The sequence below is a fragment of the Hemiscyllium ocellatum genome, chromosome 30 (genome assembly GCF_020745735.1).
Source record: "Hemiscyllium ocellatum isolate sHemOce1 chromosome 30, sHemOce1.pat.X.cur, whole genome shotgun sequence".
Classification (NCBI taxonomy): Eukaryota; Metazoa; Chordata; class Chondrichthyes; order Orectolobiformes; family Hemiscylliidae; genus Hemiscyllium; species Hemiscyllium ocellatum.
In genome coordinates this window covers 46,284,888-46,356,976 of record NC_083430.1, presented here as the reverse complement: position 1 = coordinate 46,356,976, position 72,089 = coordinate 46,284,888, and the positions used below count along the sequence as shown (strand labels likewise).

The following is a 72,089-nucleotide window of genomic DNA, read 5'->3' as shown; positions in this document are numbered from 1 at the left end:
TCATTGTTTTGGATGACATCAAACCAATGAGACAATCCAATGTTTGGGGCATGTAAAATCAGGTATTTTGAACAGTTAGCCAGACAGGCAAAGAGCACCAACGATAATACGGTCTGCAGACCTCTGCATGCTACCTTTTCATCTGAAATTTGTGAAGCAGAAGACTGAAGAAAAGACCCAGGAAAGTACAGATAAAGACACCAAGAGAAAAGCGACAACTGGCTGGTTTTGAAATTTGAATTTTTTGTTAAACTTAATTGGGGTTTTTATCAGATCTGTATATCGTTGTAGAGTGGGAGGTAGAGAAATTTATCAGACAAAGGAGGATTACAGTGTAGATAGTTGGTGTTTAGTGTAATTGTGTTTCTTTGAGTTAAAGAATAAATTGTTAAATCTTTTCTTTACATAGAGGGATTTTTGTCGTTCTTGATCACTCATACTTTTAACAGATTATGAGGCGAAGTGAGCTTTTCTGTGGGTCTGGTTCAAATTAACAGAAGGGTTGTCCAGTGTCATAACACTACAACATACGCTATCTGTCTACAAGACAAGTTAACTCATTTGATGGGGGAGCAAAAAGATTTATATTAAAACTGTACTAATCTATATTACAATTGCTTAAGTTAAAAATGTGTTACTCTTCTCCATATATTTATGAATCCGAACCATGGGAGCAAGACTTGTAACTGTCCACTGCATAAATCTTTGTCTATAGTTCTTAAATAAACTGCTTTAGACGTTTGGCCAAGTGACAAGGTTCCCCTCTTGCTAATTTGGTGAAGCTTTCAAATTAAAGTGGATTTTTGGCGAGTAAGGACCAGACAACATATTAAACTAAAACAAGGAACTACACGTGCTGGAAATCTGAAACAAAAACAGATATTGCTGGAGGAACTCAACAGATCTGGCAGCAATCTGAGATATCGTGAGGTGGTGTTGATGGAGAGAGTGTGTGGCTATGGCAGTTCATGGCACTGAGTGTAGTGTTCAGGATGCAGGAAGAATAGCTCTCTGAAAGCATTGCATATCTCTAACATTCTGTGATTCTAAGAGGATTTGAAGCACAAACAATGAAACTTCAGTTGGAATCCACGTGAGATGAGTCTGAACCAGAGGCAGTCACTGAGGAATGAGATGTCTCCTGGGGAAACCAGTGTTGGCAAACATCTCGTCAAACACCAGGAGCAAGAAAAGTAATGATGGCGAACAAGAAGAAAGGTTAGAATGGAAATTCCATTGGAGAGAGGAGCAGAACTTATTCAAAATAGGCAAATCTGGAAGCAGTGATGCAGTGAGTTAAACCCTAAAATAGAACAAGGAACAGATGCTGAAAATCTGAAACAAAAACAGACTTTGCTCTTTTTTGTTTCAAGCCACTGTTGCATGACCCCAAATGAAGATTAACCTTCCTTAAATACTATTCAGAACTGAAGCCTGAATCACTAGTTTGGCTTGACTTAAAAAAAACAAAAAAAAGGCAAATAGGTTGGATGGTAGACCAGTAAAATGAGTGGACAAGACTCCCTGACAGGTAATGCTGTGTAAATAGTAGAATGCAAATTGGCCAGTACATCACTGCGTTAAATTCCTGGTCTTATTAGAATTAAGAGACATTCTAAAATGTAGAGAGAAGTTGTCTGTACCCCCAATGCAAGTAGTTCTGAAACTTTTTTTTTCAAATGCGCAAGTTGTTGTTGTCATGTGATGTGGGAAATAGAAGCAGGAAGTGGCGAAGTTGTAAATTCTATCCTGGGCCGTTTAACGGCTCCCTCAGGAGAGAGGGAAGGAGTGTGGAGATATTAAAATCAAACAACCCGCACTCTCATCACCTTTTTCCACTTTACACCCCTTCCTATGTTCTTCCTTCAAAAAAAAACATTAATGTTATAAGACAATTGGGAAAATATGGTAAAATTTGTATCCAACATGTACCACGGAAGCCACAGATGTCTCTTTTGCCATGTCCGAACTGGAAGCATCATCCTTACCGCTTCTTACACGGTGAGTGAGATAAATAAATCCGATAATAAGTTTACTGAGAAAGAGAGATTACCTCCTCGTCCTGTTGGGGCACGTGGCGGAGGTGATGAAGATCAAATGGCGTTTGGGACGCCGCGAGGAGAGTCTATTTTGTCTGTTCGCCGGATTTTTTTTTAAACCAAATTATAATTTTAATAAAAGGGAGACGTAAGCTGTGACATGGACATTTTGGGGACTGAAGGGGGATTTTCTTGACCGCCTTGTTTGACAGTTTCTTCCCTCCTCGCTCCATTTTCGTCCCAACCGTCCGTGAGCGCGACCAGGCAGCGCGAGGCGCAGCCGTTACCAACGGATTTCCCACTTGAAATTTGAACCAATTTTCGTTTTAATCTTGCAAAGAAAACAACACTCACTATTGTTGTTGCACACTGAGAAAAATAATTGGATTGCTGTAACTTGCACTTTCAAACATGCCGTTAAAACACCTCCGTGTTACCCAACAGGACTTGACCGCATCTCTACCAGATGTACAAATGTTGGGCAGGGTATCCAGAATTTGGAGTTGGGAATCACTCTGGCTCTCTTTCCAAACAGTTCAATTCCCCTGCTCTCTCTGTGTAGACATTCAAGCTTATTTGAATCAAATGCTGGTCCACCACTGACTCATCAGCAGTGTATGCCATCTACAAGATGTACTTGCAGAAATTCACCAAAGATCCATAGACAGCACCCTCCAAATCCCCCACCACTTCCATCTAGTTTGACAAGTAAAGCTGATACATAGGAACACCACTTATCTGCAAGACCCCCTCCAAGCCTCTCACCATTCTGACTTGGAAATATATCACCGTTCTTTTTCAGTTGCTGGCTCAAAATCGTGGAACTCCTTCCCAAAGGGTGTTGTGGAGGCTGCCTACAGCACATGAACTGCAGCAATTCAAGAAGGCAGAGCAACACCACCACCTCAAGAGCAACTAGAGACAGGCATTTAAATGTTACCCAGTTACTGAAATAAGACAGGGCACTTCACTCATAGGACATGGGCATCACGGACAGGGCCAGCATTTATTGCCTGACCCTAGCTGTCCTTGACAAGGTGGTGGTGATCTGCCATTTTGAACTGCTACTGTCCGTGTATTGTAGGTAGCCTTTGGGACTAGTCATCATCATACTATTAATTTAAAGATTAGTCACCCATAAAAGTTAAAGTTCTTAGCTGGAGGAAGGCAAATTTTAAGGCATGAACCAAAAGTTGATTGGAGTGGCCTGTTTGCAGGTAAACAGATGACTGACAAGTGGGAGGCCTTCAAAAGTGTGATAATGAGAGTTCAAAGGCATTACGTTCCTTTTAGATTGAAAGGCAAGGCTAGTAGGATTAGGATCAATGGATGAATAAAGGTATTGAGTTTCTAGTCAAGAATAAACAGTCATACAGCAACTGAATCTCTTGAAGACTATAAAGAGCATAGGGGCATTCTTAAGAAGGAAATCAGGAAGGCGAAGAGGTGATATGAGAATCCTTGGCAGATAAGGTTAAAGATAATCTAAAAATATTCTGTAAGTACATCAAGAACAAAAGAGCAACCAGAGTGAGAGTAGGATCCCTTAAAGAACAATGTGGTCATCTTTGTGTTGAACGTTAAGAGATGGGAGAGATATTAAATGAATATTTTGTGTCAGTTTTTATGTTCAGAAGAAATGGAGGCTAGAGAACTCGGAAATAAATATTGATGTTTTGAAAACAGTTCACATTACAGAAGAGGAAGTACTGAAGGCCTTAGAAAACATAAAGGTAGGTAAATCTACATGACCTGATCAAGTGTATCCCACATTGTGGGAAGTTAGGGAGGAAATTGCAGGGCCCCAAGTAGAAATACTTGTATCATCAATAAACACAGGTGAAGTACTGGAGGACGGGAAGATAGCTAATGGTGTGCTATTGTTTAAGAAAGAGGAGGAGCCTGAAAACTATAGACCTGTGAGTCTTGACATTCATAGTGGGTAAATTGTTGGAGGTGATTCTGGAAGATAGAATTTATGTGCATTTGGAGAGGCAAGAATTGATTAGGGATCGTCAGTACAGTTTTGTGCGAGGAAAATTGTGTCTTACAAACTTGATTGAGTTTTTTAATGAAGTAACTAAAAAGATTGAGGGTTGAGCAGTAGAAGTTATTTACTTGGTCTTTACAAGGTTCTGCATGGTAGACTAATTAGTATAGTAAATTGGTTTTATTTGGAGGCAGAGGGTAGTGATGGAGGGCTGTGTTGTGTCCCAGGAAGAGGGTTGTTTCATTTTCCCATTATTCTGATTTTGGACCCCTTGAAAGATCCAAGGGAGCCCTCCTGAAGAAGGGCTCATGCATGAAACGTCGATTCTCCTGCTCCTTGGATGCTGCCTGACCTGCTTCGCTTTTCCAGCAACACATTTTCAGTGCTTTTATTTTAGCCCTGTACTGTCCCTGTCCCAGTTGAAGTTGATGGCGATCGGTGTGAGGGGAGTTTTATTTTTAGTTGAGATGAGCAGGGAAACTTCCTCTGGATTTTAAACCATTGTTGTCCCTGTCCCAGGAGTGTAAAGTGGGGATGAAGCAGAGGAGGTCTATTTATGTAGTTTTTTTTTGTTTTCTCTGTGCTTGAGTTTATTTTTAGTTTGGCCCCCTGTGGCTCCTGCCTAAAAGAGGTTGGTGGGGACAGAGTCAAGGCAGAGCCTTTTTTTCTCCCTTGTTTATTTGGTTTTTGTTTTCCCCAGAGTAATAGCATCTTAATAGGGTTTTAATAAGTTTAACAAAGGCAAGATTGCTTTATTTTCTGTTTCATAAAAGCTGTGTGGACTTGCTGTCTGTCCCTGTTCCAGGAGTGTTTGCTGGGAGTAGTGTCTGGGGAGGTTTTTTTTACTGTTTACACCTTTTGTTTTAAAAAATGGAGATTTGTTTTTAGTACTGGAGGCCTATGAGCAACAGTATTCCACATGGATCAGTACTGGGTGAACTTTTGTTGGTAATTTATATAAATGATTTGGATGAAAATATAAAAGGCATGCTTAGTACGTTTGCAAATAGAGTCATAGAGATGCACAACATGGAAACAGACCCTTCGGTCCAACCTGTCCACGCCGACCAGATATCCCTACCCAATCTAGTCCCACCTGCCAGCACCCGGCCCATATCCCTCCAAACCCTTCCTATTCATATACTCATCCAAATGCCTCTTAAATGTTGCAATTGTACCAGCCTCTATCACATCCTCTGGCAACTCATTCCATACACATACCACCCTCTGTGTGAAAAAGTTGCCCCTTCGGTCTCATTTATATCTTTCCCCTCTCACCCTAAACCTATGCCATCTAGTCCTGGACACCCCGATCCCAGGGAAAAGACTTTGTCTATTTATCCTATCCATGTCCGTCATAATTTTATAAACCTCTATAAGGTCACCCCTCAGCCTCCAATGCTCCAGAGAAAGAAATGGTGGTATAGTGGACAGTGAAGAAGGTTATCTCAGATTGCCAAGAGATCTTGATCAATTGGCTCAATGGGCTGAGGAGTGGCAAATGGAGTTAGATTTGGACAAATGTGAGGTATTGTATTTTGGTAATATAAACAAGGACAGGATTTACATAATTAATGGTAGGACCCTGTGTGGTGTTGTAGAACAGAGAGACCTAGGGCTTCAGATACATAATTCTTTGAAATTTGTGTCACAGTTACACAAGGTGGCTAAGAAGGTGTTTAGTTTGCTTGCCTTCATTGCTCAGACCTTTGAGTGTAGAGTTGGGACCTCATGTTGAGGTTGTATAGGATGTTGGTGATGCCTGTTCTGAAGTACTGTGTGCAGTTCTTGTTGCCCTGCTATAGAAAAGATATTATTGAATTGGAGAGGGTTCAGAAAAGATTTACCAGGATGTCTCTGGGACTGGAAGGTTTGAGATATAGAGATAGGCTGGAACCTCTTTCACAGGAGTGTAGGAGTTTGAGGGGTGACCATAAAGAGGTTTATAAAATCATGAGGGGCATAGATAAGTTGAATAACAAGGGCCTTTTCCCAGGGCAGGGGAGTTCAAAACTAGGGAGCATATTTTTGAGAGGAGAAAGATCTTTAAAATATGAGAAGCAACTTTTTTTACACAGAGTGGTTTGGGTGTGGAATGAAATGCTAGAGAAAGTGTTGGTTGCAGGTACAATTACAACATTTCAAAGACATTTGGAATAGTTCATGAACAGGAAATATTTGGAGTGATATGAGCCAAGTACAGGTAGGCAAGACTAGTTTAGTTTGGGAACATGGTCAGCGTGGACTATTTGTACTGAAGGATTTGTTTCCATGCTGTATGACTCTAAGTGAGGGAAATAGATTTCATGTGAAATCCATCTCATTATCTCTGCTTCACCCCCTTCAAAGGGTGTAGAATTTAAGTCATTACCAGTTGCTGCACAAAAATAAAATGCATGACATCTTCTTCCTGCTGCTTTCTTTGCCCAAATTCTTCTTACTGTGCCTCCTGTGACTTTGTGACATATCTTATTGGGAACAGACTTTTTTTGTCTACCTGGCAAACCTGTCACAATCTAGTACACTTCCGTCAAATCTTCCATCAACTTGTATTTTAAAGGAGGACAGAAAGGGGTTTAGAGTGGGGATTCCAGACCTTAGGGTTCAGGCATCTGAAGATATGGCTATTTCCAGTCTTGCTCCCAAGAAAGATTATGTGATTCCTGCCAGCTATTTTATATGAATATTGAGCGGAGTATAATTCTATAAAACTAAAGCCAAGGCACTTCATGGGAGTGTTTTGAACAAAATTCTGTCTTCAAGCAATGTAAGGAGATATTATGACAGATGGCCAAAAACTTATTTAGAAATTGCTTTTAGTTAGCATCTAAAATGAAGAATGAGAGCTTTCAAAAAACGGGTTTAAACAGAAAATTCTCGAGTTTTGAGAAAATTTGTAGCTCAGGTTGAGGTGCTGGATGTAGGTTTGCTCACTGAGCTGGAAAGTTCATTTTCAGACGTTTCGCCACTATACTTGGTAACATCATTAGTGAGCCTCCAGTGAAGCACTGGTGTTAGTCATGTGTTTAGGTTGCCTTGGGTTGGAGGTGTAATTTCCTGTGGTGATGCAATTTTCTGATCTTTTTCTCAGAGGGTGGTAAATGGGGTCCAAGTTGATGTGTTTGTTGATAGAATTCCGGTTGGAATGCCATGCTTCCAGGAATTCTCATATGTGTCTCTGTTTGGCTTGACCTAGGATGGATGTGTTGTCCCAGTCAAAGTGGTAGCCTTCCTCATCTCTATTTAAGGATACAAGTGAGAGTGGATCATGTTTTTATATGCTAGTTGATGATCAACAGGAAATGACATCACAGGAATGACATCACCAACCCAAGGAAACCTAAATACATAAGTAGAAAGCGTATCACAAACACCAATGCTTCACCAGAGGCTCGCTGATGATGTTACTGAGTATGGTGACGAAATATCTGAAAACAAACCTTCCAGCTCAGCCAGCAAGCCTACATCTAGAAAATTCTAGAGCTTATTGTCCAAGCAACTGAAGGCTTAGCCAGCAGTAATGGACCTGTGAAAATCAGGGGTGGATAAGATGACAGAATTGGAAAAGTACAAATATCTCTTGAGCTCTCAAAAAGATTGCAGAGGTAGAGAAGGGGTCAGGCCGTGCAGGTGTTTGATAACCAGGATGGCAATTTTTAAAAATGAGGCACTGCTTAACTAGAAGCAATCTTGGTCAGCAAGAGCAGGGGTGATGTAAGGCCCACAAGCAATAGTGGGTGACTTCAAATTTACGTGCATAGATTGTAGTAGAACAGCCAAGAATATATTCAAGAAATTAAGTTTAAAGAAATCGGAATGGGTAAATGTTTCAGCAGTGCATCAGATGAGACAGGGAATTGGATAATGTTCTAGAAGTTGAAATAAGCAGTCTTGAAATTTCTGATATGTGATGCACTTTAACATTTAATTTTGAAAAAATAAATAATGTACTGTATTTTCCAACAAAAAAATGTTGTTTGCGTAATTTGCCTTGCTTTGAGAAAATGTGCTTTTTAATGGTTTCTGACGAAGGATCACTGGACTTGAAACATTAACTTTCTACAGATGCTGATGGACCTGCTGAGTTTCTCTAACACTCTCTGTCAATGTATTAAACACGTTTTATCAGAAATTCTGTTGTAGAAATAAGAAGTCAGTTGTTGAAGCTTAATATATGTGAGAGAAAAAAATGTAACTTGGGATTCTTAGATTTAGAACAAAGTTATTGAATTGCTCATCTGGAGTTTGTCAGTCAATAATGGGAACAGAATGTGTGATGGAAACTGGAAAATAGCTGTGACATTTGGAGGTAAACTAGTTGAATTATTGAAAGAAAATCACATGGATACACTGTGGAATGCTTGTGTACTGAAGGCAATTTCCAAGTTTTGATGGAAGTCTTTTTGACCTTAAAAACTTGTAATTTGGGTGCTCAAATCCTTATTGCGTTGTCTGACTGGCTTATATATGCCATTGACTATAAAGGAAGCCAGTACTTTTAGGTTGGCCTGGAAATTAACACACAGGTATCTTGACTGAATGTGATAACTAGGTTTGTAGCATTTGTGCAAGATATGCACACATCCCTGTGTTTAACTAAGTGAAGATAAGGAAAGAGATTGAGAAACACAGAAGATCATTCAATTCAGTTTTGAAGAAGTCATTTTGCATCTTGAAACACTAACTCTGTCTCTCTTTCTACAAAAGTTGCCAAACATATTGATTTTTGTCTAGCACTTTGTTACTATTTTAGATCCACAACATCTGCATACTCTGCTTTTATTTCAATTCAGTTACATTCAATTCCATTTTATTGTCTATATGGAAATTCATTTTTTTAAAATTACATGGACAGTAACAATAAGAAAAGAATTGGATGATTTAATTGGCCCCAGTTACAATTTTAACTTCAAGTAGAGATGGGGAAGTTTTGTGGTACTGTGGGTAGCATCTCTACCTTTGAACAAGTAGTTCCAAGTTCATGTCCCACTCCAGGACTTAATGGCCAAGGCAAGTGCATTTATATCATGGCCAAACGGATGAGCAAATCTTTTCAACGTATGTCAATGTTATTTGGTAAGAATGGAAGTGATTCCTAATCAGCCATGTCATAGAGTGATGGAAAGAAAATTGAAGCTTTATCATCACTTTTCATTGTTCGATGTTGCAGCGTGCATGTAAAAATTACATGTCACCAAAGCAATTTGGGCTCTTTTGTGGAGTGTTGATTGCTTAGTTGGCAGGACCGTCGCTTTGGATCAGATTGGTAGCAACAACATGGGATTTGATCTCCAATTCTGGTGTGGTTCCTGCTGACTGGAAGGTAGAAAACAATAACCCCACTCCTTAAAAAAGGTAGGAAGAAAGAGATTGAGGGGATGTGATAACTGAAAACTTAGAAGAAAAGAATGGTAAAATTGAGCAAGTCGGTATAAATTTAGGAAAGGGAAATCATGTTTGACCAACTTGCCGGAGTTGTTTGAGGATGTTACTTGTAGCATAAACAAAAATACCAAGTGAGTGTGGTGTATTTGGATTTCCAGAAGGTGTTTGATAAGGTTCCACATTAGTAAATAAAACTAGAGTGCATGGGATTGTGAGGGGTGAGAATATGGATTGAGAATTCATTCATGCATTCAAATCACAAGCAGAAGTTAGCTATTTGGCTCTTCAAGCCTGCTCTGTTATTCAGTCAGATCATAGCTAATTTGTTTGCAATCCAAATTCCACATTCCCATTTGTCTCTGATGACCTTTTAATTCCCTTGCTTGCAAGAATGTTCCTCTGCTTTAAATTTTTGACCAAGCCTCCACTGCCTTCAGAGGCAGAGAGTTCAAAAATTTCACCACACCTGAGAGAAAAAATCACCGTGTCATTGTCCTAAAAGGGCAACCCTAATTTTAAGTGTCTCCTAGTTTTGAACACCCATAAAAGTAATTGTCCACCTTGTCAAGACAATTCAGGATATTTTAAACTTGATCATCCCTAGTTGCCCTTAAGGAGGTGATTATAAATTTCTTGAACCATTGCAATCTATTTGGTATAGGTCATATGCTCGATGCCATTGGAGAGGGAGTTCCAGGATTTTAATCCAGTGACACTGAAGGAACAATGAAATATTTCTGAGTCAGAATGTTGGGTGACTTGAAGGGGAACTGGAAGGTGGTGGTGTTCCAATCTCTCCATTGTCTTTCTGGATGGTATTCATCATGGGTTTGAAAGGTGCTTTCTAAGGAGCCTTGGTGAAATTCTGCAATCTGTAGATGTTATATTCTCTTGCTGTGTGACAGTGGTGGTGAGAGAAAATGTTTGTAGATTTTATGCCTGTCAATCAGGCTGCTTTGTCCTGAATAGTGGCTTCTTGAATGCTGTCGGAGCTGCACTCGTTAAGGCTATGAGGCAATTCCATCACTCTCCTGCTTGTGCCTTGTAAATAGTTTAGCCTTGTAAATATACATGAGGGGGGAGGTCAGGGGATGAGTTACTCACCAGAGACTTCCTAATTTCTGACCTGCTCTTGTAGTCACAGTATGTATATGGCTAGTTCAGTTTATGGACAGTGGTAACCCACCAAGATGTTGGTAGTCAGGAATTTAGTTATAGTGATACTGTTAAATGTCAGAGGACCAGCACTTACTTTTTCCTTTTTTTCCCTTTTAAATACCTTTAGAAATTTTGGGTTTTTCTTTACATTTCTAGCTAGCTTATGAAGAAGAGTCATATCAGATTCAAAATGTTAGCTCTGGTTCTGACTTCATGACTGCTGCCAGACCTGCTGAGTCTTTCCACTACTCTCTTTTTATTTCAGATTTGCAGTAATTTGAGGTCTCATTATGTTTTTATACAGGTGTATCATTATTCCATTTTTTTATACTTTGTGCCAGTTAAGATGAATGGAATTCTAATCTCCTGTGATACTGTTTTTAATTTTCTATAAACTTGCTTATTTGTAGCAAGACTGGAACCTTGAGTGAATTGAGAATTTGGAGAAGTTGCTGTTATGGCTACTTCTAATATTCGGATTCAAGGAGAATTGCATTTGATGCATAACAAAAGGAGATGGTGGCATAGCGGTAATGTTACTGGACTAATAAACCAAAGGCCCAGGCTTAGTTGTCTGGGAATATGAGATCTAATCCCACCATAACAGTTCATGGAATTTAAATTCCATTACTGAATCCTAGAACTAAAACCACAAAACCACTCCACTAGATGAAGGAGCAGTGCTCTGAAAGCTAGTGATTTCAAATAAACCTGTTGGACTATAACTTGGTGTCATGTGACTTCTGACCTTAAACCTCAAAGCCAACATCAATTGTCATTAAAAAAAACTATCTGATTCACTTGCATCCTATTTAAGGAGAGAAATCTGCTGTTCTTATCTGGTCTTTGCAATGTTTAAAAGATATTTTGATAACTACATGAATGGGCAAGTTATGGAGAGGTATGGTGGGATTAGCTTTGTTTGGGTTATGTTTGGCATGGAGTGGTTGGACTGCTCGGTCTGTTTCCATGCTGTATGACCCTATGCCTCTATGATTCCATATCTGTAGTAGTGCGGTTGATTTGCTGACCCTGATTAAAGACCATTAGGTAGCAATAAATTTTGTCCTGGCCAGTAATGCACGTACCCCATGAAAGAATAAAAAGTTTGAAGTAATCATCAAGCTTTGAATTCACTGATCCTTCTGAGTTAAATACTCCAGGGACAACATGCCATTATTTATTGGAATAAAACATTGTTAGTTACTGAGGTTTTTTACTTTTTTTATCAATACCTCTTTCTAAGTTGAAGATTACAAGTCCGGAAGTGAAATTCAGTTATTCTAAATATTTGTAGATCAATTCAATCTGTGGAGTTGTCAACTGACATTAAAATAGTGGCCCTAGCAAGATTGAATGTTACTAAGAAGTGTTGTTTAGAATTATCATTACAGAATTACAGTTACTTGTTAACACCAAAATAATTTTTGAGGTTGTATAAACACTGTGTAGTGATTGTAACAAGGTCAGACAGGTGAACCTTAGAGTATGGGTTTCCTGATTGGAGCTGTTAACCTGGTCCAATCAGGGAGCCCTGGCTGACAGTGTCACCGCAGTTAGGCGGTACTGTGGGGGTAAATTAAAAAAAAACACCAGAGTGTCAGAGGTTCTGTTCACTCTGAGATCTGACTCTGAGAAAGCTGGATCACTGTCAAGGACACTTCATGTGTAAATAAAGAGTGACTTGTTAACGGACTACTGGCCTTTGGAGTTGTTTCACAGTGGTTTTGTTATACTTTGTCATGACTAAAAGCTTTTCTCAAAGAAAGTGATTATTTTGTAGGTCCGTTAATTAATCCTATAGTTATTGTGATTGTCCTGTTTGGATATGTTATGACATTCCTCTAGCGCAGGTGGTCCTTAAACAGGACCTTGTGGGACTAGAGGTAGAACATTGGCACAAAATACTAGATCTTATTTTGTATTCAGATGGTAATTTTTCCCTACCTAAAAGTGAATTGATGCAATTTCTGGATATAATCTAATCATCTTTATGACTTCAGACTTAATTGATATTAATATCATTCTACACAGCGATAGAGCTACATATTCTGGAATTTGATTATCACTGATTATGCATTGCACCATGGAATAATCTTGAAGTGCACTGAGTTGTTTTTATTCATTCATGGAATGTGGGTGACTCTGGCTAGGCCAGCATTTCTTGCTCAGAAGAAGGTTTTAGAGTCAACCAAATTGCTGAGAGTCTGAAGTCACGTGTAGACCTGAGCAGGTAAGGATGACAGATTTGCTTCCCTAAAGGAATCAGATGAGTTTTTTTTCTGACAATCAACAGCGGTTTCATGGTCATCGTTAGAACATTAAATCCAGATTCTATATTGAATTTAAATTCCACTTTCTACCCTGGTGGAATTTAAACCCAACTTCCCAAAATATTAGCTGAGTTTCTGCATTAATAAGTCTAGGAATAAACTACTAGGCCATTTATGCAAAGGTTAGAACATACAGCCATACCACAAATCCAAACCAAACTCTGGATCAGATATGTTGATGACACCTTTGTAATCATCAAAAACACAGATATAGAAAAAACACACCGAATCATCAACGCCACACTCACAGGAATCCGATTCACACGAGAAGAGGAAAAGGATAGCCAACTCCCATTCCTAGACGTTTAGTAGAGAGAACACCCAACGGAGAATTCACCACAAGGGTACACAGGAAACCAACACACACAGACCAAGTCTTAAACTATGAAAGTAACCACCTCAACACACACAAACGAAGCTGCATCAGGACACTATTCAAAAGGGCCACAACACACTGCAGTACACCAGAACTGCGAAAAGAGGAAGAGGAACATCTATACAAGGTATTCGCCAAAAACGGATACCCACGCAACTTTATCACCAGATGCCTAAGAGATAGACCGAGGATCGAGGACATACCACAACCAAAAGGACTAGCCACTCTACCATATGTCAGGAGCGTCTCAGAACTGACAGCCAGACTGCTGCGACCCTTAGGACTCATAACAGCACACAAGCCAACATCCACGCTCAGACAACAACTCACTAGAACAAAGGAACCAATACCCAGCATGAGCCAAACTAACGTAGTTTACAAAATATCATGCAAGGACTGCACAAAACACTATACAGGACAAACAGGAAGACAGTTAATAATCCGCATCCATGAACATCAGCTAGCCACAAAACGACACGACCAGCTATCTCTAGTAGCCATACACTCAGACAACCAGCAACATGAATTTGACTGGGAAAACACCACTATCATAGGACAAGCCAGACAGAGAACAGCCAGAGAATTCCTAGAAGCATGGCATTCATCTCCAAACTCCATCAACAGACACATTGACCTGGACCCCATATACAAACCACTACAGCTGAAACTGACACCCGGAAACGGCAAGAACATCCATCAACAGACACATCGACCTGGACCCCAGATACAAATCACTGCAGCTGAAACTGACACCCGGAAGCGGCAAGAACAAACCGATACAAATACCGGAAGAAACATCAAAGCAGCGCTTCACACGAGGCTCCAACAGCACTGATGATGTTCCCTAGCCAGGGAACGAAACGTTTGCAGCAAAAACTTCCAGCTCGGCGAGCAGAACCACAACATACTAGGCCATTTAATTGCAACAATTAAAGGGAATGGCTAACAAATTTTGGGGCACTGCTTGCCTTGTGTTCATCTTCAGGGGTGTTTCAGAGGGTAGGAGAGAGAAGTTGGGAGAGATGGTACAGAACCAGGAGATATAGAGTCACGGAAGATGTTCAGAAATCATGTCCTGAAGTGGCAATAATTAAAAGAAAAGCTTTCTTGATGCAGGTAGGATCACAACAGCTTCACATGCATGGCAGCGGTCTAACTTAAGTATAGAACACCAACATCTATACTATGAAGCCCAGGTAGTGATGGCACTTTGTCTCAGGGCAAACCTGTCATGGTGTGCAGACCTTGAGCAGCTATTAAGCTCTTTATGTGCAAATGTGCAAGCTGTAACAATTATTCCAGGTTTAGTTAAAAAGACTTCTCTTACTTCTTCAACAAGTGAGCCCAAAGTGTCTGTCCGTTTCCTGCTTTTTAGCACGTGAGCTTGGGACATCAGATTGCACCTAAAATCTGCATACCTCACAACCAAATTTCCAGGCTTATGAGTCTAATTTTTTTTTGTCATTTATTTTTGAGGGCAACCACGAAATATCATTTTTATTTTTGATGGGGTAACAGCGATGCTGGGGGAGGTGTAGTTATTCTATATTTAGGTTGGCTTGTTTTAGAAGGAGGGCAAAATAGGTTGATTGGACAGATTCACATAGGATCAGGAAATTTGTGTGATGAGGAGTCATTTGTTGATCAGGCCTTGAAGAATGAGATGTAATCTCGCTGAAATGAATATAAAATTCTTAGGGGAGCTGTGACAGATAAATGTAGGAAGGATGTTTTCTTAATTAGGGAGACTCGAACTCCAGGTTTTAGCCTGAAAACAAAGGGTCAACCATTGTGGAGTAACACAAGAAATTGTTTAACTTGAGATCGTAGAATCTTTGGTGTTTTCTGTCACAGAAGGCTAAGGGTGTTAGGTTGTTGAGTCAAGTCCAGTATTGGCAGATTTTTGGATATTAAGAGAATTGAAGTACATGTGGATATTGCAGGAAGTTGCAGCTGAGCGTGAATATCAGCCATAATCCTACTGAATGGCTCAAGATGCCAACTAGCTTTCCTTTTATTTCTTGTTCTTGTATTTAAAAGACATTTGATAAAGTACCATGTGATAGGCTTCATAGTATAATTGAAGCTTATAGATAAGACCGTAAGGCATAAGAGCAGAAAGTAGGGCATTCAAGCCATCGAGTCTGCTCTGCCATTCAATCACAGCTGATTATGTTTTTCAACTCTATTTTCCCACTTTCTCTCCATAACCTTTGATCCCCATGACACTCAAGAACTTATCTGTTTTACATATACTCAATGAACCTGGTCTCTACAGCCTTGCAATGAATTCCACAGTTTCGCCACTCTCTGGCTAAAGAAATTTCTCTTTATCTCCGACCCAAGTGGTTTTTTCATTATTCTAAGGCTGTGTCCTTGGGTCCTTGTCTCCTGCCAATGGAACATCTTCCCAACATCCACTCTGGGTAGGCCATTCAGTATTAGGTACCCTTCAATCAGATCCCACTCCCCCACCCCCCCCCACCCCATCCTTCTAAACTCCATCAAGTATAGTCCCTGTGTCCTCAAACATTTCTCATATGTCAAGTAAGCCTTTCATTCCTGGGATCATTCTCGTGAATGTCCTCTGGACCTGCTGTAGGGCCAGTACATCTTTCCTGAGGTAGGGGGCCCAAAATTGCTCACAATACTCTAAATGTGGTCAGATCAGAGCCTTTGAAAGCCTCAGAAGCTGTCTTGAGATGAATGACAACATTATATTTTCCTTCCTAACTACTGACTCAACCTGCAAGTTTACCTTCAGAGAGACTTGGACTAGAACTCCCAAATCTGTTTGCACTTCTGATTTCTGAATTTTCTCCCTGTATAGAAAATAGTTCATGCCTCTATTCTTCCTACCAAAATGCAAGACTTTCCCACATTGTATTTCATCTGCCATTTCTTTGCCCTGTCTTCTAACCTGTCTAAATCGTCCTTCAGCCGCCGTGCCTATTTTTGTATCATCTGCAAATTTAACCAGAATGTCCTCCGTTCCTTCATCCACATCATTAAAGTGAAAAGTTGTGGTCCCAATCGGTAAGGCTGATGCATCTGCTTCCTCCACTTGTCCCTAGCATTACAGATGCCAGTCTTCAACCAATTTAATTCACTCCATTTGATGTCAAGAAACAGTTGGAGACACTGGATAAATGTGGACCATGACAACATTCGAGTAATAGCACTGAAGACTGTGCTCTAGAATTAGCCACACCCCAAATCAAGCTTGTCCAGTACAGTTAGAATATTTGCTTTCACCCAACAGCGTGGAAAATTGTCCAGATGTGTCCTGAAAATGAAAAGCAAGACAAATCCAATCCGGCTAATTACTTCCTTTCTATCTTCAGTAAAGTGATGGAAGGTATCATCAGCAATGCTATCAATCACCATCTGCTCAGCAGTTACCTGCCCCATGATACCCAGTTTGGGTTCCGCCAGAGCCACTCCGCTCCTGACCAAATTTGCTTTAAATAAACAGCTGAATTCCAGAGGTAACAGTGACAGACTTTGGTATCAGGACTATATTCAACCAAGTGTAGTATCAAGGCGCCCAAGCGAAACTGGACTCATTGGGTGTCAGTGTGCAAACTCTCCAGTGGTTGGAGTCATACCTGGCACACAGGGAGATAGCTGTGGTTGTTGAAGGTCAGTCATCTCAGCTCCAGTAGATCTCTGCAGAAGTTCCTCAGCGCAGTGTCTTTAGCCCAACCATCTTCAGCTGCTGCATCCATAACCTTTCTCCATCATAAGAGCAGAAATGGGGATATTTGCTGATGATTGCTCAACATTTAGCACCATTTGTATCTTCTCAGATGCTGAAGCAGTCCGTATTCAAATTCAACAAGATGTGCAAGTATCCAGGCTTAGGCTGGCAAGTAACATTCACATCATACACATGCCACACAATGATCATCTCCAATAAGAGACAATCTAACCACCACTCCTTGATATTAGTGGTATTACCATCACTGATTCTCCAATTATCAATATCTTGGGTTACCATTGACCAGAAGGTCAACTGAACTCGAAACATAAACACAATGGCTACAAGAGCAGGTCAGAGGCGAGGAATACTACGGCAAGTAATTCTCCTCCTGATTCCCCAAAGCCTGTCTGTTGTCTGCAAGGCACAAGTCTGAACTGGAATGAAATAAGCTCAGTTGCCTGGGTGAGTGTAACTCCAACTCAAGGTTTATACCATCCAGGACAAAGCAGCCCATTTGATTGGCACTACATTTACAAACATCCACTCCCTCCACCACTGATGTTCAGTAACAGCACTATGTACTACTTACAAGATGCACTGCAGAAATTCACCTTAAGATCCTTAGCACTACTCCAATCTCGAAGGACAAGGGCAGCAGATACATAAGAACACCACCACCTGCAAGTTTCCCTCAAAGTGATTCACTATTCTGACTGTCGTTCTTTCGTTGTCACTGGGTCAGTGTCCTGGAATTCCGATTCTAAGGGCATTGTGGACCAACCCACAGCACAAAGACTTCAGCCATTCAAGAAGGCAGCTCACCAACAACTTCTCAAGGGTAACAAAAATGTTGGCCAGCTAGCGATGCCCACGTCCCACAAGTGAATTAAAAAAATAGAAATGTGCTAACCTCTTCCCCTGGACTGAGGCAATGAAGAAAAAAATATCAGTAGTAATTCCTAGCAAGATTTTCATGAAATATGTGTTCTGACCTACAGTTAACAGTTCAAAGCAGGTAACAAAACCAAAGTCTAATTCATTGGTATGACAATTCTTGTTTGAAATGAACATCATACTAATTTCAATCTACCGAATTCAAAGTTTTACTTACTACTTTCAGCTGATAAACAAGCCTCAAGTTCTACAGTGTAATTAAAGGAAATGTGACAGCTATTTTTCACCAGACAAAATGACACCAAGACAGCTACTGTGACAGTTAACAGCTTGCTTTTAAAATTTAATCTTACTTACCAGACTTAATTTTAACTGGACTATTTGAGAGTAAACCTGAAATAGTACTTAAAAGCAAAATAGGAAAGTTGATTTATCAAATTCTTGCACACTGTTACTAAATGTATTTAATAATGTCAAGATGCTTTTTTTTATTTTACAGGTTGCTTGGACTGTAATGGCTGGATTTGAGCTGGTACGGTTGTTCAGGCCAGATTCAAGGGTAGATGTTTCTATGATTGGTATTCATCTTGAAGGTGTCTTTCATGGAGGTAGGTGAATATTTTAGATGTTAAGAAAAGAACATTTAATGATTTTTAGGTTAGAAAATCTGCAGTGCACCAAAATGGTGCATACACAGCCAATTTATGTTGATGCTGTACAACACAGAATCCATAGAATCCCTACAATGTGGAGGCAGGCCAATGGCCCAAAAAGTCCCCCCCAACCCTCCGAAGAATAACCCACCCAGACCCATTTCCTCTACCCTATATTTGCCCCTGATTAATACATCTATTCTAAACGTCCCTGAACACAATGGGCGATTTAGCACTGTCAATTCACCTAACCTGCTCACCTTTGGTCTGAGAGAGGAGACCGGCGCACCCAGCGCAGACCTGGGGAGAATGTGCAAACTCCACACAGACAGTCGCCGGAACTGGAACTGAACCCAGGTCCCTGGTGCTGTGATGCAGCAGTGCTAACCACTGAGCCATCTGTGCCCCCTCAGACCATGATAAGCAGTCTTGCATTTTAAAGTCATATGTTAGATTCAAAGGCTTTAGTATACCACCGTCTGTTTCTACAATCCTATATTTGTTAATATAAATTTAATGTGGCCTGACAATACATAACTTCTTTTAGTTTTGATAAAACAAAATTAGGTCTAGAGTCATAGTGTTTGGGAGGTCATAGAGTTAAAGTGTGTACAGCATGGAAACAGACCCTTTGATCCAACTCGTCCATGCTGACCAGAAAACCTAATCTAATCTAGTCCCATTTGCCAGTACTTAGCCCTTTTCCCTCTAAACTCTTCCTGTTCATATACTCATCCAGATCCCTTTTAAATGTTGTAATTCTATTAGTCTCTACCACTTCCTCTGGCAGCTCATTCCAAACAGACACTACCCTCTCTGTGAAAAAGTTGCCCCTTTAGTTCCCTTTTAAATTTTTCCCCTCTCACCCTAAACCTATACCTCCTAGTTCTGGACTCCCCCACCCCTGGGAAAAGACCTTGTCTATTTACCCTATCCATGCCCCTCAATAAGGTCACCTCTCAGCCTCTGCGCTCCAAAGAAAACAGCCCCAGCCTATTCAGCCTCTCCCTACAATTCAAATCCTCCAACCTTGGCAACATCTTCAGAAATCTTTTCTGAACCCTTTCAAGTTTCACAGCATCCTATCAGGAGGTGAAGAGGAGAAATGTGCATTTTGGAAGAGGGCAAGGGCAACTCTTGTGAAAGTGACTGACTTGCCTTTGACAGTTGCTTTTCAGTTAAATGAAGATTGGTATCCCTTTTGATCGTGAATATTGGTTTTGATATTCATATCTAGATTAAATTTTGTTCAGCGTCTTAGTCTTTAACTATTCTGTTGACCTCCAAGAAAAAAAAAGCCAAGAATGTCCTGGCTGTTAACTAAGTTGGAAAAATATTTGAAAATTTATTCGAATAAAACTTTAGTTCTCAGCCTGGCTATTATCGAAATATAGGTTAAATATATTCTAATGGAAAAGGGTTTGATTTTGAATAGCGAAACAGTACGTCTACCACTTGTCATTGCTGGACAGTCTCATAATTTATTTGAATAATTGTCTCAACTTAATTCTGCTATTTGTATCTATTTTCCATATCATTAATGTGTGAAAATATACTATGTCTTTCAGCGGACACTTTTACATCTTTTATCTTTGACGTTTTCATGACTGCTATCAGTGGCTTAGGAGTTTATGGAATTATTAAGGTAAGATCTCTCATTTTATATTAAAGTTAGGCATCCATCTGCATAAAAATATTCATTTAAATTACATTAAGTTACCAATCTTTTTATATTGTATTTTTTCTCATTTGTGCATCTTTTCTGAGATTGTCAATCTGAATTCATGCATCATTTTGTCAACCAATTTGACACCACATTGAATTTGTCATGTAACGAAATCTGGTACATTTTCTAAATGTCTATTTTTTAGCTTTCTTGGCCAGATTTTCTAAAAAAAGCTCCAAGCATTTTTTTTTATGTGGGATTAATAGGCTTCTTTGAACATGTGAAAAAAATGCCACTGATGTTCCAACTGCAAGAAGTTGACCTTTAGATGTTTATCTAAATGTACACAGAGCTTCATTTTACCCAAGTACAAACCAAGTATGGAGCACTACCTCTGTGTGTAGGCTGTATTAAATTATTATTAATACAGCTGCAGAAGTCCTGCATTACACTTAGCTGCAATTTTCATCCAAATTGGTCCACAAAAGTACTCTGAAATTGTATCTCTTTGCCTCTGAACACAGCACCAAGCCAAAATCTCACCTTTCTCAGTGTTTTCCCTGTGTAGCCTGTGAAAAGCTGGTGTTGTTATATTGTGTAATGGAATCAATTTAAGTAATTAAATAGAAGTAGATTTACAGGGAAAGAACAGATAGGTTTTACAATGTTTGATAAGAATTTTGTTGCCACCTTTACCTGGGATTTGAACCCCTGGCATTAGTGCAGCCCTCTTTTTGTTGTTTCCAAATTCTTGAATGGCCTTACCCCTCCCTATTTTTTTAATCTCCTCCAGCCCTACTTACACTCCTCTATTGTGGACCTCTGATTTATGATTTCTCCACCATTGGCCATTCTTTCAGTGCTGAAGCCCTAAGCTGTCTCTACCTTTTCTTTCCTTTTCCTTCTTTGAGACAGTCCCTAAAATCTAATGCTTCTTCCCAGGTATTTCCTCTTACCATATTTTGTTTGATAACACTGCTATGAAGTGCCTGGGTTACTTGACTCTGTTAAAGATGCAAAATAAATAAATGAACTGTACCTCTTCTGAGTTCAAAATGAAAGCTGGCTGTTAGGTTTTTATTATATGAATGGTCTTCAAGTGACTGGAATGAAAACTTATGGGATTAGAAGGACAAAGGCATAATGGATACAAAATTGACTGAGGTGCAATAAGCAAAATATAATTGTGAATGTTATTTTTCAAATTAGAAGAAATATACACATAATATCCAGAAGTTGATATTAGATCTGTTCTTTTTGATATGTATTAATGAAATGGACTTGAGTATCCAAGTTGTACTTTCAATATTTATGCTGATTTAAAACAAAATCTCGAATATCGTGAACAGTGGGGTGGTCATAGATTTATTGGTGAAATAAGCAAACGTGCTGATTAAATTTTAATGTAAGCAAGCATGAAATAATATGTTTTTGAAGGAAGAATGAAGAGAAGTAATTTGAATCAAGTTCCACACTCGGCACGGTGGCACAGTGGTTAGCACTGCTGCCTCACAGCGCCTGAGACCCGGGTTCAATTCCCGACTCAGGCGACTAACTGTGTGGAGTTTGCACATTCTCCCTGTGTCTGCGTGGGTTTCCTCCGGGTGCTCCGGTTTCCTCCCACAGTCCAAAGATGTGCGGGTCAGGTGCCCGTAATGTTAGGTAAGGGGTAAATGTAGGGGTATGGGTGGGTTGCGCTTCGGCGGGTCGGTGTGGACTTGTTGGGCCGAAGGGCCTGTTTCCACACTGTAAGTAATCTAATCTAATCTAAAAAGAATGGAGGAACAGAAGCACATGGAAATATGTAATGAAATATTTGAAGGTGATAGTGCAAGTTGAGAAGGCTGTTAAGACATATATGAGCTCTGTGGCTTTGTTGATAATCAAATAGGTTACAGAAATAAGGAAATTCTTGAAAAAAATGTTCGGAGATTGTTTAGGACATATCTGAAACATTGAGTTCATTTCTGGACTTTCAGAAAGATGTCAAGTTCCTTGAAAGGATGCAGAAAAGATTTACTAAATCAGCTGTTGAGATAGGAAGAGACTGTTGTGGATCACCTTGCAGAAGATAAAGAAATTTCATAGAGTTGATCATGAATGAATGAATAAATTGTTAGAGTTAGTTTGGAAAAGCTGTTTCTCGTGGCAGAATAGTCAGTAAACAAAGAACAAAAATGTGACTGGTAGAGTAACTCCGGACAATAAGAAACATGTGCTGCCTGAAGAGCTGATGGAAACTGAATCAGTAGCAACATTGAAAAGAGAATGAGACATGAAAGGATAGAAAGAATCTATGGGTTAAGTGAAAGGAAGTGGGACAAGTTAACTAGCTTCTTCAAAGTCAAAAAGTATAGCACTGGAAAAATATAGCTGGTCAGGCGGCATCTGAGGAGGAGAGTTGACGTTTCGTGCATAAACTCGTCATTAGTAATCATTCCTGATGAAGAGCTTATGCTCGAAACGTTGACTGTCCTGCTCCTCTAATGCTGCCTCCCCGGCTGTGCTTTTCCAGCACTGCACTTTTTGACTCTGATCTCCAGCATCTGCAATCTTTACTTTCTCTGGGCTTTTTCAAAGAGCCATCACAATTACGATAGGTCAAGTGGACTCCTAATTATTATTAGTTTGTGGAATTCATGTTGAATTAAAATGTCAGTTTGTTGCCTATATCTGTTATAATTTTTTTTAAATGTGGAAACCATATTGGTCTGTTTCCAGTCTTCTCTTACCTTAATGCCCACAAATCCTTCAGTGATATCACAATTCTGTACTGGAATCCCTTTCAACAATATTGAATAAATACAACCTATCCCGGGGGATTTTAATGTTTTGAACAGATTAAAGATTCTATCTTTTTTCAAATAGCTGTTGAATTTATTTGCAATATCTCAGGCATGTTGCCCATAAACTAACTTGGCAAAATCTTGGAGCAAGTATTAATATATTTACTGTTTATCGCTCTTGTCTTGATTTCACAGGAGGGGGCAGGGCACCCAAGGACAAGATTGACAGGGCCCCAATTGATTAAATCTTTCCAGAGTCCTGCCTGGCACCTGAATGGATTGAATAACTGCCAAATAGGCGAAGTGTGGAATCTGGTGACAGGTGGCTGCACCCAAAGACCTGGGATGATAATCAATGGTAGTCAGTAAGGAAAAGAAACTTTGTTTGCAGCTGTGGGATAGGGGAGCAAGAAATACCAACACAATGTAGAAGAAATGTACTCCATGAAAATAAAGACATTTTCAATCAATAATTTCAATTTTTAAATTTCCCAATCATTCAACAAAAATATATTGGGAAATAGCACTTCTATTGATCAGTTTTGTTTCCTTTTTTTTCCTTGGCTTAGTACTTTCCAGATTTTCTGATTCCATTTATATGCTACCTGGTAGTTGACTTCTTCATCTATTGCATAGAAGTGCTTGGCATCTATGTTGATCTTCCAGATTATATGCACGCAAAACATTATATTCAAAATGTGGTAAGTAGCTATTTCTAAGGTTCTTGGATTTTCCATTTTGAAAGTGAACAGTTTTTGTCTTTTTGCTTCTCGATTTTGTTTGTATGTGTGTTGTTTGCTAAAGAAGAAATTGATAATAGCGATTCTCTTACTTTGGGTATTGTTCCCAACCCCTTTGGAAGTCTGTTTTTTCTTTCCTCACAAGAAAATCTACTGTCATCTCATTATCTTCTCAAACTACTATATCATCCCGATGTGTTATTGCCTGCTAAGTACATGTCCACCTTTCCTACAATTTGTTTGTACGTCTCCAATCACATTTATGTTGTCACTATAATAATGAACTGGCCCAAGTAAAAGTCAAATTACACCATCTGTCATTGTAACCTTGAGCGTGGTTGACCAAGAGCTTTATGCTCAGTAGGAATGCCTTTGCCTGATTCTACTTCCAAATATCTAACTAGAAATAGATATCTAATTGGAATTTCTTGAAATAACTCCCATTCCCACTCCATGCCATTAACAGTAGAGTCTCTAAGGTGCTATCCTTGGCAACGTTCTATTTCTCATTTACTTGCTACTCACTTTGCAACACCAACCAAAAAGTGTCATCACACAGTCTTTAATTTGTACTGGCAGCATTCTGGCCGAATATCCCACCTGATATAAGCAGTAGCTTCCACCAGTTAAACACAAAAAGATTGAAGCCATTGACTGAATGTGATGGAAATGCCAATTCCTTACCTCTGATTCTGGTCTCCCCCTCTCTGGTCACTGTTATGGGTTGATTGAAGTGTTAGGAACGTGGACATCCTGTTTGACCCTGAGTTGAGCCTCTGACCCCATAACCTGTTCATCACAAAGACTGCCTAGTTATATCTCCATCCCTATGTCAATTACCCTGTTGAGACCATAAGACCAAAGGATATCAGAATAGAAACAGGCTATTTGATAGAATGGGTCTGTGTTGGCATTCATTGTGACTGATGTGACCATCTTCAACTCCACTTTCTTGCCTTTTCGCAAGCTGTGATTCCTTTACTGATTCCTACTGTCTCAGGCTCGAGTCTGCATAATAACTTAGCCTCACCACCAATCTTGATTAAATTAAATTAAATTACTTAGTGTGGAAACAGGCCCTTCGGCCCAACAAGTCCACACCGACTCTCCAAAGAGCACCCACCCAGACCTGTTCCCCTACATTTACCCCTTCACCTAACACTGCGGGCAGTTTAGCATGGCCAATTCACCTAACCTGCACATTTTTGGACTGAGAGGAAACCCACGCAGACGCGGGGAGAATGTGCAAACTCTACACAGACAGTTGCCTGAGGCGGGAATTGAGCACTGGTCTCTGGCGCTGCGAGGCAGCAGTGCTAACCACTGTGCTCCTGTGTCACCATTGTGGCAAAGAATTCCATAGATTCATTGCCCTCTGCTGGAAACATACCCATCTCATTTCTATCTTTAATGGGTGACTCCTTTATTCAAAGATTATACCCTCTGCTCTAAAACCCTCTTAGAAGGTGAAATAATTTCCATGCAACTACCCTGTCTAGCTCCCTAAGAATCCTGCATGCTTCAATAAGATCACTCTCATTCTTCTAAACTTCAATGAGTACAAGCCCAACTCACTCAACTTCTCCTCATTAAAAAATTCCTCCACACATGGACTCAACTTAGTGAACCATCTCTAGACTGTCTCCAATGTCAGTATGCATTCACGGTATTTCAGGTATAGTCTGACTAGTGTCTTGTATAGTTTTAATGATGGGAAGTCAGCAATGTTTTGTAATGTAAAAAATGAGGTCTGCAGATGCTGGAGATCACAGCTGCACATGTGTTGCTGGTCAAAGCACAGCAGGCCAGGCAGCATCTCAGGAATAGAGAATTCGACGTTTCGGGGTTTTGTAATGCTCTTTTTATTTCTTTTTATGATTTATATTGCTTGGTTTGTACTTCTAATTAAGTGATAATTTTCCTGCCAAGTTTTATTTCCCAGAACGAGACAGTCTGATTGAGCCAGGCTCCACTAAAGCCATGATTGCATTCACGTTTCTGTTTCTATGCGTTTTGTGTTTGAAGGTAAGAAATACAGCTGTTATTGAATGTCAAATTTATATTGGTATCTAAAATAGCAGCCATGAAGTATGACCTGTTGTTTGTCTGGAACTGATATGATTTGAGCATCAGAGCTGTTATATTTGCTACTTGAGATTCCCAAATAAATCTACTGTGTTTAGTCCATTCAAATTGATCTATGGTCATAAAATAAGAGATCTATTAAAATTGGTCAGTGAAGTACTTAAGTAAAACAAAAATGAATCCTTAATATTGAATTATGTATCCCTATTTCTAGACAGATTTATAGGAGCAAGCAAAGTAGTTCAGGAAAATTTGCCAAAAAGGAAAGAATGACAGGCAAACATATTACAATTAGAACATTTTTAACAGGAAGACAAGGGTTAGTGTTATTCATTTTACAGACTGAACCTCTGAAAGCAAATTCAGTGATTCAGATAAGGTAGTTAGGAGGGTTAGTAACCTGTCTTGTCTAATACATATTCCAAATTGCAGAAGAAGAATCCGTTCTATCATAAACCTATCAAAGTGTTATAGTAATAGAGAGGAAGACAGAGATAGAAGAGCAAGTATGTCAGATGGTAAGAGCAGTGGAAGAGTGAGAGTTAAGTAATGTGCAACGCAAAACTTCTATAATCTGACCAGCCAAAACAAAAATACAGAGCAATTAGACAATGTGCACTTGTATTTAGAGAGAAATCCTCCCATTGTTCTATTAATGTTAACTTGGGAACCATAAGAAAATATAGAGATAGGAAGTACTATATTAGCCAAGAATGATGAGGATGTAGGGGGATCTGTAGCAATAAAATGGGATTATAGTTGCAGTGGATTTTAACTTTTTTAGTATTAACTGGGATTACCTTAGTAGGAAAGGATTAGATGGGGTGGAGTTTAAATACATCCAGATTAATAAAGAGGAAATATTAAATATTTAGCAGGTAGAAAGTTGCATAAATCCTCAGTGCCTGATCAGATGTGTTCCACGCTGCCACAGGAGGTGAGGAAAGAGATTGCTGGGCCCTGGCAGAGATATTTAGTGTTTTGCTAGCCACCAAAGAAGTGCCAGTTGACTAGAGGACAGCTAATGTGGTTTCTTTGTTCAAGAAGTGCAGCAGGGATAGTTCAGGTAATTACAGACCAGTTAGTCTGATATCAGTGATAGGGAAATTATTGAAAATTGGTTCTGAGGGACAGAATTAAACACTTGGAAATGCAGGAATTGATCAGGAATAGTCAGCACGGATTTGTTAGAGGGACATCCTATCTGACAAATTTCTGTTTTTTGAAAAGTTAACTAAATGGGGTTAATGGTGTTGGTGTTGAGTGGACCCGAGTAAAGTGTTTGACAAGGCGTTGGTTGCTCCAGCAGAGCTCATCCATTCCACCCATTCTTTTCGTTTTAGCTGCATTTTTTTCCTCTCCTGTGATTTTCTTTTCTTCTGTCTTCTCGGACTCTTGGCATCGGACACCCAGTCTCTGAAGTCAGCAGCCCCAGTGGCCTGGTGTGAAACGGGGGCAGTGGTCCATTGCAGAACGTGTGGCATTGGTCAGGTGCAGAGCATGGCAGCATCCAGCAGTCAGACCCCCTACACTGGTCTGCTGTGGAGAGCCCTTGGAGAGAGACTGTGATATTTTTCCTTTTTAACTTGCTTGTTTTTCTGACCTGTGTTATATTGTGTATAGCTGCAATGTAACTTTCTTTCATCTTTTCGCTATTCTGTAACTATGGATTGTACCTAGATACTCTGTAGCTAAGATGACACCAAGAGTGTATTGGTGACATTGTTACAGTGTAACTAATCTGGATCTGAAGACGTTGTACCTAGGTACTTTTATACCTCAGACGGTGCTGTAAGTGGCAATTTATCAACTTTTCATTGTACTCGTTCTAGTACATGTGACAGTAAAACTCATTCATTCATTCATTCAAGATCCCACATGGAAGAGTGGTCCAAAAAGTAAGAGCCTATGGGAGCCAACACAAGTTGGCAAACTGTTGCAAAATAGACTTGCAAATAGGTGGCACGGTTTGGTGGAGGGATGTCTTTGTGATTGAAAGACTGACCAGCAAGGTACCACAGGAATCGGTGCTGGGACCCTTGCTGATATTTATATACGTTGTTGACTTGGATGTGAATGTAGAATGTGTAAATTTGCAGATGACATGAAAATTGCTGATGTTGATAGGAGGTTGGACTCAGGCTACAGTCTGATATTGATCTGATGGTAAATTGGGCAGTGCAATGGCAGATAGAATTTAATTCTATTAAGAAGCATGTTGGGAAGTGTAAGATCGGAAGGCTATACACAATGATTGGTGGGATCCTCAGCAGTGCTGAGAAACAAATGGACCTTTGATGTACAAGTCCATAGATCTCTGAAAGTGTTATCACTGGTAGACAAGATAGTGTAGAAGGCATATGGGTCACTCACCTTTGTTAGCAGGGGTGTAGAATATGGGAGCAAAGAAGTCTTGTTAGAACTTTATAAAACATTGGTTGGGTCACAGATGGAATATTGTGTGCAGTTCTGATCGCCACACTCTTGGAAGGGCATGATTGCACTGGAGAGATTCACAAGGTTGTTGCCTGGGATGACAAGAATTCATTCTGAGGAAAGACTGGATAGACTGGATTTGTTTTCCTTTGAGCAAAGGAGGCTGAGGGTGGATCTGATTGAGGTATACAAAATTGAGAGGCAGAGACAGATTAGATCGTGAGAATCTTTTCTGCATGCAGATGTTTCTTAAGACCAGAGGGCATAAGTTTAACACATGGGGTAAATGGTTTAGAGGAGATCTAAGAAAAAGATTTTTCATCCAGAGGGGAGGGTGGTAGAAATATGGAACATGCTGCCTGAGAGAGTCGTGGAGGCAGGTACTTTCCCAACATATAAGAAGCATCTGAATGAGCATTTAAAATACCAATCCATAGTAGGCTATGGACCAAATGCAGGAAATGGAATTAGTGTAGTTTGGTGTTGGTTGGTTGGCATGGACATGGACCGAAATGCATAGTTCTATGCTGTATGACACTGACTTCAAGGAGGGAGCAGAGTGTAATGTATCCAAATTTGCTGATTAAAAAGTACATGAGAATATATCTTATGATGAGGACATTAGGAATCTGCAAGGGGATGTGAGCAGGTTGAGTGCAAAGTTGAATGCTTGGCAGATGGAATTGAAATTAGGAACATCCGTGGTCATTTGAGAGTAAGAATCAGTTATTTATACGGAGAAAGACTCCAAAAATGTGCAAAGCAGAAGGATCTGTGTGATTTTGTGCATGAATCTCAAAATTAGCATGCTTTCTGTTTTTAATGCAAGGGATTTATGTTTAAAATTAGCGTAGTCTTGATACAGGAGAAAGTGAGGACTGCAGATGCTGGAGATCAGAGCTTAAAAATGTGTTGCTGGAAAAACGCAGCAGGTCAGGCAGCATCAAAGGAACAGGAGAATCAACATTTCGAGCATAAGCCCTTCTTCAGGAAGTCTGAACGTAGTCTGGAGTCCATGCGGGGTCAGTCGGTTCAGTAGACAGGTGCTGAGGAAGGAATGTGGCTGTGGTAGCGAGTCTGTTTGAGGATGTGGCTGTGGTACCGAGTCTGTTTGAATATGCCACTCAGTCCCTTAAACCTGTCCCACCATTCAATAATTGTAGTCTTGTTACAACTGTACAAGGTGTTAATGACACTGCACTTTGAATATTGTGTATAGTTTTTGATCCTGTATTTAAGAGAGGATATATTGGCATTGGTGGCACTTCAAAAGAGTTCACCAGGCTAATACCTGGGATGAAGGAATTGACTTATCAAGAATGGCTAAATAAGTTAGTCCTTTATTCATTTGTTTAGAAGAATGAGTGCTGGTCTTATTGAATCATAACAAGAGGGGGATTGAGAGGATAGATGTTGAGAAGATGTTTCGTTCATGGGGAGTCTCAAACTAAGGGACATAGCTTCAGAATAAATGTCCCAAAAAATTGAGATGCAAAGAATTTTTTTTCTCCCAGAAGGTGGTGAATGTCTGGAATTCTTTACCCCAGAGAGTTATGGAGACTAAATTACTGGAAGTATTTAAAGAGGACATAGATTTTTAAAATATCAAGAGTTGAGGCCTATAAGAAGTTGACACTAAAGAGGAATTGAAGCCTGGGACAGTTCAGCCATGTTATTGAATGGTGGGGCAGGTTTAAGGGGATGAGTGGCATATTCCTGCTCCTGTTTCTTATGTTCATGTGTACTCCAATAGATTTCTTGTGAAAACAGAAAAACATGATGTGGTCAATATATACGTTATCAAAAGTGCAATTATGCTGGGATAGTTTAAGTATATAAAAGGAAAGATAAATGGTAAAAGTGTTGCATAAATTATGTGTGAGGATAATTGAATGTAATTCTCTTGCCTCTTATGTCTTATTATATATACCATATTTACCTTGTCATGAAATGCATTAACAAATAGCATTTCATGTCCTTTTTTCCCAAGGGTGGTGAATGTATGCTAACCTTTACTTTTGGATTATAAACCGAAAAATGGAAGTTGGTCTGTTGTATAACTAAATGTTGTAGGCAAGTTTTGCAGCTTGAAGATTAAGTGAAATTGTGTGGTGTACATTTACCTGCACAAGGCTGTTATTTTTTGGAGAAAATAAGGACTGCAGGTGCTGCAGATCAGAGTCAAAACGTGTGGTGCAGGAAAAGCACAGCCGGTCAGGCAGCATCCAAGGAGCAGGAGAGTCGATATTTTGAGCATGAGCTCTTCCAAATAAAGATCTAATTTTGAAACATTGACTCTCCTGTTCCTCAGATGCTGCCTGACCGGATGTGCTTTTCCTGCACCACACTTTTTGACTCGGTTAGTTTTTGAACAGTAAGATGTTAGAGTGACACCAGGAATTTTTGTAGTTAGGTTAAAACTTAATGACAGTCTTGGGATTGGTCCAGTTGTAATTTGCTGCCAAACCACGAGTGCAGTGCATTCAGATGTCCAAAAGCTTGCAAAAAAAAGTATCCATCACTATCGTTGAGTGAAAAAGACAGAACTTGAAGACTGTACAAATAAATAATTCTAATACAAGGAAAGACTCTGGAACACCTGATCAGCTGTTGGGTCAAAAATCATCCATTATTGTGCAAATAAGATTGCATCACCATCATTTAAAAGAAACTCAAAAGAATTATGAGAAACAACTCAGTCTGGATTTTTGAATGATACAGTTTGTTTTGTCTTTTTGTATTTTTCTATTTTATCACTTCCTTCAAACTATACAATGCCATTTATTTACAGTATATCTATGAAGGAACAGACAGGTGAAAGGGGGATTAAAATTCAAAATAAATACAACAGTCATAAACCCCAATAGGTTTCACTCTTGGCTTTCCAATCTAAACACATATGTGGGTAAGCTAACAACTTTGAGGAACTGTAATATTTTACCCTTAGCAATTATGTACATCATTTAATTTGCAACATGGCATTTGTGCTACTTAAAATGGTGTAAATGTTTAGTCAGAATCCTGATATCCAGGATCTAACATGAAAAATATTTAAATAATAGCTTTATCTTGACACAATCCTTTCTATTTTTGTCTGTAGTCTTTCTTCATCTACTCTACATGGAATTGCTTCAAGTTTATTAAGGAATTGGAACAGGAGAGCAGCTTAGTTGACACTCTTCTTAATCTTCGTTCTCGGGTAAGAGTTGGCTATCACAGCCTAATGAGTTTGCGATGGGGAGTAAAAAGATGAGTATATCGGATATGTTGTCATCCTTCATTTGTGTATGATCAGTAGATGTGCATCCTGATATGGCCACTTGAGTTCCCTCAACAGGTGTGCATAACATTTAACAATATATTCTCATTGGCAGCTGAAGGTATGGGGTTGAGTGTGAATCCATGTCTATGGTACAGCAGATTAATTGAATTATTTTGAATTTCTCTGCTCAGCTTCAGAACCACATGAATGGATTTGCATACAGCCTTGTTATTAAATTGTTTGTATCACTGATTTATTTTAGCACATTGCTATCATGGCTGATTTATTGCATGGATATTTAAAGTCACAGATGTAGAATAAAGAAACAGACTCTTTGGTCAATTTGTGCATGCTGACCAGATATTCTACATTAATCTAATTCCAATTAGCAGCATTTGGCTCATATGCCTTCAAACTCTTCTTATTTCTATTTATATACCCATCCAGATGCCTTTTAAATATAGTAATTGTACCAGCCTCCACCACCAACTCTGGCAGCTCATTCTAAACTCTGTGTGAAAAGGTTGCCTCTTAGATCCCTTTTAAATCTTTCCCCTCTCACCTTAAACCTATGCTGTCTTGTTTTGGACTCCCCTACCCTGTGGAAAAGACATTGACTATTTACCCTATCCATGCCCCTCATGACTTTACAAACTTCTGCAACGTCACCCCTCAGCCTCCAAAGCTTCAGGAAAAATAGCCCCAGCCTATTCAGCCTCTCCCTGTAGCTCAAACTCTCCAACCTTGGCAACATCCTTGTAAATCTCTTCTGAACCCTTTGAAGTTTCACAACATCTTTCTGATAATGTTCCTATTTCAAGATGTCCTGTAAATATTTAAAAATTAAAGCTTGTTGTATGTATTGCTAGTTATGAAACATTAGTAAAGCACTATGTTGATTAATATAAATTTATATTGCCACCATTATCTTCAACCTTATTTTGCTTGACATCCTCTTCTATCTCAGCAGTGTGGTTTATATATTCTAAAATTTAAGGCTTTCATGTGCAGAAGACCAACTTATAAGCATAGAAGGGTGACCTGTTGAATGAAATGAAATCAACGAAGCTTATATAATCAATACTGCATCCTCCACTTATTTGATTTGTATAAACATTGAGAATTGGAGCAAGAATAGGCTATTTGGCCAATTGAGCCTGCTTTGCCATTCAGCATGATTATGGCTGAACTTCAGTCCAAAATGGCCTAGCTTGTATCCTGAGGCCATGACCTCTTGCTCTGCACTCTGATCAAGAAAAACATCATCCATGGATCTATCTATCCAGCCCTGTCAGAATTTTATACTTTTCAATGAGATTCCCTTCTCATTCTTCTAAACACCAGCAAATGCAGGCCCAGTCAAGCCAATCTCTATGCGTATGATCAACATGCCATCCCAGAAATCAATCTGACGACCCTTTACCGAACTCCTTTTATGGCAAGTGTATCTTCTCCTCTATAAGGAGATCAATACTGTACACAATACACGGAGTACAGTCTTACCAAAGCCCTGTAAAGCTACAGTAAAACTTCCTTTTTCCTGTACTCAAACTTGCAGTGAAGGTCATTATACCATTTGCTTTCCTAACTGCTTACTGTACCTGCTTCCTTGCTTTCAATGACTGGTGGACAAGGATACCCAGGTCCATTTATACAAAAAAAAACTGCAGCTGCTGGAAATCTGAAACAAAAACCAAAATAGCTGATGAAACTCAGTAGGTCTGGCTGCATCTGTGGAGAGAAAGCAGAGTTAGCATTTGGGTCATTTGATCCTTTTTCAGAACCTTTGAATTCATGCTTGCAACCTCAGTTCTGAAGAAGGGTCACTGAACCCTAAAATGTTAACTCTACTTTCTCTCCCTAGATCCTGCCAGACCTGCTGAGTGTCTCCAGCTATTTCTGTTTTGGTTCCCTTTATCAATATTTCCAAATAATTGAAATTTAAATAATATTCTGCCATGGATTATTTTCACATATTCACATTATATTGAAAATGCAATACATTTTGGACCATTCAACTTGTCTAATCACTTGAAGCCTCGTTACATTCTCAATCCGACTCTAGTTTTGTCTCATCTACAAAGTTAAAAAATTCTTTGGATTACCTCACCCAAATTTATGTGTATTGTGAATAGCTAGGGGCAAACACTGATCCCTGCAGCACCTTATTTGTCATTGCCTTCCACTGAAAATGACCCACTTATTCCTCTCTCTGTTTCGTGTCTGCTATCCAATTTTCAATCTGTCAGTTTATTCCATCAATCTCAAATGCTTTGATGTTGTACACTAACTTCTTATGTAGGGCTTTATCAAAAGCTTTCTGAAAATCCAAATATGCCATATTCACAAGTTCTCCCTAATTTATTCTACTACTTATGACCTCAAAATAACAAACTTGATTTCCCTTTCATAAGCTTTGTCAGGTTTGTGTAATCTATTTGGTATTTACTGTTTTACTTTCGCACCTTTTATAATAAGCTCCAGCATTTTCCCTATCACTGATGTTAGGCTAACCAGTCTGTAATTCCTAGTTTTCTCCCTTTTTTAAATAGTGAGGTTGTATTTACCACCTTCCAATGGCTGTATCAGAATTTATAATATTTTGGAAGGTGACAACCAACATATCTACAATTTCTATGGCCATCGCCTATAGTACCCAGAGTTGTAGATTGTGGTGTTGGAAAAGCACAGCAGATCGGACAACATCCGAAGAGCTGGAGAATTGACATTTTGAGTGTAAGTCCTTCATTAGGATGCTGATTAAATGATCAGAAAGTGAGAATGACAGAACAATGAGATGTCAAACTGGAAAGAACAGATGATCTCACTGGAGTGGAGGCAGTGTGAGAGAACATGGTGACAGAGAATGCAACAAGTAAAGCTAAAAGAAGGGGAAGAAATAGGAGTCTATTCACAATCTGAAGGTGTTGAATCAATATTAAGTCCAGAAGGTTGTGAAGTACCTAGTCTGAAGTTGAGATGTTGTTCCTGCAGTTTGCGCTGTGACTCGCTGGAACAGTGCAGCATGCCGAAGACAGACAAGTGGGCAATCAAGCAAGATGCTATGTTAAAATGATCAGCTATGGGAAGATCGGGGTCATGCTTGCGCACGGACTGAAGATGATCTGCAAAGTGGTCACCCAGTGCAGTGTGCATTTAATTTCTCCAGTGTAGAATAGGCCACTCCTCAGCCCATTGGCCCAATTGATCAGGATCTCTTTGGAAATCTTAGATAACCTTCTTCCCTGTGCACTCTTGTTCACCTTTGTTGAATCCTTAACTACTCCCCGTTCTCAGGCTTTCTACTTTTTTTATACAACTTCATATAACTCCTCTTTGAATCTAATAACATTGGTATTTTCTTTGTTTAGCCATGGTTAAGCTAGTTTCCCTGTTATGTTCTTTTCTCCGAAAGGAATGTATCATTGTTAGTAACCATTGTCTATCCATTGTAATGCCCTTTTATGAAGTTATGCAGGCTATCTCAACCAGTTCACTCCTCATATATTTATAGTTTGTTTTCTTTAGATTTAGGACTCTAGGGTCAGATTGTATACTACATGTTCTGTCCCAGTGAAGAACTCTATAATGTTATGGTCATTTCTTCCAAAATACATGAACAAAATTTTTAAGTAACCCATTCTCTTTGCATAAAACCAAATCTAGGATAGCCTTTTCCTTAGTTGGTTCCTCAGTGTACTGGTCTGAAAAAAAATACCTTGCACACAATTCAGCATTTCATTCACTACAGCATTATTGCTAATGTGATTTAGCTAGTCTGTAGGCAGATTAAAGTCACCCATGACTTATGAGTCATAAATCTACAAGTGCATGAGAGGTGAGTATTTTGAATAATGACAACCAACATATCTACAATTTGTAAATTATTAGGGTCAAAATGTGTGGCAGGTACTTGGGAACACCACCATCTGCAAGTTTCCCTCCAACCCACTCACCACCCTGATTTGGAAATATACCGCCATTCCTTTACAGTGGTTGGGGCACAATCCTGGAATTCTCTCCCTACCGGCATTGTGGGTCAACCCACAGCAAGTGGACTGCAGCGATTCAAGAAGGCAGCTCACCACCACCTCCTTGAGCAAATAGAGCTGGGCTATCAATGCTAGCCAGCCAGCGACGCTCCAGTCCCACAAATGAGTTTTGAAAAATGTTGGTTGTGACACACTGGGCAATTTCATAAAAGGGCATTACAATGCATAGGCAATTGTTACTATTGCCCCCTCATCCTCCCCAAATGCATACAATGCAACAATTATACATTCCTTTCAGAGAAAAGAACTTAACAGAAAAAGTGGCCTGAGACTTATGAAAGAAATGTAATGATATTATTAGATTACTACTCTATCACCCATGTTGAGTGCATCACTAATTTCCTGTTTAATTCCATTCTGTATGTTATCATGACTATTTCGAGACCAGTTGGCCAATGTTTTCTGCCCTTGATTGCTCCTTATTTCACACCTTGGTTGATATCCTTTCTCATTATTGCACTGATTTCATCTTTCACTAACAATACCACCATGTATTAATTGTCTCTGGTTTTCAAATTACATTTAATGTCTCACCTTTGAAAGATTGTTATGTATTTATGGGTTATTACTGACAGTGGAAAATTAAGGCAATGCAAGTACCTCTCACCTATATTTCCCCCTCACCATCACAAACCTACCCCTTCACATTAACCGAGAAGATGCTATTTTTTCCTTGGTAATTTATTGAAATGACCATCTGTCTGAATCACTTTAGCAGATCTAATACACTTGCAGCTTGAGGTACAAGTTGCTGTTTAGTGATCAGGAAAAATCATTGTTCACTTTCACTTCACACCCCCACCCCACAACCATTCAAGCCTGCAAAAATGTAATGATATTGAAGTACTGACATGCCTGCACTATAACATTGATTTCATTAACTTCAGGGAAATTTGTGATGACATCTAAGAAACTTTGCCTTGGATTTGTTCAATGTCAAAATGTGTACGTAGGCTAGGTTTAAATTACATATGTCAGGCATGAGAGTAGAATTCCTTAAGGCATCAGCTTCCGCCTTGAATATTAAAATTGTTTTTCTTCTCTTTTGGGTTTTCCAAATAGGAAAAATCTCCGCAGGAAGATAAACCAAAAACTCAATAGTGAGTATAGTTTAGTACAGGGAGCTTTAATTGTCTTAATCATTTGTAAATAAGAAAATGCCAATAAATATGAACCTAAGACAGATCTGTAATTGTTGATGAGATACTATACCTGTTTATTGTGCTCCTCAAGATCCGTTTGCTTCATGCACATTTTAAAACTAGAACATACTTTAAGTATAATGTTATTGTTATTCCTCCTAGTTCTTTTTTGAACTAGAGAGATATTTTCAAATTCCATTCTCTTATGTACTTCAGTGAATTAAAATATTTTCTGATTGATTTGAACTGTATTATTTAATAATATTGTGTAATGAAGAACTTAATTTTGCAACCAGACTCCGCCACCAGCATATGAAGACATTATGAAGTTGCCATTATATGAGGAGGTTGTAGATGCACTGGAAGAATTGCCACACAAGAAGTCTCCACCATCGTTTACACCAAAGTAATATACAGTGACCAAATATGAACATGTCTGTTCAGTACATATTTTAATATTAGCATACAATATAGTGTTAAGAACATGCTGCAATTTATATGGGTCCTGTTTCCACTTTTTTGGCAGTTCAGTGAATTTTATAATTGTTATGCTTATTATTTTTGAGGAGTTTTGTTTTGGTTGAGTAAAGTGAAAATCACACAGTCAAAATATACCAAAGTGAGAGGATTTCAGGTTCAGATGGTTATCATCTGTAGTATTTGTTAAATTTCTAATACTGGCTCTAATAACTATTGGTGGCAATACTTGTGTGTTGGAATTGACACATTGTGAGTATGTTTCAGTAGTATTGATGGGTATTGCATTGAACCATTAGGCAATAGACTAGATTTTCTGTAAAAGAAACAGAAAATATTAGAAATGCTTAGAGCATGGCTAGATTTTCTACTCCATCCCAACATTCCTAGACTAATGAGTGCATCTCCTTTGAAAATTCATCAATAGGTCGTTAGGAACGAATTGTAGATAGATGATAGCTACACTTTTAGTTAGATTTGTTTTTAAAATAGAAAATAGCAAACATTTGCTCCACAAAGTTACAGTGCTCAAAGGTATATTTGCCAACTTAAAAAAAAAATCATCTCCCATCATGTTTTATTTACCTGATAAATGTATTTTAAGAGCTTTACTTACATTAAAGTGTGCTTTTAACAGTCATCAGATGATGTTCAACTCTGAAACTGCTTCCTAATGGTTTGGCGGCTGAACGTAAGCATTGTAATTTCGGGCTAATTCCAGAATCCTTAAGGTTTTTAACAATTTATTTTCACAATTAACCATTATTTCATGGCAGCTAGAAATACTGGAAAAGCACACAAATCATAACCTCTCTACTATTATGACACTCAGCATTCATATGTCTCCAATACAGCCACTCTTCAGTCAACAAATGTATAAGTTGATTAGACGACTTTGCAGAATGGTTGCATATATCAACTGAAGGTGATTCAATGGAGTTTGACTGTGGAAGATTCAAGCTTCATTGGACTTTTGTCAAGTGCAAAATGAGCTATTAGTATTCCAACTAAGATGCATCAGGACAAAACCTATTCATCAGGTTTCTGAATGAGCCCCTTATGAATAGTTCCTATCAAACACATTCTGATTACTTAACTGAAGGTAAACCACACTTAAAAATATTTTAATATCTTACTGGCAGTGGAAGAGCTCATCATATGTTTGAACAAGACTGAAATTAAGATTGGATGAAAAATATTTACTCTGTAAGCTAAAGATCAACAAATTAAAATTGTGCTGCCTTCTAATGACTGGTCTAAATGTTGCCTCAGAGTGATTTATTTTAAGCTAAATTTTGGTGTGGGGTGGGGTGGATGGGGTTGTGGACAAAGTTGAAAATGTTTTCTTTACAGAATTTTTAGTGGAATTATAAATGAGTTCTTAATATGTTTTTTTTTAAAAAGCAAGAAATTCTGCTCCCAAGGTCGAATTAGTCAAATCCATATGAAGTATTTTCTTTCAAAAAATAACCAGTTGACTTTGTCCTTTCAAATAGATAAGAACAATGTATGAAAGCTTTATAAACATGTTTAATGTTTGTCAGTTTATGACCATTGTATGTTCACTGTTGCATTTTGAGGTATGTGATAGGTAAGAGATACTGGTATTGTCTGTTCCTAGTTGCTATTTAATGCTGACTCAGCATTTTCTTTTTCCTCTATTACTGCATTCCACAGTACCTGCAGTTGAGTCCATTATAAAATTCCCCATTTACCTGTGGTATATAAACCATTTGAAAAGTGATTTCAATACTAGCTGCTTGCGTTCCTTAAAATCTACAGCTTGTGAGAACAAGATATAAAGCATTAAAATTGTTGAGACCTCAAAGAATCATTCAAGTGTACTTTTTTTAATTTGAGAAGTAAAAATGCAACAATCATAATGTAATCTTTACTTGTATTTTTGAAAATTCACATAACATTTTGAAATCTGTGCTACATTTTAGCTAATCTGTGGCAAATGCAACTACCCTCACATTTGTGTGCAATCAGTAACATTAGTTCTAAAGCTGGTTATGCTTATGTTAAATTGAGATTTTTTCATAAATAAAATGCACAAATAATAGCTTTCTGTGGAGTTGTTCAAAAATCTAAATTATTGGAAACTTTAAGCTCTTGTCCAATGTGAGATCCTTGTACAAAAATGCATGTTAGTTTATAGCTTTTGGAGCTCTTACCAATACCATCATATCTAGTATCTGAACAAACATTTAGTCGCTGGTAAAATCCCTAAACCGAAGAAGAAAATGCTTAAAGAATTATTAGCAATCTGAGAGCATTTCCACCTACGTCTGTTTAAATCATTATTTTACAGACAGTATTGTGGAGGTTCTGCTATAGGTGCCATCAGTGATCTGGGTGCAAGTTGAGTTTAAAATTGTTCTAGTTTTGACAAGTATTTACTTCTAAATTTCTGCTTAATTATTTGCATATTAGTGAACATGTGCCATGAATCAACGCTTTATGTATTTTTTCAAATTTGCTTGAAAACATATAGCTGAATATACTTGAATGGTAAATGCCTCTTGTCATAACTGAAAATGTGTTGCTGGAAAAGCGCAGCAGGTCAGGCAGCATCCAAGGAGCAGGAGAATCGACGTTTCAGGCATGAGCCCTTCTTCAGGAATGAGGAATGTGTGCCAAGCAGGCTAAGATAAAAGGTAGGAAGGAGGGACTTGGGGGAGGGGCATTGGAAATGCGATAGGTGGAAGGAGGTTAAGGTGAGGGTGATAGGTGGGAGGGGTGGAGAGGTCAGGAAGAAGATTGCGGGTTAGGAAGATGATGCTGAGTTCGAGGGTTGGAACTGAGACAAGGTGGGGGGAGGGGAAATGAGGAAACTGGAGAAATCTGAGTTCATCCCTTGTGGTTGGAGGGTTCCTAGGTGAAAGATGAGGCACTCTTCCTCCAGCCATCGTGTTGCTATGGTCTGGCAATGGAGGAGTCCAAGGACCTGCATGTCCTTGTAGCTCCTACTCAGTTTACCAGCTTTTTTTAAATTTGATTTATTGTCACATTTACCTAAGTACAGTGAAAAACTTTTGTTTACAAGCAGTACAGGCAGATCATAATAAGCAAGGATGTAAGATCATAGGGGTGAAAGAATTTGGGCAGAGTAAGTCCGATAGGTTAACCACACAAGACGTGCATGAGGCAAGATCAACATTAGCAAGATCAGCTTTATTTGAAGTTAGAGAGTCCATTCATCAATGTTCTTGAACCTGCATGTTTTCAAACTTCTGTACCTTCTGCCTGATGGAAGAGGTTATAAGAGAGTATTACTGGGGTGGGATGAGTCTTTGATGAGTCTTTTGTTGGCAGCCTTTCCATGTCAATGAAGTATAAAAATGGACTCTATGGATGGGAGTGGTGGTCTGGGCTGTGTACACAATCTTGTGTAGTTTCTTATGGTCCTCAGCAGAGTAGTTGCCATACCAGGATGCACCCAGATAGTATGCTTTCTGTAGTGCATCTATAATAGTTGGGGAGGGTCCTTATGAGCATGTCAAATTTCCTGAGCTGGCTGAAGATGAAGAGGCATTGTGCATTCTTGAACACTGCATCTACATGGGAAGTCCAGAACAGGTTGTTGGGAACTTGACACTTTCAACTGCATTTGCAGGCATTTCAATTAGTTGAAAATGTTTATAATCATGTCTTCAAAGCAATAGTGTTTAGTCTTGTGACAATTTCCTAGGGTCTGGCAGCTCGAGCAAACGCCTCTAACAAATCAGAGTGGGAGCTTGTGCAATGATTAGAAAGAACAAATTTGAGAGGAGTTAAAAGGGGGCTGGAAAATTTGTCTAGCATTAGCTAGAGGGAGAAGAAGTGCACTTTGAAAGACATTCTGGAGTTGAGTTGCTTGGCTGAGAAAGGAAAATAATACAAGTAAAGCTGTGGGAGTGAAACATCTGGGAAAATGCAATGTCTGTAACATATTCTTGGTGTGTTTTAATATTGCTAAAAGTTCTCTTCTACAGTTTGAAGTGCAAGTTGCTGACAAAAAGTGTTTCGTTCTTAGTGCTTTAAGATATTTATTATAATAAACAGACTAAATGTAAAATCTTGCTGTCACCTATTCAGGTATTAACTGGAAGTTTGCCATACATACTGATTCAATTCAATCATAACATTGTGGTGTAACTTTGTTTTTAACAGTGTGCAAAATCATATTGCTGGACAACCCCTGTGAGGGCTTGAAAAACAATGATCTTAAAATTATATTTTAGTTGTTTAAAATAAAATATAAAAGCAAATATTAAAACATGCTATTACCTGATCCAAGAATTCTTAACTACTTAATAACATCACTTTGCATTTCTGAGATTCCCTGGAGTTTATGCCACTCTACAGAGCTTTTCATTTATTGCTAACTACCAAAGTCAGCCACTGTGTTATACTAGTACTGAGGTGTGGAAGACAAATGACCTTCGATATGACCGGTGAATTGGAACAATACTGACATTGGCACATCTGTTTTTCTAACATCTTAAAGTATGCTGTGGCTACGAAGAGAAAATGCACAAATTTTGAAAGAGAATAATGGTGAGTCATTTTTGTTTGGAACAAGAGGGATGGTTAAATTGTCACTAAGTATTTCTTCAATATCAGCTTTTACTTTCAATGGACGGCTGTGAATCATCAGGGTTTCTTATTTATTAATATCTTCCAAATGATCTGGACCCGATAGCATTTCCAGGAATTTCAAGGGCCTGACCACTAATTGAAGGAATTTCAAAAGGACGTTGCCTTCTTCGGGTTCTCAATATTAGCAACTGGAGAGAGAGGCTATAAATAATGATTTGAACTATGATGATTAGTAAATGGATTTGCGGCAGATCCTTTAAGGAATAGCCTTTTGTTTTAAGAATTTGTGTTTTATATTTAGAGAATAGCATTTCTCGCCACTATAATCATTGATTCTGAACCTGATTGTGTCTTCAGAGTTGAGCTTGATAAACCGGCTTTTTTTTCCCCTCCCAAAGTTTGCAAATATGTTGTTTAATACTGAGTAACCCGGCTTTCAAAATTACAGTCTCCAGCCATTTAGCTTGTATTGATTCTGCCTGTTTGTTGGAAGTGTGCAAATCTTGCGTCAACAGAGGAGCTGTTGCAGTTGGCGAGCGCCTCCATGGTCGCTGACATTTTTTATCGTGGCTTCAGGCGGTCGAGGTACAAACTGAGACAGACTTCTCCTCGGCACTTGTGGAACTCCACATCGCCTTGGTTATCAGGCCGAGCGAATAGCACCGATTCTGCAAACGACACCCATCTACACATCAAAGTCTTGCTGATAAAGGACAGGAGGGGCAACTCTGCTGAGACCGCTAACTCCCCCAAAAGCAGCCATGTATGAAACACCTGCACTGTAACCGTGTGCTCCAAGACCTTTTTAAAAGCCAATTGTACATTAGTCCATTTTACATAGACGAAGATCTGTTGTAAAATGAATTCCTGGAAAAGTGTCGGAATAAGTCAATATTTGCTGAGCCGGAGTTTGTTCCTGATTTAATCAGTAGTGGTGCAGCGGTTTCCCCCCATTGCTGAACATAAGCAACTTCTTGTTTGCTTCGGGGCAACGTAAGATTTCACAGAACGTTCGCTGGAATTGCTCTTGCAAGTGTTCCAAATACTGTATAAGGGGAGGTCACATATTTAAGCGATCTCACATCTGGAGCACTGTATGCAGTTCAGGTCTTCATGTTGGAGGCACCGGGTAAGGTGCGCAGAAAGAAATTCTAGGCAAGGAACGAAAGTGTTATTCCTACCGGGAAAGACAACTGGGCCGAAGCTTTACTCCAGGGAGAGCAGTTACCTCCAAAATAATGAAGGGGGGTTGAAGTTTCTCTATGTGGGGAGTCTAACATTGAACTGATAGATAGCCATCAATAAACTGGATACTTTGAGGCGAGTAGCAGAAACTCCTTAAGTGTAAACCAGGGGGAAAGAAAGGGAATATATTTATACCAATAAAACAAAGAATTACATATGTTGGAAATCTGATACAAAAACACATTGTTGGAGAAACGCAGTAGGTCTGGTAGTGTTAGTGGAAACAGAAACAGTTAATGTTTCGAGTACAGTGACCTTTTGTTTTGGTTCTGGGGTTAGTTTGAACATAAACACCAACCTGATGGGTGTTGAGCCAGGAGAAAATAGAACCGAAGTCATTGAAACCTCATTTAAACAAGTTTTGTTGGAAATGAGGGAAATTGAATTTCTGAGCTGAAAATGTGTTGCTGGAAAAGCGCAGCAGGTCAGGCAGCATCCAAGGAACAGGAGATTCGACGTTTCGGGCATAAGCCCATCATCATTCAGCTCTGATCTCCAGCATCTGCAGACCTCACTTTCTCCTCGAAGATTTTAACCTACTGCTTTCCTGTTCCTTGGATGCTGCCTGACCTGCTGCGCTTTTCCAGCAACACATCTTCAGCTCTGATACTCCAGCATCTGCAGACCTCACTTTCTCCTCGAAATTGAATTTCTCCCTGCTTACTCCGAGTAAAGGAAACAAAACTAAAAACGCTGCAAAAATTGAATCAATAAAATTGGACATTAGACTTTAAAATCATTTCACCAAACGGACACTATTACCAATTTTAGCCATTGAATTGTGTTCAGATTTCAATATAATTCAATAATTTTATTCCTCATAGCAGCGAACCTGGTGTTTAGCTCTGAATGTGGAGTGTAACCGCGCTGAGGACGCTCCATTCATAGAGTCTGAAGTCAAATGAAGTTTGAAAACTGCCTGAAGTGATCGACTAGAATTGCGAAGACTCACATTGGTCTCTGACTTCACAAACGCTGCCTGACCTGCTGAGTGTTTCCAGCACTCGCTGCTTTTTTATTGTTGTAGGGACAAAAAAAAACTGTAGATGCTGGAATCCAAAGTAGACAAACAGGAGGCTGGAAGAACACACCAAGCCAGGCAGCGTCAGGAGGTGGAGAAGTCGACGTTTCGGGTGTAATTGTACCGAATTGGAGGGACTTTGTGTGGCATGGGCGGTTTTACAAAGTATTTTGTTAAATGGCCAGTTTTGAGAATAAGCCACATCGTGCAAAGTACGTACTGGGGCGGCTGGCAGTAGGGAGGCGAGGTCATTTCAAATACTATTAAATATACGAAGGGATAAAGAAAGCTAAAAACACAATTACAAATGCGCGCCATTCGCGAAAGTCAAGCACTCCAATCGGAAAGTGAACTTGAGAGTCAAGTTCGAATCTGTCTATAATAATTTGTAGACAGTAATTTGTATCAAACAATACACTCATGTTCCACTGTAACCTGCCCTTTATTCGCCTCTGTTGCTGGTGATCCTTTCTCGCTTAAATTGAAATCCAGGGAAAAATTAAGGAAAACGTCTTTTTTTCCAAGGTTTTGATCCCGTACTCCCGTCTGTACTTAGACTTTAAAATCATTTCACCAAAATAGAGAGCACCGGGTGGCAAGGTGTCAAATGTGCTGGGTTCGGATGTTAAAAAGAGACATTATTAAAATGTAAACAGGTACAATAAAAAGCACAAACCCAGCACTCTACATCACCTAAACCACTAAATCTTCCCTACTTTAAAAACTCCACAACAGCATTTATGTACTGATCAAAAACCATTAAAGCTTTAGTTTGAATATATCCAGCCACTCAATCATTCTAATGTTTTTAACACTTCATTCCTTTTCTCCCCTGTTTAATTTATGCCAGTCTTACTCCCGTGACTTTTTACTTGTTTTCTTAGTTATAAACGACTGAAGGCTGGGGGATAATTTTGTCAAAGAGTTAAATGTCAACGCTTTTCCTGGAGCCCCTTCAGGTATTCCACACGTGTCAGACTACATTCCAGCCCCTTGTTAATACCTAGAGCAAGTCCCGCTCCCTGCCACACTCTAACTTCAGCCTAGACTCCTGCAACTGCTTCGGGTCAAGATGACGGGACTTCTCAGTGGATTGCTCCTCTCGGCCTTAATCCTGGTTCAGGTGAATGGCGTTCCCAAAGTAAAGCCTGTCAGAACTGGTCCACAGGTTTCAGCTGGTAAGAGGCTACAATCGCGTATTATTGTTGCAAAAAAAAGATAACTAGCTCTAAATATCAATTTCACCTGATTTTTTTTATTATTTATGATCCCTTCTAATCCACAATGTAAAGGCAAATCGCCAGGTTGTCTTTCCACCAAAAACCATCTATTTTCCAACTTTGTAAGCTCCGTTTTCTTAAGTTGAGGTCACAATTTTTCACTGACTTGAAATAACTTTGGAAGAATATAATGTCAGGGAAATTGTGGCTAATGCAATTTTAGTTCAGAAAGTACCGTTAAAACAGCATTTCGACTCTTCAAAATCTTCAAACTGTGCTTTTCCTGTGGATCACATGGTCTGTCAGTGTAGGAATTTAAGGCTGAACGCCTGCATGGTGGGTTGAACAGTAAAACTAGCCTTAAGTAAAATTCTCAAGCTGCACTGCAATTGACATTTAAAATCAATGTGCAGATGAGCATGCAACTCTCTTATGGAATTAATTAATCCAAATAATGTAGCAATCTATTGCTCAAAACACTGAGGAATTGGAGTTATCTTTGGTTAATTCCTGTAACATTGTGGAAACATTGAATTATTGTGCAAAAGCATCTCTTAAACACAAAGGACAGTTCAAAATATCCCAAAGATATTGATATCAATTGGAACACCCAACCGCTGTCAAAGTTGAGATGGGCTACCTCAGGAGAGACCAGATGAAGCCAGGGACCTTGTACTTTCCATGTGTGTATGGTATTGTGCCACAATTCATGGAGCATTTGTCCACTCAATCATTAGAAAAGCCGTCAGTAGAACCAGAACAGTGATGCACTGTGTAGCTGTTGGAGGGAAGAAGTCAATAGGAGAGATTTTTGCATGTATCCTATCACAGTTAGTAATTAGATTAGAACTGTTGCAGATATTCCTGGCATTTTTCTAGTCCCTGATGAGATTGTCAAAGAATATGAATGATAGTGTCATCTCTGAAGTACCTGCTGCCAACATCTTCAGCACTCCAAAATATCATTATTTTTTTAACTTTCACTGTAATATTGACTTTGGGGTTGGCTATTATAATCAGCTTCTGGATTAGTGGTGCTGGAAGAGCACAGCAGTTCAGGCAGCATCCAAAGTGCAGCGAAATCGACGTTTCGGGCAAAAGCCCTTCATCAGGAATGATGAAGGGCTTTTGCCCGAAACGTCGATTTCGCTGCACTTTGGATGCTGCCTGAACTGCTGTGCTCTTCCAGCACCTCTAATCCAGAATCTGGTTTCCAACATCTGCAGTCACTGTTTTTACCTCTATTATAATCAGCTCTCCATTTCATCATAGATTGTCATGTGAAGAAAGGATGAGAAGGTTGAACCTATTCTTTTTGGAGTTTAGAAGAATGAGAGTTGTTCTAACTGTAATATATAAAATATAAAGGGGATGGTGGATGTTTGGCTGGGTAGATACTGCAAGGATATTTTCCTCATGACAGAATCTAGAACAAGGGGGCACAGTTTCAAAATCATGGAAATGAGGACGGCTTCCTTTTCTCAGTAGGCAGTAGGCTACTCACCTTTGCAATCCTTATTCTAAAACATATTCAAGGCTGGGTCATTGAGTATATTCAGGGATGGGTTATGCAGATTTGTGATGTTTGAGGGAGTCAAGGGTCACATTGGGGAGTTGGAGTGCAAATCTGAAAAGTGCAGTTGAGGCAACAATTATTAAACTTAATCTTATTGAATAGTGGAGCAAGTTTGAGAGATTGTTGACCCACTGCTAATTCTATTTCTCAGCTTTATAATAATGTTGGCTCCTAATTAAGTTTCTAAATGATTAACTATGATTTGTTGTTGCTTTCCATGACATTGTGCTATTCATTGTTTCTAATCGAAACCGTAGAACTTTCCTGATAAGTTAGTTTGCAAGCAGCACAGTCATTTCACATCAAACAAAATGTTTAAATTAAAAGGAGCTGTAATCGAATGAATGAGAAGAATCAATTTCCCTCAACAGAATGGTCAATAAACTGGGGGCATTAGGTGATGTACTCAGCAGAAGGTTTTGTGGGGAATTGAGCTTTTCACCCATGTAGTGGTTAGGATTAGGATCACACTGCTTAAAAGGATAGTAGAGGTAGAAACCCTCATTGCATTTAACGATAACCCTACATATGCATGTATTGCCACAACCTAGAAGGGCTATGAACCAAGATCTGGAGCATGGGATAGTTCTTTCAGCCAGCATGTGTCACAATGGATTGAATGGTATCTTTCTATACCAGGAAATTCTCTGTTTCAATCAATTTCCAATTGGCTGAGTTTGATCATCAGAAGTAATGTTTCTTCTCATCATGCCCAATGAAAATCACCATCTTTTGCAGGAATTGGTTATAATACTTAATTCAACCCATCCCTGTGGAGATGCTTTTGCAAAACCCTAACATTCTACAGTGCGTTGCAGAGAATGTGCTACCAATTTACAAGCAACTTTGAGGGATCTATGCACTTGAACACCAAGATTTCCTCCACAATGCCAAGAATCCTGTCTTTAATTCTATATTCAGCATTCAAGTTCCACCTTCCAAAATGCATCATTTCACATTTATCCAGGTTGAACTCCATCTGCCATTTCTCAGCCCAGCTCTGCAGCCTGCAACACCATCGATACTATCAATGGCATCTCCAAACTTTGTATCATCGGCAAATTTACTTACTCACCCCTCAACCTCCTCATCCAAGTCATTTATAAAACCTACAAAGAGCAGAGGCCCAAGAACAGAGCCTTGTGGGACACCACTCACCACTGACCTCCAGGCAGAATACTTTCCATCTACAACCATTCTCTGCCTTTTGTCAGCCAACCAATTCGGAATCCAGAGCCAAATCTCCCTTTATCCCATACCTCCTGACTTTATGAATGAGCCTACCATAGGGAACCTTATCAAAAGCCCTGCTGAAGTCTATATAAACCACATCCACTGCCCGACCTTCATCAACCTGTCTTATCACCTCTTCAAAGAACTCAATAAGATTTGTAAGGCATGACCTGCCCCTCACAAAGCTATGCTGACTGCTTTTAATCACGCTATGCTTTTACAAATAGTCATAAATAGTCATATCACTCAGAATTCTTTCCAAAACATAGCTGACCACAGACGTAAGTCTGACTGGTCTGTGATTGCCAGGGATTTCCCTATTAACCTTCTTGAAAAGGGGAACAATATTCACCTCCCTCCAATCCTCCGGTACAACTCCCAGAAATTTGCTGTATCATTATGCCCAAAGTGGTTCTTTTGTTAAAGGTGCTGTTAAGGTGAGAAGCTTAAAATGATTCACGTTCATTCCTGGTCTGCAGTGAGTTGACTGTTCATCAAGGTTATGAGAGGGAAGTTTAACTTGGCCTCAGCGCCCCAGTAATTCTAGTGACACCTGCTGGAAGGTGAACCACAGACATATTAGAAAGAGATGAGAGATGCTTTGGCACTGGTGCTTTCACAATCTAATGAACTACTGAAAATTATTGGTCTAGTTTCATACATTCAAGGACAGACAATTGGGTGACATGCCAGAAGATTGGATCTCACCACTCATAACATAAAGCAATGATTTCAGAAAAAGAGCAGGAAGATAAAGTTTTCAGTGGAACAATCAAATAAAAGCAAACAACTAGAAACGCTGGAAATCTGAAATCAGGAAATGTTGGAGAAATTCAGCAAATCAGGGAGGATCAGTGGAGAGAGAAACAGTTACCGTTTCAAATCCAATTTGACTTTTTCAGAACTGCGGAACAGTCATACTTTAAGTCTGTTTTTCTCTCCATAGATGCTGCCTTATCTGCTGAGTTTCTCCAGCACTTTCTGTTCAATAAAACAGCACCCTCCATGATATTAGCAACAGTTTTCCTTTTATAGATGAACTTTAATATGCTATATTAAACTGAACTTCTTTAAACTATTTCTGTTTTGCTTTATCTCACTCCTTTCTTTCTCTTACAGGCCTGTGCAGGAGTAAACCAACTGACTTGGTCTTTATTATTGACAGTTCTAGGAGTGTTCGCCCATCTGAATTTGAACAGGTGAAAGTGTTTGTATCCCAGGTAATCGAATCCCTTGACATTGGTCCAAATGCCACCCGCGTTGGGGTGGTTAACTATGCCAGTACCGTCAAAAATGAGTTCGCCCTTAATGCACATCGCAACAAGGCAGGCGTCCTGCGAGCTGTCTCCCAGATCCAGCCACTCTCCTCCGGTACCATGACTGGCCTTGCCATCCAATTTGCAACCAATATTGCTTTCAGTGAGTCTAATGGAGCACGGGTCAAGGCCGATGCAGCCAGCAAGGTAACTATGGAAACCTCTTTTATAAACTGGAAATTAACAATATTTTTCAAATTCTTTATAAATTACCTATTTTATAAAGATTTTTAACTTGTTTTAAATTTGATTAGTACACTTTATGTATTCATTTATATGTATTCAAATATAATTATCCACTTGGTTTCAGTTATGACCAGGTTTGAGAGGCTTTCAAAGTGTTGGTTTGTATCACTACAACAATTTCCCAACTCCCTTCTGAGGACAATTGTCTATTCTCATCAAATAGCCTGTACCAACCCTGATATCCTACCTGCTGTTCCTGGTGTTTTGGCAATCACAATGCAAAGTGCAAAGATTCAATTTTTTTGTACTTGCTATTTACTCAGTGCAGGTGGCTATCTTAGGAAGAAGGTTTAACTGAAGATCATTTTGCTCAATAAATCTTCAAGTATAAGTAAGTATTTGAATTGTTTGACAGATTGATAGTAAAACCATTTTAATATATATATAGATATATATATGCATGGGATATGACATCACTGGGTACGTCAGCAGCTATTGCCCATCCCTAACTTCCCAAGGAGCTATTAAGAGTCAACCATGTCACTGTGAGTCTGGAGTCACATGTAGACCAGACCAGATAAGGACAGCATATTTCCTTCCCTAAAGGGCATTCATGAACTCGGTGGACAATTGACGATGGTTTCATTGTCATCATTAGATTTTAGCTGTGCTTTTACATTTCAAATTTCACCATCTGCAGTAGTAGGGTTCAGATTCCTATCCTCAGAACATCAGCCTGGGGTTCTGGATTACTTGATCAGTGACATTACCACTACGCCACCAACTTCCCCAAAAATATCCCATTACAGGTGGTTAGTAGGAATGATAGTAACAAGTCTATTCCTCCAACAATTTAGAGATACCTAATGTTCCAAACTTCTTGCCATAAAAGGATCATTGCTTTTAGGATCAGCAGAACCTAGTACTGCAACAAAGGTGAACAATGCATGTCTCTGAATAAGATTGCATTGTCAATGTTGTTTTATTTTGTGGCTGTTCAACAGGCCAGTTTAATTCCACAGCTTCATCTCCTAATATGGATCAATTAATGCTTTGAACTTATCAATGATAATCCAGTATTTTAGAAGCCATTTGAAATTGACACTCAAGGTGCTTTCAAATAGGGTCAGGTTTGGTTTCTCAAGGCTAGGTCTAACGCAGTGAACTTTAAACATCCCTGCCACATGGATCTTCCCCAATTTAAAAAGCCTCTTCATTGCAATCGCATGTCTTTGGTAGTTTTGTTTGTCTCTGGATTATGGATCCAATTATTTTCTCCCCTCCTTTCTTGAACAGTAAATTCTCCCCTACATGTATTAGATTACAGAGTTATACAGCATGGAAACAGACCCTTTGGTCCAACCAGTCCATGCAGACCACAATTACAAATTAAACTAATCCTACCTGCCTGCGCTTGGCCCATATCCCTCCAACCATACTGTTAGGAAGGCAGTTCTAGGACCCTAACAGAATGACAGTGAAGAAGCAGTGATGTTGTTCTACTTGAGGATAGACTGTTACTTGGAGGGAAATTTGTAGGTGGTAATGGTGTTTCTAAGCATCTGCTGCCCTTGTCCCTGTAGATAGAAGTGGTTGTGGGTTTGGAAGGTGCTGTCTAAGGAGCTTTGGTAAAGCAAAGTGGCATTGAGATCTTTGCCATTGGTGTGGGCAGGGCAGAGATGAGTTCACTGTGTTGTATATAGTACGCACTGCTTCTACTGAGTGTGAGTGGTGGAGGGAGTGAATGCTTTTGAGTATGGTGCTTTATCCTGATGGTGTCAAGTTTCTTGAGTATTATTGGAGCTGCACTGATCCAGGCAAGTGGAGAATATTCCATCACAGCTGAAAATGTGTTGCTGGAAAAGCGCAGCAGGTCAGGCAGCAATATTCCATCACACTCCTGACTTGGGACTTATAGGTGGTAGTCAGGCTTTGGGAAAGCAGAAGTGCAGGAAGATTCCTGCTCTTGTAGTCACTGTATGTATATGGTTTGTCCAGTTGTGTTTCAGGTCAACCCTCAAAATGCTGATAAAGGGGGATTCAGTGACGGTAGTACCATTGATTATCAATTACACTGTGTTAAAATTCTAGTAAAGAACGATTTTAACTGAGGTTAGTATAAATGCTGATCTCCACATAGTTGGTGACAGAGGAAAGGAATTCTAAATAGTATGAGGTTTTTGTAGCCTCTGAGGAATATGGGAGGAAGAACAGAGAAGGTCTGACCAAAAAGAAAGTTGGAGTCCAGAGGTCACGGAGTCATTGACTGCATGGACCTCATTTCATTAAGCTATTAAGCCCCACTTACATCGCTCATCTTACAAAATATTGCTATAGTAATCATTTTATATACTTGTGAGGATGCTAGTTTCTCCCTGCCCAAAGTCCACACTGGGAGAGTTAGTGTGGTGCTTTTGATGCTTGCTATTGGCAGTTTCATCATCAACAACAGAACAAACTATTAGTATTCCATATTCTTCACTAAATAAATCACAGACCAAAAACTGCATACTCCTCACCTATAATATTAGAAAAAAGACAAAATAATTCATTTAATAATTGTTTTGGGGGGGAAAGATGCTCAAATGAATAAAAATCAATAGTTTAGTTGCCAAAATGATGTGTTAAATGTATCATTTACTCCCAACAGTTTTCTTGGGATAAGGACCTCTGTTTCCAAATGTGCTGTACCCACATTGACCAGTAATTCCATGTCTAACTGTCTTGTACCCACCTCAATCAGTAGGCCCAGTTTCATTAATGTGCATCAAAAACAGTAATGCTACCTAAATTCCACAAGAGATCAGGATAGCGATCTGATCAGATACACTCTGCCCAGACCATTGAGACTATGTTCTTGGTGTACCTACCCTGAAGGACAATAACCACTAGTGATGCTGGGATCATTTCTAAGGTTAACAACTTTGAGAAGCATTGATTAATAGTACATTTGCAACAGGGGGTATGAGTCTAGGTGGGTGGGGGTATGAGTCTAGGTGGGTTGCTCGTCAGAGGGTCGGTGTGGGCTTGTTGGGCCGAAGGGCCTGTTTCCACACTGCGGGAAATCTAATCCTAGCAGTACGGTTTAGATAATGGATAGCATCAAGCCAAACACGATCCTGTCCACATCTGCTATCTGTACAGTCATTTGTGGTGGCGGTGTTGTTACTAAGTGCTAAAAGGAAAGGAATAAATTGCTTAAGGGGCAGCACGGTGGCACAGTGGTTAGCACTGCTGCCTCACAGCGCCAGGGACCTGGGTTCAATTCCCGCCTCAGGCGACTGACTGTGTGGAGTTTGCACATTCTCCCCGTGTCTGCGTGGGTTTCCTCCGGGTGCTCCGGTTTCCTCCCACAGTCCAAAGATGTGCGGGTCAGGTGAATTGGCCATGTTAAATTGTCCGTAGTGTTAGGTAAGGGGTACATGTAGGGGTATGGGTGGGTTGCGCTTCGACGGGTCGGTGTGGACTTGTTGGGCCGAAGGGCCTGTTTCCACACTGTAAGTAATCTAATCTAATCTAGGTATTGATCATAATTTGCAGGCACAGACACTTGTGGCTTCACTTTAAGCAAAATAAAGCAATAGAATAAAATCAATCCACTCATAATTACTGCAGGAAACTGACCATTTCTGTGTCCATCTACCTTCAGGTTGCCATCATTGTGACCGATGGCCGGCCCCAGGACCGAGTGCGGGAGGCAGCCACACGGGCCAAGCAGAGTGGCATTGAGATCTTTGCCATTGGTGTGGGCAGGGCAGAGATGAGCTCACTGCGTGAAATTGCCAGCGAGCCCCTGGAAGACCACTTAGACTATGTGGAAAGCTACAGTGCTATCGAAAAACTTTCTAAAAAATTCCAGGAAGCGTTCTGTGGTGAGTAAAGTGCCAAAAAAATGAAAACTGGTGTCAGTCTCATAGCACTACACTTAGATCATAAGTCAGAATAATATACTGATCAGTTAGTGTTTGATCTGAACTAATAATCACCTTAAAAAGCTATTCAAGCAGCTTTCCAGTCTGCAGATTCATTTTATTTCTTGGTGATATGATTCAAGTGTAACTAAAACCAGAATTAGACAAAGGTGTTGATTATCACCAGTCCTCTTCAGTGTCTATGCAGAAACAATGATTAATGAAGCATTTGAAGACACATAGGGTTGGCTTTAAGATTGGGGGATGGAAGAATTGTAACACCAATTATATGGGAAAGACAGTATTCAATAATGAATAACTAATCGTTAGCTTGAAAAAACATTTCAAGAAGCATTTTGTAAAGAGCTTTTTTTTCTCTTTCATGTTATGTGAGCATCACTGGAGGGGCCAGCACATGTTGCCTATCCCTTGATCTGAGCAGCTTGCTAGGCCCATTTCAAAGGGAATTTATAAGTCAAGCACATTGCTGTAGGTCTGGAGTCACATATAGGCAACCATTATCCTGCATTCAGGGATATTTGTGAGTCAGATGGGGTTCTATGACAATCAATGATAGTCTCATGATCACCATTACTCAGATTAACTTTATATTTTACGATACTTTATGAATTGCATTTAAATTTAATCAGTTAGTAAGAGGCAATGGCTTAGTGATACTATCATGAGACTATTAATCTGAAACTCTGAAAATGTTCTGGGGACCTTGGTTCAAATCCCACCATGGCAGATAGTGTAATTTGAATTCAACGTTTTAAAAATCTAGAAATAAAAATCTAATGATGACTATAAAATCATTATCAATTGTCAGGAAAAACCCATCTGGTTTACTAATATCCTTCAGGAAAGGAAATTGCCATCCTTTCCTGGTCTGGCTTAAATGTGACTAGACACACAGCAATGTGATTGACTCTTAACTCAGCAATTAGGGATGGGCATGAATACTAGCCTAGCCAAAGCTATCCACATCCTGTGAACGGACAGAAAAATAAAGCTGCACACCATAGTGAGATTTGACCCCAAAGGATGAAGTGCTGTGGGAGTGAATAAGCAAAGAAATATGCTTAAGCTAATCAGGAACATAGAGAGGATCTGGTTAGCAGACAACCTAAGATTATATTTCCAGATTCTGCTTTATCAGAAAGGACACAGCTTGAATTTTGTGTTTCAGTGGTGGATCTTTGTGCCAGTGGAGATCATGATTGTGAACACATCTGTGTAAGCACACCTAACTCTTACAAATGTGCCTGCAATGAAGGATTCACATTAAATCCGGATGGAAGAACATGCGGCAGTAAGTTTTATTTCAGAACGGAATCAAAAAGTTACTAAACTAAAGCTTAGCTGACTTGCACATAGGAATATAAGACTTTCAGATGTACTGAAGTAATGCTTGCCCTATCTACGCAGCTTTGTGTATGACTCCATCCCGATATGACTGATGCTAGTGCCTAAATGACACAAAAGCAGGGGTAACAAAAAAAGTCTGTGGCTATTTTCGAAATGAATTTGGGAAAGTCCACTCCATATCCTTTGAACAATCAGGTTAATGTCAGGAGATCAAGGTTGCCTATGATGATTATTGGATTGAATTTGAATTGAATGGAATTTAAATTGAATTAAATAGATAAGTCTATTTTGTCCTTTCCTGTAGCAATTTTAAGGTTTTAACTGAAACTAAGCTGTTTTGCTGATTCTCAATCTCCCTAAATGAGCTTGTTGGTATGAAATCTGCTGTAAATTCGGGCATGTGTACAAAGCTATTTATAAGTAAAATTGAAACCCAAATTATTGACATGATCACTCCTGTTCCCATAGTTGCGGTAGGTGAAGTTGCATGAGATGTTTGAGATAACAATCACCCTGTATTATGCGCTACACCATCTTTTGTAGCTTTTCCATGCATTAACTACCAGCTCTGTGAAGAATTTATATCTTGACTGTATAACCACCTACGCTGATATGAGTTTATAATCTATGTTTCATTGTGCTGGCGTGTATTTGATAATGAACATCATAGATCATCCCACTAACAAACCCATTAACAATAATGTTCTAAAGAAGTCATTCTAAGCCAAATTCAACATGATTACTAACTTTTTTCACTATAGACCATTTATCTTCTGACATTAGGGGTATTAGTTTACATTTTCAGATGTTTTCCCAAAGAGCTTGATCCTGAATGTATCTTTTATTTGGCCTTACCTACACAGGGCACAATGAAATCATCAATAGTTCATAGAAGTGGAAGGAGAATGTGTAAGACCTTTTTTTTTTCTTCTTTAAATTCTTATTTTAACTTTGCACACAGCTTGCAGTTCAGGAGGTGTTGATTTAGCTTTCGTCATTGATGGGTCCAAGAGTGTGAGACCTGAAAACTTCCAACTGGTAAAAAAATTCATCAACCAGGTAGTCGACGCCCTAGATGTTGGTGATCAGAATGCACGTATTGCACTCATTCAGTACTCCAGTTCAGTCAGGACAGAATTCCCTCTCAACAAGTTCAAAACCAAACAAAACATCAAGACCGCAGTCAAGAAAATGGAGTACATGGAGAGGGGAACAATGACAGGCCTGGCCCTGCAACATCTCGCTGAAAACATTTTTGTTCCATCACAAGGCGCAAGGGAAAATATCCCAAAAGTCGGAATCGTCTTTACAGATGGCCGTTCACAGGATTACATTAATGATTTTGCTCAAAAGGTCAAAGATCAAGGTAATAATTACAGAAAATAATTTTCGTTACACACTTTAAATTAGCTAATATACCTTGCACCTGTAAACATCTGTTACACTCCAAGTAATACATTACTAACATCTGGTCCTTGTGTCAAATACATCCTTCGCCCCGCCTCCAAACCGTGGACTTGAAGTTAGTAAACCAAGGTCTTCTCTACCAATTGTTGTCTCCTTTGGGAAAGGATCACTGTGATATCTGCCAGTCAGGAACTTAAGTCACTAGAAACTGGCCTTCAACTGGGGTCAAGAGCCAAGGGAGGTTGCCCATTTAGAGGTCTAGACAAACCAATCAGCATGCCAACACACTGGATTCTGGTTCCAGAAGCCATTGCTGTGCATAGACCTCAGAGAACACACAATGGAAAAGAATAAGGGGCATGGTACACTTCGACTGCAAGAGGAAAACCCCACATGCCTACCCATTTCTTCAGAGCAGCTGGACAATCAAAGACCAGTACCTTTTCAATGTAGACAGCACCCTGGGAGAGCAAGGAGTCAGAACAAGGTTGATTGATGATGTTGTGAGGTCCATGTGAAGCTGGTGGCTGTTAGGCAGCATAAGGAGGTTCAAAGGCAAGGGCATGGTTTTTAGTGGGCCCCACTCCTTCCTGATGCCAGATCAAACAACATCCACCCTTGACCCTGGAGTCTGCAATCAACTTCAACAGGCAATAATTGTCACTAAGGGCCTCAATTGGTGACAGAGAGTGAGGTTGGGGAAAGGTCATCTACAAGCCTTCCTACACTGGACTGAACCAGACGCAGAGGCAGGAAAATGATATCCTCAACTGGCTGCCATCCAATTAAATGCCTTCCTGCCCCCAATTTGCCTTAGCAAGGGCATTAAAATTTACCCTAAATGTCTGTCTGTAGGCATTACATTTTGCAACATCTGTGTCTATATCTGTTGCAGTCCTCAGCACCATTTTTCTGCAAAGCTATCACATTCTTAAACATCTTTTAGTGGAATGTAGCTCAGTTTTCAATGTTTATGTCTATTACAGTCCTCAAGCACTTGAGGCCCATTGGAAAGCCAACATAAAACTGATGACTTGTTGATTTATGAAATCCTCTCCTATTGTCAGTCATACATTCCCCACATTTCCAACAGGAGTTATTGAATGGTGATAAAAAGATTTTGTTCAGATAGAGCCTACAGCTCCTTCTCAATATAGCAATTACCCATCATGAAATGGCACTACAACATTTGTTATTTTCTGTACACAATCCTAAGGAACCAAGTATGCAATAGCAACAGATCATACCAGGTTCTAAATACAAAACATACTGTATTGATGCTGATCAACGCTTATATTCATCATAATGTAGTTTTAATTACAAAATAATAATAATTAATATTTCACTTTATCTGTTTCAGGAATTAGAATGTTTGCAGTCGGAGTGGGGAATGCGCTTGAGGAAGAATTAAGGATAATTGCCTCAGATCCAGTGAAGGATCATTATTACTATACTGCTGATTTCAAGACGATGAATAAAATTGCTGATAAATTACAGGTTAAAATATGTGGTAAGGAATATTCTTGCTGTATAATTCAGCATTTGTCCTAGCTGTCTTAATCCAAAGATATTCAAACTTCTCAATTTTTGGGAACTCTGCAAATTCTCTACAATGTTGTTGTATGCTGAAGATAGCCTGAAAAAAAGATTTTTTTTTCCATGAACCCATATCCTAATTTCAATAAGACAATGTCAAAAACTCAAAGGATTATAGTTAAGATTTTCGGAAATTATTTTGATTCACTTGCAACAACAGAACTACAAAGCTGACAAATCTGGATGGGACCATGTCAATATTGTGGGCAATCTCAAATTAGATTGTTAAAAATTGAACCATTAAATGTTCTGTATAAAATAGCTGAAACATTTGTCTATATATTTTTAACTCAACACATCAGTAATATGTGTTTTGGGCGGCACGGTGGCACAGTGGTTAGCACTGCTGCCTCACAGCGCCTGAGACCCGGGTTCAATTCCCGACTCAGGCGACTGACTGTGTGGAGTTTGCATGTTCTCACCGTGTCTGCGTGGGTTTCCTCCCAGTGCTCCGGTTTCCTCCCACAGTCCAAAGATGTGTGGGTCAGGTGAATTGGCCATGCTAAATTGCCCGTAGTGTTAGGTAAGTGGTAAATGTAGGGGTATGGGTGGGTTGCGCTTCGGCGGGTCAGTGTGGGCTTGTTGGGCCGAAGGGCCTGTTTCCACACTGTAAGTAATCTAATCTAATCTAAATATGGCATAAGGTTTTAGCACTGCTCCTGCAGCTGTATCATTACTCCAACATTCATAACATGCAATCATCAGTTTGAATCATATTGACCAAACAAATGTTATTAATAATTCAGTGTTCGTTCATGACTTCTAAGTTCAATATACAGCTAAAATCTTGGACAATGCTTTCAAAAGAAATCTAGACAGATCTTCAAGAGAAAAGAAAGGAATAGTAAGATAAGCAAAAAGACTAAGATGATTCAGTGGAATAAAAGATGACCTGGATAGCACAAACTAATTGATCCAAAGGTCCTGTTTCTGAGCTATTCACATCAGTAAAATTTGATAGGACAACCTCTGTGTGTAGGAAAGCAGATGCTGGAACAAATTTATTTACTTTTTATAACAACATGCAAAATAGAAGTGTAAGGACAGCTAGCAATACCAAACCAAATGCACAACCACCTGATGAAGGAGCGGCACTCTAAAAGTTAGTGCTTCCTATTAAACCTGTTGCACTATAACCTGGTGTTGTGTGTTCTTTGTACAGCTGAAAATGTGTTGCTGGTCGAAGCACAGCAGGCCAGGCAGCATCTCAGGAATAGGGAATTCGACGTTTCGAGCATAAGCCCTTCATCACTCAGTCAAACACCGACTTCTCCTAATCAATACAGCAGTGGTACACTTGGATAAATTCACATTGTGTTACACATTGGCAATATCTATTTTGAAGAGCACTGCAGTGGAAGGCCAAGAACTGCATTGTGTAGACCTTGAGCTACGTCATACTTACAAGGCAGCACCTTTACAATTTCACTGTTTATAATACACTGTAAATATCTTAACAAATGACTGTCTAATGGCATACTGCTGCAGCTAGTAATGTATGGCATGTCTGGAATATTTTACTGTTGTTTCCTCATGTTTTATTTTTCTTTCAGCTGCACCTGCTAAAGACCCTTGTGCTTGCGAATCACTTGTGGAATTCCAGACAAAGGTCGAGAAAATAATCAAAACACTGACAGCAAAACATATCCTTTTAATCACGTGTGTGGTTCACTGTTAAAAAAAAACTAATATTGGATTATCCATAGTTTAATTGAACAACTAATGGAGGAAAATATATGTAGGTGATATATAATATTCAGGGTGGCACGGTGGCTCAGTGGTTAGCACTGCTGCCTCACAGCACCAGTGTCCCGAGTTCGATTCCAGCCTCAGGCAACTGTCGTGTCTGTTTCCTCCCACAGTCCAAAGATGTGCAAGTTAGGTGGATTGTCCATGGGAAATGCAGGGTTAAGAGGATAGGATAGGGGATAGGGGATGGGTCTGGGCGGGATATTGTTTGGTCAGTCAGTGCAAACTCGACAGGCCTGCTTCCACACTGTAGGGATTCTATGATTCAGTTCTGAACTCTTCTTGTAATTGACTTATTGCTGTTTATGACTGACCATAGTAACTATATTGGAGCCTCACTTGACTCCACATGATAAAATAATGCTATCAAGCAGCAGTTACTCAGTAATAACCTATGCACAGGGGTTCAGTTTGAGATCAAACAGAGCCACTCAACTCCAGGCCACGTTACAGCCTTGGTCCAAACATAGGCAAAAAGAGCAGAGGTCATGAAGTAAGACTGTCCCTTGCCATCAAGACAGTATTTAAATACAAGTGTGGTATCAAAACGCCAGAGCAATGTTGATCTTGTGAAAACTGGGGAAAGCTATGCTCAAAGACACATAAAATACAAAGGAAAATGACTGTGGCTTTTGGAGGCCAACCATCTCAGCTATTGGATATTGATGTAGGAATTCCCCTGCTAATGTCCTATGCCCAACCATCTCCAGACATTTCTATGCAATACAAAATAAGCAATGGAGATGTTAATTCACAGCTCCTCAGATAATAAAGCAGTCTGTGCCCACATGAAGCCAAGACTGGCTTGAGCTAATAAGTCACAAATAACGTGCAAGCCACACAAGTGAGAGGCAGTGACCATCCCCAGCATGAGATTTTACTGCTTGTACTGCTCAAATAGAGTCATAGAGGTTTACAGCATGGAAATAGGCTCTTCAGCCTGACTTATCCATGCCACCCAGTTTTCATTAATCTAGTCCCATTCACCTGTGTTTGGTGATGAAGGGCTCTGGCCCGAAACGTCAAATTTTCTGTTCCTTGGATGCTGCCTGACCTGCTGTGCTTTAACCAGCAACACATTTTCAGCTCTGATCTCCAGCATCTGCAGACCTCACTTTTTACCCATATCCCTCCATACCTATCCCATCCATGTACCTGTCCATATACTTCTTAAATGATGAAATTGTACTCACCTCCACCACCACTTCCAGCACTTATTCCAGATACGTACCAATATCTGTGTGAAATTGTCCCTCTGGATCCTTTTCTATGTTTCCCCTTTTATCTTAAACCTAGTTTTAGACTTCCCCACCATGGGGAAACGCTGTTAGCTATTTACTTTATCTATGCCTCCAGCATTTCTGATAAATTTAAGTGTGAACATGTAAGATTCATAATGTAGGTAAATAATTTAATTAAAGTTGAAAACATTGGAATATTTTTGCACAAGAGACTGCAGCTTAATGTTTTGACTCATGCAAAATTGTCCTTAACAATTTTTATACTAGGTGCCTTCACAAAAAAACTGGCAGCTCTTGAGAACAGACTTCTCGTCTAATAAATCCTGGAGCTCTTCTCCTGACATCTTAAAATCATCTCTAAGTATTGTAAAATACTAAAAATATGCTTATTTACTATATAAAAGCATTTGACTACTAAAAATGCTTTCATCTATTTTTAAGCATCTAACCTAGTTAACCTTCTGCTAGTGCAGGAACCCTATAATGTTAAGTGCAGCTGTTTCCAATTGGACAAAGCACTGTGAAACATGCCAGAAACTTTGAATATTTCTGTAGTATATGTTTTGTATATTAAAGAAAATCACCAAATGTAAAACTGAAATGTAATTTGTATTTATATTGTAATTTACTTGTTACCAGCATTGATCATATCCCGAGCCAGTATTTAATTTTTAACCTATATGTTTTGTCCACTGCTTTAAAAAAAGGTAACAGCTTAATAAAGATAAATCTTATAGAAATTGACCAAAAAAACAAAATACCCTGAAATTTGGGTACAATCTATTGAAACTATTCAGAAAATCTAAGCTGATGTAAGGTAAGGTGAACAGTTAAAAGAAATTAACTTGTTAAACAAAACCAAGAAACAAAGTGTCTTATGTGTCTTTTTTTAAAATCTGGATATTTATAAAACTATATTTAAGAGAATCAGTATCATACATTTTTGAGATTTTTATGCGTGTTCTGTTTTGTCATCTTGGTGAAACCTAGTTTATGTCAGGCAATAAACCAAACAAATAAATTGGCCTAAAAATATTTCTGGGTCTGGACAATATTTCCTTTATTACATATTACATGTTTTCTTTGACCAGACTGTTGGCTGTGTCACTTAATATCGTATAATATTGTGTTTCCCTCTGAAACCTTGAGTTTAAAGTTGAGTGAGAACTAAAGACAACACACAGCAGTTGTGAATTCATTACTACACACTGATCAAACTATACGATAGACATTGCTTCTGGTATGTTCATAATGGAATGAATGAATGAGTGTGAACAAAATCAGACAAGCAAAATCACAAGATCAAACTGAATACTAACAAGCAGTACTGACAGATACTCACTTCAAAATCTTCCTTCACTGACAATTATGGGTTCATTGAAATGCTAAGTCACCCTGCTGGAAGATGGGACTTGGCAATAGTATAATTTTTAATGATATTGCTTTCTTTCCAAATACAAATTGAGTTTTTAAGAAAATAACCATCACTGAAAAACAAACTCACGCAACCAACCAATCATGAAATCAAGCTCTCTCAACATAAAGCTTTCCAGCAAATAATCCCATCTTCTCCACTTGCACAATATGTTTTGGTGTCAGAAGTTCTACATTTTAGTTAGTTCATGGTATCACCACCTCTCATAGATAATAGGCACAACTAAGTCCCATGTGGATGATCAGAGTTCTAAAGGTTTAGTTCACTCTACACTTCCTCCCCCATCCCCCCTGCCCCCCAACCTGCTCTCCAAATAAAGTCTCAATTTAATCATGATGATCTTTCTCATCTTTTCCACTTTGGTGATGTCCTTTCTTCAAAAAAATCATTAATGTGAGAATAAGTCCTTCTTGAGAGGTAAGGCCAACATTTATTGTGCATTCCTATTTGCTCTGAAAACTAGGCTGCCTTTTCAGTTGCAGAGCAACTTAATACACCAGTAGCATTTGTTAGGTCACTTCAGAGAGCGAATGAAGAACTGGAATCACAGATAGACCAGGCCAGGTTAGATGTGAGCTCTCTGAACAATCATTGCCATTTTTACTTTGAATTTCCATTTATTAAAAAGTGTAAACATGAGAATTAAATTTTCTTTCAGTTAATCCAGTATGCCACCTTTTCCATCCTACTGTATGTTCTTGACTTTTCATTTTTGAAAACACAGTGGTGTGACTGGACTTGAACAAAGCTAAGGTCAGAGTACTGCATTCAATTAAGTTCCACCTGAGATGAAAGTTCTTAACACTATAGGTGGTTATAAAAGCCAAAGCATGATTGACGTGTCCTTGTGACAATGCAAATGATGGTAACAAATGTAAGTCAGTAACTAATAAATCCAATGAGAATTCAGGAGAGAGTTCTTGTCACAAACAATGATAAGAATGTGTAATTCCCCATTACAAGTAACTGAGGCGAGCAGTTTAGATACATTCATGGGGAATGTACGTAAGTACATGAGAGACAGGATATTGAAGGACTTAAGTGGGCGGCACGATGGCACAGTGGTTAGCACTGCTGCCTCACAGCGCTTGAGACCCGGGTTCAATTCTCAACTCGGGCGACTGACTTTGTTTGCACGTTTTCCCTGTGAGTTTCCTCCGGGTGCTCCGGTTTCCTCCCACAGTCCAAAGATGTGCGGGTCAGGTGAATTGGCCATGCTAAATTGCCCGTAGTGTTAGGTAAGGGGTAAATGTAGGGGTATGGGTGGGTTGCGCTTCGGCGGGTCAGTGTGGACTTGTTGGGCCGAAGGGCCTGTTTCCACACTGTAAGTAATCTAATCTAAAGTCTGATAATCTGAGACGAAGGGAGCTCATATGAAGCATAAATTCCAGCAGGATGAATGGTGTGTTTGTGTTTATATTTTATGTAATTCTATTACTTTCTTTATATTATCAAATCCCCCTTCTACATTTCCAAAGAAAGGTCAAATGCATAACAAAATAAAAACACTAATTAATTAACAAACAGTTACCTTTCTTGCCCTTTTACTTTCCACAACTCACATTTGGTTTCACTCAACTATGGCTCAAATTATCCAAGTATACTGGTGTCCAGCATTTCAAGGTTAGCCCTTTGTCTAGATATGTCAGTAATAAAAAGAACAAAAAAATTAAAATATTGGATTTACACATTAAATGTAACTATGCCTCAAAAGTAGTTGTGATGTTAATCAAAAAGTAAATCATGAGAAAAGTTAGAAAACCTGGTTCCAAAATATTTTGCCAAGACCAATTCCAACTTGGTCCCTGGAAAAATTATGAATGTGCATCATCAATGAACAAGGTTTTTAAAATATTTTTACTTTGCTTCCCTCACACCAAAATCTGTCGAGTGACCTCCACAAAAAGTTAACCTTAAAAGATTACATTTGCGTAGTCCAATTCGTGTCACCTTCAAAATTCCAAACATTTTACAACATCATTGTTTTTTCAACAAATATGATTGCCAGAGAACATCTCCGGGACACCTGCACCAACCAACCCCACCGCCCTGTGGCGGAACATTTCAACTCCCCCTCCCACTCCGCCAAGGACATGCAGGTCCTGGGCCTCCTCCATTGCCAATCTCTAACCACCCGATGCCTGAAGGAAGAATGCATCATCTTCTGGCTCAGGACCCTCCGACCCCATGAAATCAATGTGGATTTCACCTGTTTCCTTATTTCCCCTCCCCCCACCTTATCCCAGTTCCAACCTTCCAGCTCAGCACTGCGCTCATGAACTCTCCTGCCTGTCCATCTTCCATCCCACCTATCCGCTCCAAACTCCCCTCCGACCTATTACCATTACTGCCACCCCCATCCACCTATCGCACTCTCAGTTACCTTCCCCCCAGTCCCACCCCCTCCCATTTCGACGTGCACTGTAAGGTGCCAAACAACAAGGTGTTGACTGATCAGTTTATCCACTTAACAGTGCTCATTGAGGAATGATTTGATCAGTGATGCCATAGAGTCTTTAGTGTCATCCGAACAAACAGATTAGACCTCGGTTTAACATTTTATTCAAGATAGCAACACTGCACTTTCTCAGTGCTGCTTGGAGTGGGGTTTGAACGTCTGCCTTCGACTTTGCTGAGTAGGCTAACACTGTTCCAAAATAACATTGATTATATACACTCTAAAATGGCATCGGAAAAAGGGTAACTTTCATTGAGGTAGGTAAAAAAAAGAGATCAAATGCTGTAACAAAACCAAGAAAGAGATATGGTAGGTTGGGGAAAGAGAGATACCTACACTGTCACAACCTGATAGGTTACTTTATTTTCACATTCACCAGTTATGAGCGTACAATAAATAACAGACAATGTCTGGCCCATTTGGCTCGTCCAATATACACTGTATAGGTTCAACACCCTGTTCATATCCATGTGACAGCATAAGAAAAGCAAAGAAACTTAAAACCGGGAAATTATTAATCTGGGAACTTCCTCTCTGATCCCTTCAAGTGAACAAAGCTTTCCATGAGATCAATCATGTGCTGAATTCCTTTCAGTACTAACTTTACACTGAAATTGATCTCTTCCAAACCAGAAGGAATCAATTCTGAGAGAAGAGCCAGCCCCCAATATCTAACCTCAACACAGCTTTACACAATGTAATAGTGACCCTCTTGCCACTTACTTGGACTTAGCTTCCACATCTAGAGACGCATGAGACAGATAAAGCACTCCATTCTCTCCCAGCCATAGACAACATTCTCTGATCACTGCAACATCTGTTGACCAGCTATACGCCTCCACTAACAGTCTGCTACCAGATCACCTTGGATGGCCCTCTTTCTCTATGTCTAATAAGGATGCACTGCATGACATAGCAGGCAGGCCACAATGAAGAAGTCAGGTGACATGGCCAAGCCAACTGAGCCACCTTTTCCAGATGATGGCTGAAACTGGAGGCTGTTCTAAGTATTCCCTTACTTTAGTGTTGGTTTTAACATCCCATCAATGCATGGCAGAAATCTGACATCAAAGCTGAGCCATCTCCTTCATTGGCAGGTTTTCAGGTTCCAGGTTTCACAACCATTTGGAGAGTGGAGAGCACATTGTAATACCTGTGCTTTGTTTTCATGAAAAGTATTTTACTGTTATGGAGTGTTTTCAGTTGGTTGAAAGCTCATTTTACTTCACTCACATTGAGGTCTTTGTCTATAGCTCCCTGGATATTAATGGAAATGTCCAGATAAGTGAAGACTTCTACGATGTCAACTTTGTTTTGATTGCCATAAGCATCAATCGGTTGTTAGTGGTTTTCCAACATATTTTTGGTTTTCTTGGTCTTTATAGTCAGTCCCACTGTCTAAGGATAATTGCTGATTGAGTTAGTGAGCTGTTGCCTTTCAATACCTAGGTCTCTTGCTGTCTCAACTTGCTTTAATCCCTTTCCTTGAATGGCATATCTATATTCAGCAATCATCCTACCCCCATGCATGCACTGCACTTTTCTAAGTTAAGTATAATTTATAATAAATATGCCCCATCTCCTGACTCATCAACGTCAACCTAGCAACACCTACAGACCAAACATTGTCACAATATTTAGAACTATCCAAAAACTTGCAGATTGTATACCAACACCTATTTCTTGATCGAAACTAAAAGAGTAAAATGGTCCTAAGACTGATCCCTGTCGGACAAGTAGCTCCAAACAGATCTGAATCCACTTACAATTGCTTCCTGCCTCCAGGCTGCCAGGCTCAGTATTAGAACCAATACCGTTTGCTTTGATCACGTAGAGAAGCCTCTTATGCAGGATGTGACTGACCTTCCTGGGCTTTGCATATCCTTTATCCTCTACCAATTCAACACAGATCTTGCTAATTGTAAATTCAAAAAGTATATCTATCTTTATTAAATTCTTCATCCCTTCTACATACTTAACAACCCAGACTTAACAGCCCTCTGCAGTAAAGCATTCCACTGATTCATTACTCTTTGAAAGCAAAACATTTCTCCTTATCTCAGTCTTAATTGGCAATCTCTAACTGATTATGCCCTCTGGTCCCAGATTCATCTCCAAAGGGAAACAATCTCTCTACGTCTACACTGTCAAGTTCCACAAGAATCCTGTATGTTTCAATAAGGTCTCCTCCCATTCCTATGAACTACAACCTGCTCAATCTCTCCTCATAAGAAATTTTGCTCCGTACCCAGGATTGACTCAGCGAACCTGCTGTGGATTGCCTCCAAACCAGAGGAGATTGCCTTGCATAAGGGAATCAAAACTGTTTCACAGTATTCCAGCTGTGATCCAACCAGCGCCTTGTATTGTTTCAGCAAGAACTTCCCAATTTTCTGAAGTCAATATACTGCAGATACTGGAAATCTGAAACAAACACAGAGAAGCACAGCAGGTCTGGCAGCATTGGTGAAAGAAACATTGATGTTAACTCTTCGAAGAATCATACCAACTTGAAATGTTGACTCTCTTTCTCTCTCCACAGGTGCCACAAGACCTGCTAAGTTTGTCCAACATTGTCTGTGTTTGCTCCCCATTTTTATACTCCATTCCCGTCAAAATATCATTTACCTTCGCTTTGGGCAAAACGTCGATTTCACTGCTCGTTGGATGCTGCCTGAACTGCTGTGCTCTTCCAGCACCACTGATCCAGAATCTGGTTTCCAGCATCTGCAGTCATTGTTTTTACCTATCATTTACCTTCCCTATTATCCACTTAACTTGGATGCTAGCCTTTTTTTGTAATTCATGCACCAGGACCTCCAAATTCTTCTGTGCTGCAGCTTTCTGTTCCCATCCTCCTGAAAAGACAGTTCCTCTTTCAATTCTTCTGACCTTTGCCCAAGTTTCAATGTGCATCTGCAGCCTGTTTGACTACCCAAGGTACCAGTTAAGTCCAGTGTTAAATTACTCCAATCTCAAAATATGAAGACTGGAGATTGGCTAACGTGGTGCCATTGTTTAAGAAAGGTGGTTAAGGACAAGCCAGGGAACTACAGACCAGTGAGCCTGATGTCGGTGGTGGGCAAGTTGTTCGAAGGAATCCTGAGGGATAGGATGTACATGTATTTGGAAAGGCGAGGTCTGATTAGGGATAGTCAACATGGCTTTGTGCATGGGAAATCATGTCTCACAACCTTGATTGAGTTTTTTGAAGAAGTAACAAAGAGGATTGATGAGGGCAGAGCGGTAGATGTGATCTATATGGACTTCAGTAAGGCTTCGACAAGGTTCCCCATGGGAGACTGATTAGCAAGGTTAGATCTCATGGAATACAGGGAGAACTCGCCATTTGGATACAGAACTGACTCAAAGGTAGAAGGCAGGGGGTGGTAGTGGAGGATTGTTTTACAGACTGGAGGCCGGTGACCAGTGGAGTACCACAAGGATCGGTGCTGGGTCCATTACTTTTCATCATTTATATAAATATTTATGGATGTGAGCATAAGAGGTATAATTAGTAAGTTTGCAGATGACACCAAAACTGGAGGTGTAGTGGACAGCAAAGAAGGTTACCTCAGATTACAATGGGATCTTGATCAGATGGGCCAATGGGCTGAGAAGTGGCAGATGAAGTTTAAGTTACATAAATGTGAGGTGCTGCATTTCGGGAAAGCAAATCTTAGCAGGACTCATACACCTAATGGTAAGGTCCTAGGGAGTGTTGCTGAACAAAGAGACCTTAGAGTGCAGGTTCATAGCTCCTTGAAAGTGGAGTCACAGGTAGATAGGATAGCGAAGAAGGTGTTTGGTATGCTTTCCTTTATTGGTCAGAGTATTGAATACAGGAGTTAGGAGGTCATGTTGTGACTGTACAGGACATTGGTTCGGCCACTGTTGAAATATTGTGTGCAATTCTGGTTTCCTTCCTATCGGAAAGATGTTGTGAAACCTGAAAGGGTTCAGAAAAGATTTACAAGGATGTTGCCAGGGTTGGAGAATTTGAGCTATAGGGAGAGGTTAAATAGGCTAGGGCTGTTTTCCCTGGAACTTCAGAGGCTGAGGGGTAACCTTATAGAGGTTTATAAAACCATGAGGGGCATGGATAGGATAAATAGACAAAGTATTTTCCCTGGAATGGGGGAATCCAGAACTAGAGGGCATAGGTTTAGGATGAGAGGGGAAAGATATAAAAGAGACCTAAGGGGCAACCTTTTCACGCAGAGGGTGGTACGTGTATGGAATGAGTGACCAGAGGAAGTAGTGGAAGCTGGTACAATTGCAAAATTTAAAAGGCATCCGGATGGGTATATGAATAGGAAGGGTTTGGAGGGGATACGGGCCGGGTGCTGGCAGATGGAACTAGATTGGGTTGGGGTATCTGGTCAGCATGGACGAGTTGGACCGAAGGGTCTGTTTCAGTGTTGTATACCTCTATGACTCTATGTACATTCAGAAAGATTTAAATTTGACAGAAATGTTCAATATCAGACTTTGGCGGTATAAATGAAAATAAATTTTTTCCAGCAACAAACGGTCAATAACCAAAGGTTAATAATATTAAGGGGATTGGCTAAAGTAGTGGCACAAGGAAACATTTATTTTCATGCAGTGAGTTATTATGATCTGGAAAGAATGTTGGGAAGCAGATTCAATAAAACTTTCAAAAGAGGAGTAGGTAAATATCTGAATGAAAGTGACTACAGGGTTGGGGGTGTAGGGTTGGGGGTGTAGGGTTGGGGGTGTAGGGTTGGGGGTGTAAGGTTATTTGGATGGCTGTACTGAAGAGCTGCACAGACACATTGGACCGAAGGGTCCCCTTCTACGTTTTGTTATTCTATGATTTTAAGCCCTAGTTTAAGAGTCAGGATGCGAACCCCAGACTGGCAACTTATTCTGTTCCAGCCCAGGGTCACTGAAGCCAAACATGCCATTCCAATGCGTCTGTAAATTAACTAAATCTGAACAAACGCCGAATTACTTTGGCACACTTTGAATTCTCGATTTTCAGCTCGATTCCATATTTTTCACTACTCACTAATTTTAGTGACAAAATAATAATATGTCCAAAGAGTCAGACCATTAATGTCTCATTGGACGAAAATGTACCTTGTTTCAGAGACCATGCCTCCATTCCCTTAAGGTTAAATTTACATTTCTGTTTCCACTCTTACCAAAATTAAATTTATTTTGTTATGGAAAAATGTTTACAGCAAGGGACTGGCGCAGAACATTGACATTTCAACTCAGGATCATGTTTGAATCCAATCCCGCCAGGTTAGATATTCTCTTTCTTGGCCAACTATAAGAACTTGAATTGCAATATGCCTTGACAATTTCACCCAGTTCTTAGCAGGTGCTGACCGCAAAGCTGTCAGCATGCTTATAAATTGGCACTAATCGGGACTAATTGGCAGTCTTAGTTGGCAAAGTCATAAGGGAACCAGAAATGTCACAAATGGGAATTAAAACCTTTGGAATGAGAGCAGAGAAATCTATATGTGGGTAAAGTTTACATCTCAGCTAGTTATTTGCAGTTTTGCAGACATGTTTATCCTCTGCCTCACCTTTGGTCAGTTAGCTTTGGTGGCTGGATGGCTGGTTCACCATGCAGTGACACCAACAGATTGGGTTTAATTCCTGCACCAGCTGAAGTTACCATGAAGGATTTACCTTCTCAACCTCACACCTTGCCTGAAACATAGTGACCCTCAAGTTAAACCTCTACCAGTCATCTCTCTAATGTAGGACTATAGTGATTTACATTAGTCTCTAAATTCAAGAGGTCCATTGAGTTCATCTTGATGAGATTGAGAAATTTTTATAAGAAGAGTGAATGCCGGAAAGGATCATATAAGATTTAAAGCTTTAAGACTTTTACTCTATATACAAACTAAAAGTAACACTGACTGAACACTATTACAGTACACCTTTATATTCTAAACTCCAGAAAGATCACCCACTTAGTTTATTATAAGGACCAAAGTTCTCCTCCCAACCCATGTTATACTTCAAACTGTCTCTTAAGGCAACTCTATTTATCCACAATCAGTCCAAACTAATTCTGAGATCACTTTTTCCTTTGCCTGCCCAATGGCTGCTCATTCTCAAACTGACTTTCACAGTATTGTCTACCTGGGAGATAGCTCTCTTGAGACAAAGTTGGGTAAATCCTCCACATTTATTTAAATTTTCACAGACTGGGTGTCTCCAATCAGAGCTTGAGCTCCCACCCACATTTTGCCTCTTCCTCTCTTTTTTGCAGTCTGCCTCTGTCTGTCAGGTTTGTTGATATTTAGAAAACATTCCAACTGATCATATGATGGTTTCCAATGGATTATTCCCCTTTCGAAGCCCATTCTCATGATAATATGAATCACATGGGTCTAGTGTCTAGGTAGAAATACTAATTAGCTATCCTCTAGACCACCACAACCCTCAAACCCCACTCTATCTTGGATTAAAGAATTAGTTTACAAAACCTGATGTTTTTAACATCTCCTTAATATGGGCAAACTAACAGTCCATCAACCATAAGATTTATTTTTTAACCAAACTGACCAGATACATCTCTGGAGCAGGTAGGACTTGAACCCAGGTTTTCTGACCTAGAGGTAGGGACACTGTTACTGCATCACTAGAGCCCTCATCCATCAACTACTCATGTTATTGTTTCTTGGTGTGAATATCTTACACCTTCTTCTCAGTAAAACAGCCTGGTCCCCTTAACCTTTAACAATCAAGTTACCGAAGCTCACTATCAGGCAAAATACAGAATAAATCACATTACTTCATTCCACCATTAAAGAGAATGGTGTAAGCATAGCCATCTGACAAAGTTCATACTTACAACAATTTTTGTCACAAAGGAGATTGCCACAAAAGGTTGGAGGGTTTGAGCTATAGGGAGAGGCTGAATAGGCTAGGGCTGTTTTTACTAGAGCGTCAGAGGCTGAGGGGACTTGCTAGGGGTTTATAAAATCATGAGGGGCATGAATAGGGTAAATAGACAAGGTCTTTTCCCTGGGGTGGGGGAGTCCAGAATTAGAGTGCATAGGTTTTGGGTGAGAGGGGAAACATTTAAAAGAGAGCTAAGGCGCAAATTTTTCATGTAGAGTGTAGTGTGTGATTGGAATGGGTTGCCTGAGGAAGTGGTGGAGGCTGGTACAATTATAACATTTAAAAGGCATCTGGGTGGGTATATGAAAAGAGGGATCTGGACTAAGTGCTGGCAAATGGGACTAAAGTAGTTTAGGATAGCTGGTCAGCATGGACGAGTAGGACTAAAGGGTCTTTTTCCGTGCTGTACATCTGTATGACTCTATTTACAGTTACACAAACATTAGAGCAGCTGCTAAATACCTGGCTG

The 72,089-nt window shown here is 39.6% G+C and overlaps 1 protein-coding gene across 1 annotated transcript; it reads left to right on the top strand.

Annotated features, from left to right (window-relative positions):
• The first annotated feature begins 45,074 nt into the window (after window positions 1-45,074).
• On the top strand, window positions 45,075-61,425 carry matn1 (matrilin 1). Its single transcript, XM_060847148.1, has 8 exons — window positions 45,075-45,205; window positions 49,176-49,519; window positions 53,208-53,430; window positions 54,659-54,781; window positions 55,799-56,203; window positions 57,605-57,754; window positions 59,394-59,483; window positions 61,095-61,425. The coding sequence occupies exons 1-8, from the start codon at window positions 45,100-45,102 to the stop codon at window positions 61,145-61,147; spliced, it is 1,494 nt and encodes a 497-aa protein (XP_060703131.1). The 5' UTR covers window positions 45,075-45,099; the 3' UTR covers window positions 61,148-61,425.
• The last annotated feature ends 10,664 nt before the right edge of the window (window positions 61,426-72,089 follow it).

What these genes read in the sequence shown, in the direction of transcription:
- matn1 (XM_060847148.1), top strand. Translation starts at nt 45,100, where the DNA reads ATGACGGGACTTCTCAGTGGATTGCTCCTCTCGGCCTTAATCCTGGTT. An exon ending in ATTCCAGGAAGCGTTCTGTG is followed by an intron (nt 53,431 to 54,658) that starts GTGAGTAAAGTG and finishes TTTGTGTTTCAG; the next exon opens with TGGTGGATCTTTGTGCCAGT. An exon ending in GGATGGAAGAACATGCGGCA is followed by an intron (nt 54,782 to 55,798) that starts GTAAGTTTTATT and finishes CTTTGCACACAG; the next exon opens with CTTGCAGTTCAGGAGGTGTT.